Raw genomic sequence first — 72,089 nt, 5'->3', positions numbered from 1 at the left:
TAGAAGAATAATCCATTTATTGATTTATAGTCAAAATTACAAATTTGCCCTTAGATTTATACAGGAATGTATCAGCCAATCTGACATCTAGGGCACACATCTAACACCTACCATCTTTTTGGCTCTACTGTGGATCCCATCAATGATTCGACGACATAGAAAATTCATATCCATTGGTGGATTTTCTAATTTACTTTATTTTTTATTTTAGTTGAGTACCCACCATCTTCCTCGACTCCATGTTGGATTCTCCGGCAATCCAATGGCGCAAGAGATTCAGTTCCATGGATAGATCTTCTAGTTTGTTCATTTTTTATTTTCTTTGGGTGTCTATTACCTTCCATATCTTTACGGTGGATCCCCTTGGCGAACAGGCGACATGAGAAATTCAGATCTGGGGGTGGATCTTCTAGTTTTGTTCATCTCTTGGGATCTTGTGATCGAAAAAAAGAATAAGGGATGCGAATTTTTCTGAAAGCAGGAAAGAAACTGTAGAAGATACTTCTTCTTCTTATTATTATTATTATTATTAGGACCATCTCTTGGAGCATGATTAAAAGATAAGTAAGTTTTGGATAAGTCCATATTTAATTCAACTATTAATTTTATGGATAAATTATAGAAATATATCCTCAATTTTAGTCTAATTTTACTTACGCTCTTTCAAGTTTAAAAAGCATCAAACTAGTCCTTTAAGTTTTTGAGATTCTTTTAATGCAGTCTGGCCTAGTTCCAGCACTACATGCCATGATAAAATGCAATCATGGGTTTGAGTTTGCTAGCACAACATATGTATTTGTGACTGATATACTGTTATTACCTACTTGATAAAAAACTCTTATTTTTGTTTAATTTTTTTTAAAAATACAAGTAGCTGAAGGAGAGTGGAAAATCTGAGGTACATGCTCCCTACCTGAGCTCTCTCTTCGAACTCTATATAAAGCCTATTTTATCGTTCCTTGTTAATCTTCATTTACTCATTTCTACTCTATCCCATCCTAACCCTCTCTTATACTTTTCCTCTCCTTTCTGTTCACCATGGCAAATGAATTTGATGAAATGACTAGTTTTCAATAAAGACTCTATCACAAAGGTAAGAGTCTCCTTTTGATTTCCTCCTACCAACTTCTAACCTGCAATAGATCCCGTAAGTGATTTGGCAGCATAAGAGATCCAGATCTATAGATGGATCTTTCAGTTTTATTGTTTCCTATTTTTTTGAATACTTATCATCTTTCTAGCTTTGTGGTGCACCCTACAGGTAACTTGGTGGCGTAAGAGTTGCATATCTATTGGCAGATCTTCTAGTTTTTTTTATTTTTTATTTTATTTTGAGCATCCACCATCTTTCTCGGCTCCATGTTAGATCTCGACAGCGATCTGATGGCATAAGAGATCTGAATCCATAGGCAAATCTTCTTGTTCATTCATTTATTATTTTCATTGGGCATCTACTATCTTCCTCGACTCCATCAATGATCCGATGATGCAAGAGATCTAAATTCAGGGCGGATCTTCTAGTTTCGATCATTTCTTGGGATCATGGGATTAGAAAAAAGAATTAGAAATGTAAATTTTCCTGAAAGTAGGAAAGAAATTATAAAGGGTACTCGTTATTATGATTAATTTTTTCAAGGCCGTCTCTTGGAGCATGATCAAAAGGTAAGTAATTTCTGGATAAGTCCGTACTTAATCCAATTATCAAATGTTTGGATAAATTACTGAAACAGCTCTCAACTTTAGTCCAATTTCACCTATATTTTCGAATTTAAAAAGTGTTAAACTAATTTTTTAAGTTTTCAAGATGTTCCAATTTAGTCCAGCCCAATTCTAGCACTACATGCAACGATAAAATGCATTCATAGGCCCAAGTTTACTAGCACAACATGCGAATTTGTGAATGGTAGATGGTTATTACCTACTTGATAGAAAACTCTGATTTTTATTTAAAAATTTACTGATTTCTACTCTATCCCATCCTAATTCTCACATGTATTTTTCCTCTCCTTTGTTTTCACCATGGTGGATGAATCTGATGGAGAGACTGATTTCCAATAGAGACTTTCTCACAAAGATAAGAATCCCTCTCTAACTTCCTCCTACCGACATCTGATCTACAGTGAATCCCATCGGCCATCTTGTGGTGTGAGAGATCTAGAGCCATGGGCGGATCTTTCAGTTTTATTGTTTTCTATTTTTTTGACACCTACTATCTTTCTAGCTCTATGATGGATCCCGTTGGCAATGCAATAGCATAAGAGTTCCATATCCATCGATGGATTTTTTTAGTTTTCTTCATTTTTTATTTTGTTTTGAGCACCCACCATCTTTCTCAACTCTGTATTGGATCCCGCTGGCGATCTAGTAGTGTAAGAGATCCGGATCTATAGGTGGATCTCCTAGTTCATTTATTTTTTATTTTCTTTGGTTATCTACTGCCTTCCTCAGCTTCACTGTGGATCCTGCTAGTGATTAAGTGGCATAAGAGATCCGGATCCGAAAATAGATCTTCAAGTTTTGTTCATTTTTGGTGATAAAAAAAAAGAATAGGGGATGCAATTTTTCCTAAAAGTAGAAAAGAAACCATAAAAGATATTTATTATTATTGTTGTTGTTGTTGTTATTTTCAGGACCGTCTCTTGGAGTATGATTAAATGATAAGTAATTACTGGACGAGTCTATATTTAATCCAACTATTAATTTTTTAGATAAATTATAGAAACAATCTTTTAACTTTAGCCTAATTTTACTTACACTCTCTCGACTTTAAAAAATATCAAAAAAGTCCTTCAAATTTTTGAAATTGTTCCAATGTGGTCTAGTCCGGTTCCAGCACTACATACCATGATAAAATGCAATCGTGGGCCTGAGTTTGCTGGCACAACATATGTATTTGTGACTAATAGACAGTAATCACCTACTTGATAGAAAAATCCTATTTTTATTCAAAAATTTATTAAAAATATAAGTAGCTAAAGGAGAGTTGGAAATCTGAGGTACATGCTCAAAACCTGAGCCCTCTCCTTGAACACTATATATACCCTATTTCATTGTTCCTTATTTATCTTCATTTACTCATTTCTACTCTATCTTGTCCTAACCCTCTCTTGTACTTTTTTTCTTCTTTCTTTTCATCATAATAGATAAATCTTATGGAGAGGCTAATTTTCAATAGAGACTCTATCATAAAGGTTAGAGTCTCCCGCTAATTTTTTATAACTGACTTTAGATCCGTGGCAGATCTCATTGGCGATCTGGTGGTGAAAGAGATCTGGAACCATGGGTGGATCTTTCAATTTTATTGTTTCCTATTTTTTTGGGTGCTTACCATCTTTCTGGCTCAATGGTATATCCCATCGGTGATCTGGTGGTCTAAAAGTTACATATTTATTAACAAATCTTCAAGTTTCCTTCATTTTTTATTTTGTTTTGAACATCCACCATCTTTCTCGGCTCCATATCAGATCTCATCAGTGATCTGGTGGCCTAAGAGATCTAGATCGATGGGCGGATCATTTTGTTCATTTGTTTCTTATTTTCATGGACATCTACTACTTTCCTTGGCTTTCTCAGAGGATTTCGTAGATGATCCAATGGCGTAAGAGATCTAGATCCGTGGGTGGATCTTCTAGTTCATTCATTTCTTATTTTTTTTAGACATCTATTTCTTTCCTTGGCTCCGTGGTGGATCCCATCGGTGATCAGGCGGTGTAAGAGATCCAGACCTGGGAATGGATCTTTTAGTTTCATTCATTTCTTGGGATCTTGAGATAAAAAAAAAAATAAGGGGTGCAAATTTTTCTGAAAGTACAAAAAAAATTATAGAAGATACTTATTATTATTATTATTATTATTTTTAGGACTGTCTTTTGGAGTACGATTAAAAGGTAAGTAATTTTTAGATGAGTCTGCATTTAATCCAACTATTAATTTTTTAGATAAATTATAAAAATACCCCTTCAACTTTAGCTCAATCTCACTTATGCTTTTTTGACTTTAAAAAGTATCAAACTAGTCCTTTAAGTTTTTAAGATTATTCCATTGTGGTCTGGCATAGTTCCAGCACTATACGCAATGATAAAATGCAATCACGGGCCTGAGTTTGCTAGCACAGGCCCAGTTCTAGCACTATACGCAATGATAAAATGCAATCGCAGGCCTGAGTTTGCTAGCACAGCATGTATATTTGTAATTGATAAATTGTTATTACCTACTTGATAGAAAACTCCTATTTTTTTTTTGAAAATATAAGCAACTGAAGGAGAGTGGAGAATCTGAGATACATGCTCTCTACCTACGTCCCCTTTTCTAAACTCTATATAAATCTTATTTTTCATTTCTTATTTATCCTCATTTACTCATTTCTATTCTAGCCCATCCTTACCCTTTCTTATAATTTTTCTCCCCTTTGTTTTCACCATGGCAGATGAATCTAATGCAAAGATTGATTTTTAACAGAGACTCTATCACAAAGGTAAGAGTTTTTCTCTAATTTTCTGCTATTGATTTCTGATCTATAGTGGATTCCATAGGCAATCAGGGGGTGTAAGAGATCAGGATCCATGGATGGATCTTCTAGTTTTATTGTTTTCTATTTTTTTGGGTGCTTACTATCTTTCTGGCTTTGCAATAGAATATGTCAGTGATCCGATAATGAAAGAGTTGTGTATCTCTTAGTAGATCTTCTAGTTTTTTTCTTTTTTTTTTTTTAATTTGATTTTGAGCACCCACCATCTTCCTCGGCTCCATGTTGAATCCCACTAGAGATTTGATAGCATAAGAGATCTGGATCCATGGGTAGATCTTCTTGTTCGCTTGTTTCTTATTTCCATTGAGCATTTACTATCTTCCTCAATGCAGCAAAGGATTCTGTCGATGATCCGACGACGTAAGAGATCCAGATTTGTAGGCATATCTTCTAGTTTCATTCATTTCTTGGGATCTTGGGATCAGAAAAAAGAATTGGAGATGCGAATTTTCCTAAAAGTAGGAAAGAAATTGTAAAAGGTTATTATTATTATTATTAATTTTTTCAAGATCATCTCTTGAAGCATGATCAAAAGGTAAGTAATTTTTGAATGAATCCAAACTTAATCCAATTATTAAATTTTTGGATAAATTATAAAAGTATCTCTCAACTTTAGTCTAATTTCACTTATACTCTCTCAAATTTAAAAAGTATCAAATAGTCCTTTACATTTTCGAGTTGTTCCAATATGGTCTGGCCATATTCCGGCATTACGTATAATGATATAATGCAATCATGGGTTCAAGTTTTCTGGCACAACACGTATATTTATGATTGATAGATGGTTAATGTTTACTTGATAGAAAACTACTATTTTTATTTAAAAATATATTAAAAATATAAGTGCTGAAGGAGAAAGGGGTATCTGAGGCACGCACTCTCCACCTATGCCCTCTTCCCAAACATTGTATAAATCTTATTTCATCATTTCTTGTTTATCTTCATTTACTCATTTATATTCTATCACGTCTTAACCCTCTCTTGTACTTTTTTTCTCCTTTATTTTTATCATGATGGATGAATCTGATGGAGAGACTGATTTATGATAGATACTCTCTCTCAAAGGTAAGTCTCCCTTTAACTTCCTCCTATCAACATCTGATCCGCGATAGATGCCATCGATGATCCTGCAACATAAGAGATCTGAAACCATGGGCAGATCTTTCAGTTTTATTATTTTTTATGTTTTAGCACCTACCATCTTTTCGGCTCTGCTGTGGATCCCGCCAACGATTTGATGGTGTAAAAGTTGCATATTTATTGACAAATCTTCTAGTTTCCTTCATTTTTTATTTTATTTTGAGAATCCACTATCTTTCTGGCTCCATATTGGATCTCATCGGTGATCTGATGGCATAAGAGATCTGGATCGATGGGTCGATATTCTTGTTCGTTTGTTTCTTATTTTTATGAGCATCTACTATCTTCTTCGACTTCCCAGAGGATTCTATCGATGATCTGACAGTATAAGAGATCTAGATCCATGGGTGGATCTTCTAGTTTTGTTTATTTCTTAGGATCTTGGGATTCGAAAAGAGAATTGAGGATGCAAATTTTTAAAGTAGGAAAGAAATTGTAGAAGGTACTTATTATTATTATCAATTTTTTTCAGGACCGTCTCTTGGAGCATAATCAAAAGATAAGTAATTTCTGGATGAGTCTATACTTAATCTATTTATTAAATTTTTGGATAAATTATAGAAATATTCTTCAACTTTAGTCCAATTTCACTTATACTCCTTCAATTTTAAAAAGTATCAAACTAGTCCTTTAAATTTTCAAGATATTCCAATATGATCCGGCCCAATTTCAGCATTACATGCAATGGTAAAAATATAATCATGGCTCGAGTTTTTTAGCACAACATGTATATTTATGACCAACAGATGGTTATTACCTACTTGACAGAAAACTCCTATTTTTATTTAAAAATTTATTAAAAATATAAGTAGATGAAGGAGAGTAGGGTATCTAAGGTATGTGCTCTCCACCTACGCCCTCTCCCCAAATACTATATAAATTCTATTTCATCATTTCTTATTCATCTTCATTTATTCATTTCTACTCTATCCTAACCCTCTCTTGTACTTTTTCTTCTTTTCACCATGACAGATGAATCTGATGTAGAGATAGATTTTCAATAGAAACTCTCACAAAAATAAGAATCTCCCTCTAACTTCCTCTTACCATCATCTGATCTATAGTGGATCTCACCAGCGATCCTATAGTGCAAGAGATCCGAAGCCATGGGTGGATTTTCTAGTTTTATTATTTTTTATTTTTTTGGGTACCTATCATCTTTTGAGCTCTGCGGTGGATCCATTCCAGTGATTTGACAATGTTAGAGTTCCATATCTATTGGCGAATTTTCTAGTTTCTTTTTTTTTTGTTTTATTTTGGGCACCCACCATCTTCCTCGACTCCATGTTGAATCCCATCAGTGATCCGATGACGTAAAAGATCTGGATTCATGGATAGATCTTCTAGTTTGTTCGTTTCTTTTTTTTTTGGGCTTCTATTGCCTTCCTCGGCTCCATGGTGGATCCCACTGGTGGTGATCAGATGGCGTAAGAGTTCTGGACCTGCGAACGGATCTTTTAGTTTCATTTATTTCTTGGGATCTTAGAATCAAAAAAAAGAATAGGGGATGTAATTTTTTCTGAAAGCATGAAAGAAATTGTAGAAGATACTTATTATTATTATTATTATTATTATTATTATTATTATTCTAGGATCATCTTTTGGAGTATGATTTAAAGATAAGAAATTTTTGGATGAGTCCACATTTAATCCAACTATTAATTTTTGGATAAATTATAGAAATATCCCCTGAACTTTATCTCAATTTCACTTATACATTCAACTTTACAAAGTATCAAATTAATCATTTAAGCTTTCAAGATTGTTACATTATGGTCTGGCCTAGTTCTAGCACTACACGCAATGATAAAATGCAATCGTTAGCCTAAGTTTGCTGGCACAACATGTGTATTTGTGACTGATAGATTGTTATTACCCACTTGATAGAAAACTTCTATTTTTATTTTTTATTGAAAATATAAGTAACTGAAGGAGAGTGGAGAATTTGAGGTACATGCTCTCTACCTGCGTCACCTTTTCCAAACTCTATATAAACTTTATTTCATCATTCATTGTTTATCTTCATTTACTCATTTCTACTCCATCCCATCCTAACCCTTTCTTATACTTTTTCTCTCCTTTGTTTTCACCATGGTAGATGAATTTGATGGAGAGACTGATTTTCAACAGAGACTCTATCACAAAGATAAGAGTCTCTCTCTAATTTTCTCCTACTAATTTCTGATCTGCAGTGTATTTCGTAGGCGATCAAAGGGCATAAGAGATCCAGATCCATGGGTGGATCTTCTAGTTTTATTGTTTCCTATTTTTTTGGATGCTTATCTTCTTTCTGACTTTGCAATGGATGCTATCAGTGATCAGATGGTGTAAGAGTTGTGTATATGTTGGCAGATCTTCTAGTTTCCTTCTTTTTTTTGTTTTGTTTTGAGCACCCACCATCTTCCTTGTCTTCGTGTTGGATCCCATTGGCGATCTGGTGGTGTAAAAGATCTGGATCCATGGATGGATCTTTTTGTTTGTTTGTTTCTTATTTCCATTGAATGTCTACTATCTTCCTCGGCTCAACAGAGGATTCCGCTGATGATCCGATGGCATAAGAGATCTAAATTTGTGGGTGGATCTTCTAATTTCATTCATTTCTTGGGATCTTGGGATCAAAAAACAGAATTGGGGATGTGAATTTTTTTAAAAGTAGGAAAGGAATTGTAAAAGGTATTTACTATTATTATTAATATTTTCTGGACCATCTCTTGAAGCATGATCAAAAGGTAAGTAATTTCTGAACGAGTCCATACTTAATCCAATTATTAAATTTTTGATAAACCAAAATATCTCTCAACTTTAGCCTAATTTCACTTATCTTCGCTCAACTTTAAAAAGTGTCAAACTATTCCTTTATGTTTTTGAGTTGTCCAATATGGTCCGGCCCTATTCCAGCATTACGTGCAATGATATAATGCAATCATGGGCCCGAGTTTCCTAGCATAATACATATATTTATAACTGATAGATGGTTGCTGTCTACTTGACAGAAAACTCCTATTTTTATTTAAAAATTTATAAAAAATATAAGTGCTGAAGGAGAGAGGGGTATCTAAGGCATGCGCTCTCCACCTATGCCCTCTCCCCAAATACTGTATAAATCCTATTTCATCATTTCTTATTTATCTTCATTTACTCATTTCTACTCTATCACATCCTAACCCTCTCTTATACTTTTTCTCTCTTTTATTTTTACCATGGCGAATGAATCTGATGGAAAGACTGATTTCTGATAGATACTCTCTCACAAAGGTAAGAGTCTCCCTCTAACTTCCTCCTATCGACATCTGATCTATGGTAGATCCCATTGGTGATCCTGAAGCATAAGATATCCAAAACCATGGGTAGATCTTTTAGTTTTGTTGTTTTCTATTTTTTTGGGCACCTATCATCTTTTCGGCTTTGTTGTGGATCCTGTCGACAATTCGATGGTGTAAGAGCTCCATATCCATTAGCAGATTTTCTAGTTTCCTTCATTTTTTTATTTTATTTTAAGCACCCACTATCTTCCTCAGCTCCATGTTAGATTCCACTAATGATCTGATGGCGTAAAAGATTTGGATCCATGGATAGATCTTCTAATTTGTTCTTTTCTTATTTTCTTTAGGCATCACTGCCTTCCTCATCTCTACAGTGGATCCCCCCCATGATTAAATGGCATAAGAGGTCCAGATCCAAGGATAGATCTTCTAGTTTCATTAATCTCTTGGGATCAGAAAAAAGAATAGAAGATGTGAATTTTCTTAAAAATAGAAAAAAAACTGTAGAAGATACTTATTATTATTATTATTATTATTATTTTAGGATCATGTCTTGGAGCATGATTAAAAGGTAAGTAATTTCTGGATGCGTCCATATTTAATCCCACTATTAATTTTTTGGTTAAATTATAGAAATAACTTCTCAATTTTAACTCAATTTTACTAACACTTTTTAGACTTTAGAAAGTGTCAAACTAATCTTTTAAGTTTTTGAGATTGTTCCAATATAGTTCGATCTAATTTTAGTAGTACGTGCAATGATAAATGCAATCATGGGCCTGAGATTGCCAGCACAACACATTTATTTGACTGATAGATGATTATTACGTACTAGATAGAAAACTCTTATTTTTGTTTAAAAATTTATTGAAAATAAAAGTAGCTAAAGAAGAGTGGGGAATCTAAGGTACATGCTCTCCACCTGCGCCCACTCTCCAAACACTATATAACCCTATTTCATCGTTCCTTATTCATCTTCATTTATTTATTTATACTCTATCTCGTTCTAGTCCTCTCTTGTACTTTTTCTCTCCTTTCTTTTCACCATGGCGGATGAATTTGATAGAGAGACTGATTTTTAATAGTGACTCTATCGCAAAGGTAAGAGTGTTCCTCAAATTTCTTCCTATCAACTTCTGATCCGTGGTGGATCCCATCGGCATTCTGACAATATAAGAGATCCAGATCCATAGGTCGATCTTCTAGTTTTATTGTTTCCTATTATTTGGGATGCCTACCATCATTTTGGCTCTATGATGGATCATGCCGATGATCTGGTGGTGTAAGAATTACATATTTGTTGGCAGTCTTCTAGTTTTCTTTATTTTTTGTTTTGTTTGGAGCATCCACCATCTTTCTGGGCTTCATGTTGGATCTCGCCTACGATCTGATAGCATAAGAGATCCAGATCCATGATGGATCTTCTTGTTTATTTGTTTCTTATTTTCGTTGGGTGTTTGCTGTCTTTGTCAGCTCCGCAGAGGATTCCATCGATGATCCAGCGGCATAAGAGATCGGATCTATGAGCAGATCTTCTAGTTTTGCTATTTCCTATTTTTTGGGAGCTTACATCTTCCTAGCTTTATGGTCGATCCTTAATTGATAGATGGTTATTACCTAATAGGTAGAAAATTTATTGAAAATATAAGTTACTGAAGGAGAGTGCGGTATCTGAGGTACAAGCTCTTCCCCTGTGCTCCCTCTCCAACCACTATATAAAATCTATTTTATCATTTCTTGTTCATCTTCATTTACTCATGTCTACTCTATACCATCCTAATCCTCTCTTGTACTTTTCTTCTCCTTTCTTTTCACCTTAATGGATGAATATGATGCAGAGAATTTTAATTCTGTTGGAGACTCTCTCACAAATGTAAGAGTCTCCTAATTTCCTCCTACCGACTTCTAATATGCAGTGGATCCCACCTGCGATCGTGTGATATAAGAAATTTGGAGCCATGGGCGGATCTTCTAGTTTTGTTGTTTCCTACTTTTTTGGATGTTTATTGACTTTTTGGCTCTACGATGGATTCCACTGGCGATTCGATGGCATAATAGTTCTGTATTCGTTCGTGAGTCTTCTAGTTTCCTTCATTTCTTGTTTTGTTTTGAGTATCCACTATTTTCCTCGGCTCTGCATTGGATCCTCTCGAGGATTTGGTGGTGTAAGAGATCTAGATATGTATGTGGATCTTCTAGTTCATTCATTTCTTATTTTCTTTAGACGTCTACTGTCTTCCTCAGCTCCGCAGTAGATCCCGTCGATGATCCGACAGTGTAAGAGATCCGGATCCATGCACGGATCTTCTAGTTTTGTTCATTTTTTGGGATCTTGAAATTAGAAAAAAGAATTAGGGATGTGAATTTTTCTAAAAGCAGGAAAGAAATTATAAAAGATACTTATTATTATTATCATCATTTTTTCTAGGATTGTCTCTTGGAGCATGATCAAAATGTAAGTAATTTTTGGACAAATCCATATTTAATCTAATTATTAATTTTTTGAATAAATTATAAAAATATCTCTTCAATTTTAGTCCAATTTTACTTATACTTTCTCAACTTTAAAAAGTATCAAACTAGTCCTTTAAGTTTTCAAGATGTTCCAATGTGGTCCAGTCCAGCTCCAATACTACGTGCAATGATAAAATGCAGTCATGGACTTGAGTTTACTAGCACAATATGTGTATTTATGACTGATAGACTATTATTACCTACTTGATAGAAAACTCTTATTTTTATTTAAAAATATATTGAAAATATAAAGCCGCTGAAGGAGAGCGAGTATTTGAAGTACGCGCTCTCCACCTGTGCTCCCTTCCCAAACACTATATAAACCCAATTTCATTGTTCCTTGTTCATCTATATTTACTCATTTCTACTCCACGTCCTACCCTCTCTTGTACTTTTTCTCTCCTTTCTTTTCACTATGGTGGATGAATTTGATGGAGAGATTAATTTTCGATAAAGACTCTCACAAAGGTAAGAGTCTCCCCTTAATTTTCTCCTATCGACTTTTAATCCATAGTGGATCCTGCCAATGATCCGACGGTATAAGAGATCTAGATCCATAGGCGGATCTTTTAGTTTTATTGTTATCTATTTCTTTGGGTGCTTACCATCTTTCCAGCTCTACGGTGGATCTCATCGATGATCCGATGGCATAAGAGTTACATATTTGTTGGCAGATCTTATAGTTTCCTTCATTTTTATTTTGTTTTGAGCACCTGTCATCTTTCTCAACTCCATGTTGGATCTCACCAATGATTCGATGGCGTAAGAGATCTAGATCTATGGGCATATCTTCTAGTTCATTTATTTCTAATTTTCATTGTGCATTTAGTGTCTTCCTCAAGTCCACGATAGATTCTGCTAGTAATCCAATGGTGTAAGAGATCTGGATCCATGGGTGGATCTTTTAGTTTCATTCATTTCTTGGGATCTTGAGATTAGAAAAAAGAATTGGGGATGTGAATTTTTCTAAAAGCAAGAAAGAAATTGTAAAAGGTACTTATTATTTTTATTTTCAGGATTGTCTCTTGGAGCATGATCAAAAGGTAAGTAATTTTTGGATGAATCTAGGTTTAATCTAATTATTAATTTTTTGGATAAATTATAAAAATATCTCTTTAATTTTATCACAATTTCACTTATACTTTCATAACTTTAAAAAGTATTAAACTAATTCTTTAAGTTTTCTAGATGTTCCAATATGGTCCGACCCTATTCCAACACACATGCAATGATAAAATGCAATCGTGGGCCGAGTTTACTGGCATAATGTGTATTTATCATGTTAGATGTGTGCCCTAGATGCCAGATTGGCTGACACATTTTTGTACAAATCTAAAGACAAATTTATAATTTTGATTATAAATCAATAAATGGATTACTCTTCTATCACATTGTGTACATTGTGTCTGTGATTCAACCTTTGAGTTAGTAGGAATGTCAATTCATATTTTCAAGAGTTGAAAATTTAAGGCATGAATTTACATAACTAACTCATAAGCAGCTCCTGACCATAGGATCATCACGAGGATGGTGATCAATCCGGAAGGTTGGTGTACGATCGCTTCCTTAGGGTAGATGTGTCTTGAGTCTACGGTGTGAAGACACCGGAGTGAGAGTATAGGTATTCATTGAGAATGAGAGTACTGAGCATGACCATATCAAGCAGTCATAAGAAAGTCTACCTTCTCGTCGATGACTAGCTTGATGCTGCAGTTGTGTGTCTAGTTCTTTGACCTGAGGTGCATCGATAGTTCATCTTGAGTGTGTTATAGTTTGACTACACCATAACTCGGTCTCCTAGCCATTCAGAATCTTGAGGTGTATATTGGCTGTAGTATATTTATTGTAGGAACTAGGTCACACCAAGATGGGATCTATCAACCTCGGTAGATGAGAGGAGTAGTCCTATGATGATCGAAAGATCGAGTCCTTAAGCCTATGGCCATGGCAGATGAAATAATGGAAAAGAATTTTTTATTGGAGTTTCACATCGGACTCGGATCGATCGATTAATTCATATGACTGATGTTGGGTTTGACGAGTTCACCTTAACCCTAATTTAGTTGGGACTCCTGATAGAGGAACTCAATCACACAAGTAGCTGCACCGAGAGGTTCATCTTCAGATCTGATGGGTTGCCACTACATACTGCTAGGTATCACTGATGGGTTTTGAGAGCAATTAAAATGATATTAATGATCGATCACTCTAATTGTCTGAATCAGAAGAGTTCTGATCCATCGAAAGGAGTTTCGATGATGAGATCATGACATGTCTCATTACCATAGAGAATTGAACCTAACTGGGTCACACAAATAAGGGTTAGGGTCTGGATGTCATCAATTGGGCTAACCCAATTTATTTGGATAAGATTCACTTAGGTTCAAGAAAATCATGCTAGCACATGATTGAGCATAACTTTCTCCTTGTGTAATCTTTTCTATCTCTACTGAGCCAAATGTGATTTGACTTATCCAGAGAATCTTAAAAAGATTTCTCTCAATCTAAATGAAGCTTGTCCAGCTCAGAAAAGGCTTATCTTAATTCATGAGATGAATTTAAGAAAACACTTGCTAATTCCTAGCATCTGTTAATTTCATTTTAAGATATCTGTCAAAAGTTGACATATGGGTCTTAAACTGAAGAGGGCTCATTGAAAGATTTTTATGGAGTGTCCACAAGCCAAGCCACATCAAATTGGGTGCCATAATCAGATTATGGTGTAAGCCCAATTGGATTAAAGTGGGCGCCCCAAGTGGATAAGGATTGGAGAGTCTTGATCAATTTAAACTCTTGGGCGCTACCTCTATTTGTGCTTATCCAATGTTGGTGCCATCTTTTGGAGATAAGGTGGGGTTCGTATCTGATATGATCAGATGATATCACTCCATCAATCAGAATTTTTTCAAAATTTATTGGAATTTTTTGATTGGTTGAAAGATGTGGCACCACGCAGCATACAGGGTCTATATAAACCCTGCTGCGCCTAGGGTTTCATGGAAGAAATTATTTTATGCACAAAACCCAATAACTACTATCCCCTCCCCTCTTCTCCATATCCTCCCTGCTCTCCTTCCTTCCCTCTTCATGTCCAAAGAGTTGGACGTCCATCTGGCAAAGATCCAAGGCGTGGTGATGCCTGGAACAGAAGGTTGCAGGACATCTTCGACAGGCTGCTGCTCCAACTTCAAAAGAAGTTCTGAAGCACTTTCGAATCACATAGAGATCTGATTTTTGGAGCGTAGATTCATGAGGAGAAGATATTCCAGATCCTATTTGAGTGGATACCGATAGAGGTCAGGCACTTGCGTGGCTACATCAGAACCTCGGACTGCACAGAGATCATCTACAGGGTAATCAGATTACCCTTGAGGTATTACTTGTTTTCTCATCTCTTTTAGATTTATTTTAGACTTAATATCGGATATGAAGATTAGATCTAGAGATTTAAATCTAAAATATATATAGGATAATTTTTTTTTTTAATTATTCTATCCCAGATTTGATGAAATCTGAAAGATCCTATGAGGAAAAGCGGTTTTCCTCCGTCAACTGGTATCAGAGCTAGGTTGTTGGCTCTATTTCAGATCTAATTTAGATCTAATTTTAATTTTTATTTATCTGATATTAAAGATTTTAGATATCACATCAGATATGATAGGATCTAAAATCAAAATATTTAAAATTAAATCTAAGAAGATCTAACATGCATGAGATGCATGACTAGACTAGGATTAGTTGAATCCATGAATAATCTTAAGTCTTATATTTTAATGAGATTAAAATATGAATTAAATTTAATTTATTTTTTATTTTTTTTGATGTTATAATTATTATAATTAGATCAAAAAATAAAAAATAAAATTTTAATTTTTTCATAAAATTGATCTGTTGCATGCCTAGACTAGTTGTAGAATTATTCTAGTAACTTATCTAGAATAGATTTAATTTTAAATAGTTCAATTTAAATCTTATTTTTTAGATATTACATGTGATGTATCAGATCTAAAAGTATGTTAATTAGATCAATTTTTGATATATGAGATGTATTGCATATATTAGTTAGATCTTAAATTGTATATGTGATATGTTAATTTAGATCTAACTAGTTTTGTAGTTAAATTTATATTTTTGATTAAAGTATTTCTCATGACCGTCTGATCATAAGAACAAAGTAAGATTTTAAGATTCTCTCTTCCCATTCAATGGGGTGTTCATATGATGTGTAGGGGTGCCGCACGTTCATCCTTAATCAGAAATCAAAACTTACTTTTCTGCAAAATCCTAGATCTTGAAACCTTAAGATATATTTTACATGCTTTATTTATGAATCCAAACTTAATTAATGAATTAAGCTTATGAAATTAAGTTAGATCTAAAATTGAGAATTTCAGATCTAAGATATTTTCATAAAATTAGGTTCGGACTTGGATAGCTCAATTAGGTCTAGCGGTTGATCAAATCGAATCAAGAGTTAATTAGGTGGGATCATGAAAGCTAATAATTGACCAGCCTATAGAATTAAGTCTGGATCAAGGTCGAATCATATTTAGATGTGACTCGATCAAGTTAAGACCTAATTTGGCTCAGTGGTTAGAGTCTGGATTGTAGGCTAACCCAATTAGTTCTGGTTCGATAATTTGGTGTCTAAGATAAGTTGGGCAAATCTGACCGACTGATTTTTAATTGAGAGCTACTCGACTCAAATACGTTCTTATCGAGTTAATGGCATATCCCTCCCATCGATCTCACTTACCTGGCCATATGTGTCGATTCAGTTCTGATTAGAGGTAGCTAACAATTCAAGCTAACCCATGCCACTAAGTTAGTCATAATTGTTATGACTATGTCAAGTCAAGTTTAATGAGACCTAAATCAAATCTCCCTAAAAAAATATTAAGTCTAGGTCTTCCACCATTGTGGATGTGCGGGTCCTTCCCGAGGTTGATTGTTCTCGGCTGGTTACAGTGGCTCAGTTGCACCAGGAAGATGCAACCATGTTCATTAGGCATTGGATGCTACAGATTAGAGGATGAGTTGGGCTCAATATTCCAGATACGGTGAGGGACCCAATCAAGAATCTAGTTCGTATAAATAGTGGGTTTGACTTAACTAAGGAATGGAGCAATATCCCGGGCACGGTGAGCTTCATGAATTAGAGACCAAGTTTTGAGTGCACCATGATTAGAGAATCATTGGACAAGAGTTGTCCACTCATTGGTTAACCCATCATCAATAACTGTTAGGTGAGGTGATGAGCCAGTCGGTGAGACCGCACCACCCACTAAAAATCACTGATCATGGAGATTTTCACATCTCTACCAAGGGAGTGTAGGGATCTGAGAAAATAGTGAGAGCCTAATTTGTTTAAAAATAAAACTCCTAAACAAATTGGTTAAGTCTGATTACAAAATCTAACTAGAAACTTTTGACTTTCTACAGGAAACATGTTTGCCTCAAACCCCCTGACCAAAATACTAGACACACACAAATTGACTGGATCTAATTTCAAGGACTGGTTGAAAAACTACAGAATTATTCTGGGTTCCAAAAAATTGACTCATGTCTTGGACTAGGACCCACCAGCCATACCAGCACGTCCGACTGCTGAACAGAGAGCGTCTCTGAAAAAGTGGATGGATGATGATAATAAAGCAAGGTACTACATGTTGGGTGCCATGTCTGATGACTTACAGTGCCAACATGAGAACATTTTGATTACCCACCAAATGTTGGCTCACTTGTAAGAGTTGTTTGGTGAACAGAGTCGCATGGCCAAGTATCAAGTCTGTCAAAGACTTTTTAAGGCCAAGATGCGCGATGGGCAGTCAGTCCAAGATCATTGTTTGATAATGATCAAGGATCTTGAGGAGCTTGAGAAGCTCGGTATCATCTTAGACAAGAATTTTCAGATTGATGTGATCCTTCAGTCCTTGTCTGATGCATATGGTCAGTTCATCATGAACTTTCATATGCATAAGATGCAGTGTACCTTAGCCGAGTTAACGAACATGCTGGTTACGGCTGAGCTTTCTATGAAGGGTTCAAAAGGCTCAGTTCTTACTGTAGAGCAGACTTCTTCCAAGAGAAAATCTTTTGGAAATAAAAAGAAGTCTACGAAGAAGCAGAAGGTGGATGGCGAGAAGAAGAAGACAGAACCGAAGAAGAAGGCTGCTGATAAGGAAAAATATTTCCACTGTCAATCAGACGGCCATTGGAAGCGGAACTGTCCTCAGTACATGGCCACCCTGAAGAATAAGAAGGATAGTCCTTCTGGAGGTATGCTCATTTTAGAGTCTAATCTTACGATTTCTTCTACATCCAATTGGGTGCTTGACTCTGGTTCTAGTGCTCATTTGTGCACTTCTATGTAGGAACTTGAGGAGAGCAGGAGGCTGAGGGATGGGGAGATGATCCTATGTATCGAAAACGGAGCAAGAGTTGCTGCTGTGGCCATGGAAATCTACCCTCTGCGATTACCGTTAGGATTAGATTTATTTCTTAGAGATTGTTATTATGTGCCTGCAGCAAGCAGAAATTTGATTTCTGTTTCATGTTTAGCACAAGAAGGCTATGTGATTAGCTTTCATAAGAACCATTGTAATATTTTTTTATGAAAATAATAAAGTTGCAAATGATTTTCTTATTAACGATCTCTATCAGCTACATATTGATGTATCTGTATTTAATATTGAGCAAAATGTAAATGCCATAAGAATTAAAAGGCCTAGAGATAGTTTAAATGATAAGTATCTGTGGCACCTAAGGCTAGGTTATATAGCTGAAGACAGGGTTAACAAATTGGAGAAATTCGGGCTATTGAGTCCGTTGACTTCCGAGTCATATCCAGTTTGTGAATCATGCCTTCAAGGTAAAATGACCAAGCTTTCTTTTATGGGACATGGAGAAAGGGCCACAGACCTACTTGCCCTAGTACATAGGGATGTGTGCGGCCCATTTGATGTGTCGGCTAGAGGCAATTATATCTACTTCATTATCTTTACCGATGATATATCTAGGTATGGATATGTGTTTCTAATGAAACACAAGTCTGAAGCTTTTGAAAGGTTCAAAGAATTCAGACATGAGGTAGAAAAATAAACAGAAAAGTCCATTAAGGTTCTTCGATCAAATCGAGGAGGTGAATACCTTAGTCGAGAGTTCCTAGACTATCTTAAGGATAATGGTATAGTCTCTCAATGGACTCCACCAGGAATGCCTCAACTCAATGGGATTTCAGAACGAAGAAATCGGACCCTATTAGATATGGTCCGTTCCATGATAAGCTTCACGGACCTCCCTGAATTTTTTTGAGGACATTGTCTCATAACAATAATTTATGTATTGAATAGGGTTTCCTCTAAAACCGTTCCTACCACACCGTATGAGATATAGCATGGTAAGAAGTCAAGTCTGAATCATCTCAGAATTTGGGGTTATCCGGCTCATATCAAGAAACAGCAGGTGGACAAGTTAGAGTTCAGATCTTTTAGAGCTCGATTCATAGGATATTCTAAAGAGTCATTAGGATACTATTTTTATATTCCGAAAGATCACAATATGATTGTGAGTCGAAATGCTATTTTTCTTGAAAAACAGTTTATTCAAGATGGTGGCATCGGAAGAATAATTAAGCTCTAGGAGAATGTCTCCCAAGAGCAACGAGCTAAAGAACCTGAGGAACCTAATCAATCAGAACCAGTCTTAACACAACCTCTTCCACCTCGTAGATCGACTAGGATTTTCCATCCTCCTGAAAGATACTTAGGTACCATACAAGAGGATGTAGAAGAAATATTCCTCATGAAAAATGGGGTTCATGGTGATGATCCCAAGACCTATGATGAGGCGATATCAGATATCGACTCCGAGAAATGGTTAGACGCAATGAGATCAGAAATTGACTCGATGCACTCAAACTAAGTCTGGACCTTGGTAGATCCACCTGAAGGTATTGTTCCTATTAGGTGTAAATGGATCTTCAAGAGAAAGATAGGTGCAGATGGAAATGTGGAGACATTCAAAGCTAGGCTCGTAGCGAAAGGTTATAGTCAGCATGAAGGCATTGACTATCAGGATACCTTTTCGCCCATAGCCATGCTAAAATCTATCCGCACATTGCTTGCTGTTGCAGCCTATTTCGATTATGAAATATGGTAGATGGACGTGAAAATGGCATTCTTAAATGGATATCTTAAGAAAGATATCTATATGGAACAACCGCTTGATTTCACATCCAGTGATGATGATCACAGGATCTGCAAGCTACAAAAATCTATTTATGGACTTAAGCAAGCATCTCGAAGTTGGAATACTCGTTTCAATGATGTGATCAAAATGTTTGGTTTCATCAAGAACGAAGAGGAACCATGTGTGTTCAAAAAGATCAGTGAGAGCGTGGTTGTCTTCCTTGTATTGTACGTAGATGACATCCTCCTAATTGGGAATGACATTCCCATGTTGACCTTAGTCAAAGTATGGTTGTCTAAGGAGTTCTCTATGAAAGATCTAGGAGAGGCATCCTTTATACTGGATATTAAGGTCTATAGAGATAGACCAAATAGGATGTTAGGACTTTTACAGAAGATGTACATAGAGGAGGTGCTAAAAAGGTTTAGCATGAAAAATTTCAAAAGAGGTTTATTACCTTTTAGACATGGCATTCATCTCTCCAAGAAGATGTGCCCTAGCATACCTGAGGAGATTGAACGCATGAGCAAGATCCCTTATACTTCGGCAATAGGGAGCCTCATGTATGCCATGCTATGTACACGACTTGATATAGCCCATACTGTGAGTGTCACAAGCAGATATCAGTCGAATCCAGGTGAAGAGCACTGAATTTTTGTGAAATGTATCCTTAAGTACTTGAGAAGGACTAAGGATATGTTTCTAGTCTTTGAGAATGGAGAACTCCAGATTCAGAGATATACAGACTTAGACTTTATGTCTGATATAGATGATCGAAAGTCGACATCTGAGAGTCTGTTCATTTGCAATGGTGGTGCAGTTAGCTAGAAGAGTTCCAAGCAGACGGTGATTGCTGATTCCACCATGGAGGCAGAGTATATTACTGCATCGGATGCTGCGAAGGAGGCATTCTGGTACAAGAAATTTGCCGTAGAGCTTGGAGTGATGTCATCAGATGCCATTCCTCTTTACTGTGACAATAATGGTGCCATAACCCTAGCTAAGGAGCCAAGATCTCACCAGAAGTCCAAGCACATCGAGCGGCGATTCCATCTGATCCATGATTACCTCGAAAAGGGTTATGTCGAGGTTAAGAGAGTCGACTCCACAGCTAATGTGGCAGACCTGCTGACTAAGCCATTGGGCCAACAGAAGATCAAAGTCCACCTTGAGAAGATGGGACTTAGATATGTAGCCAATTGGCAAGATCCCTTATACTTCGGCAATAGGGAGCCTCATGTATGCCATGCTATGTACACGACCTGATATAGCCCATACTGTGAGTGTCACAAGCAGATATCAGTCGAATCCAGGCGAAGAGCACTGAACTTTTGTGAAATGTATCCTTAAGTACTTGAGAAGGACTAAGGATATGTTTCTAGTCTTTGAGAATGGAGAACTCCAGATTCAGAGATATACAGACTTAGACTTTATGTCTGATATAGATGATCGAAAGTCGACATCTGAGAGTCTGTTCATTTGCAATGATGGTGCAGTTAGCTGGAAGAGTTCCAAGCAGATGGTGATTGCTGATTCCACCATGGAGGCAGAGTATATTACTGCATCGGATGCTGCGAAGGAGGCATTCTGGTACAAGAAATTTGCCGTAGAGCTTGGAGTGATGTCATCAGATGCCATTCCTCTTTACTGTGACAATAATGGTGCCATAACCCTAGCTAAGGAGCCAAGATCTCACCAGAAGTCCAAGCACATCGAGCGGCGATTCCATCTGATCCATGATTACCTCGAAAAGGGTTATGTCGAGGTTAAGAGAGTCGACTCCACAGCTAATGTGGCAGACCCGCTGACTAAGCCATTGGGCCAACAGAAGATCGAAGTCCACCTTGAGAAGATGGGACTTAGATATGTAGCCAATTGGCATTAGGTCAAGTGGGTGTTTGTTAGATGTGTACCTTAGATGCCAGATTGGCTGACACATTCCTATACAAATCTAAAGGCAAATTTATAATTTTGACTATAAATCAATAAATGGGTTATTCTTCTATCACATTGTGTACATTGTGTTTGTGATACATCTTTTGAGTTAATGAGAATGTCAATTCATATTTTCAAGAGTTGAAAATTTAAGGCATGAATTTACATAACTAACTCATAAACAGCTCCTGACCATAGGATCATCACGAGGATGGTGATTGATCTGGAAGATTAATGTACAATCACTTCCTTAGGGTAGATGTGTCTTGAGTCTACGGTGTGGAGACATTGGATTGAGAGTACAAGTATTCATTGAGAACGAGAGTACTGAGCGTGACCATATCAAGAAGTCATAAGGTAGTCTACCTTCTTATCGATGACTAGCTCGATGCTGCAGTTGTGTGTCTAGTTCTTTGACCTGAGATGCATCGACAGTTCACCTTGAGTGTGTTATAGTTTGACTACACCATAACTTGATCTTTTAGCCATTCGAAATCCTGAGGTGTATGTTGGTTGTAGCATATTCATTGTAGGAACTAGGTCGCACCAAGATAGGATCTATCAACCTCAGTAGATGAGAGGAGTAGTCCTATGATGATCGAAAGATCGAGTCCTTAAGCCCATGGCCATAGCAGAGTGAAATAATGAAAAAGAGTTTTCCATTGGAGTTTCACATCGGACTCGGATTGATCGATTAATTCATATGACTGATGTTGGGTTTGACGGTTCACCTTAACCCTAATTCAGTCGGGACTCATGATAGAGGAACTCAATCACACAGGTAGCTGCACCGAGAGGTTCATCTTCAGTTCTGATGGGTTGTCACCACATACTATAAGGTGTCACTGGTAGATTTTGGGAGCAATTAGAATGATATTGATGATCGATCATTCTAATTATCTGAATCAGAAGAGTTCTGGTCCATCGAAAGGAGTTTCGATGATGTCGATGATGAGATCACGACATGTCTCATTACCATACAGAATTGAACCTAACTGGGTCACACAAATAAGGGTTAGGGTCTGGATGTCATCAATTAGGCTAACCCAATTGATTTGGATAAGATCCACTTAGGTTCAAGGAAATCGTGCTAGCACACGATTGAGCCTAACTTTCTCCTCGTGTAATCTTTTCTGTCTCTATTGAGCCAAATGTGATTTGACTCATTTCAGAGAACCTTAAGAAGATTTCTCTCAATCTAAATAAAACTTGTCCAGCTCAGAAAAAATTTATCTTAATTCATGAGATGAATTTAAGACAACACCTGCTAATTCCTAGCACCTGCCAATTTATTTTAGGACATCTGTCAAAAGTTAACATATGGGTCTTAAATTGAAGAGGGCTCATTGGAGGATTTTTGTGGAGTGTCCACAAGCCAAGCCACATTAAATTGGGCACCATAATCAGATTATGGTGTGAGCCCAATTGGATTAAAGTGGGCATCCCAAGTGGATAAGGATTGGAGAGTCTTGATCAATTTAAACTCTTGGGCGCCACCTCTGTTTGTACTTATCCAATGTTGGCGCCATCTTTTGAAGATAAGGTGGGGTTCTTATCTGATATGATCAGATGATATCACTCCATCAATCAGAATTTTTCAAAATTTATTAAAATTTTCTAATTGGTTGAATGATATGGAACTACGCAGCATACAGGGTCTATATAAACCCTGCTGCACCTAGGATTTCGTGGAAGAAATTATTTTATGCACAAAACCCAATAGATGCCACCCCCTCCCCTCTTCTCCACATCCTCCTTGCTCTCCTTCCTCCCCTCTTCACGTCCAAAGAGTTGGACGTCCATCTGGCAAAGATCCAAGGCATGGTGATGCCTGGAACAGAAGGCTGCAGGACATCTTCGACAGGCTGCTGCTCCAACTTCAGAAGGAGTTCTGAAGCACTTCCAAATCAGATAGAGATCTGATTTTTGGAGCATAGATTTATGAGGAGAAGATATTCTAGATCCTATCTGAGTGGATACCGGTAGAGGCCAGGCACTTGGGTGGCTACATCAGAACCTCGGGCTGTGCAGAGATCATTTACAGGGTAATCAGATTACCCTTGAGGTATTAATTATTTCCTCATCCCTTTTAGATTTATTTTAGACTTAATATCAGATATGAAGATTAGATCTAGAGACTTAGATCTGAAATATATGTAGGATAAAATTTTTTTTTAAAATTATTCCGTCCCAGATTTGATGAAATCTGAAATATCCTACAAAGAAAAAAGGCAGTTTTTCCTTCATATCATTGATAGACTGTTATTACCTTCTTAATAAAAAAAACTCTTATTTTTATTTTAAAATTTATTGAAAATATGAAGTAGCTAAAGGAGAGTGAGGCATTTGAGGTACACTCTCTCCACTCACACCCCCTTCCCAAATACTATACAAACTCTATTTCATTATTCCTTGTTCATTTTTATTTACTCATTTATACTCCATCACATCCTAACCCTCTCTTATACTTTTTTTCTCTTTTCTTTTCACCATAGCGGATGAATTAATTTGATGGAGAGACTAATTTTCGATAGAGACTCTCTTACAATAGTAAGAGTCTCCCTCTAATTTTCGTCTACCAGCTTTTGATCCACAATGGACCCACTAGTGATTTGATAGTGTAAGAGATCCGGATCCATGGGTGGATCTTTTAATTTTTTGTTTTCTATTTCTTTGGGTGCTTACCATCTTTTCAGCTCCACTGTGGATCCCATCGGTAATTCGATGGTATAAGAGTTATGTATTTGTTTGTGGATCTTATAGTTTTCTTCATTTTTTATTTTATTTTGAGCACCCACCGTCTTCCTCGGCTCTGTGTTGGATTTCACCGATGATCTGATGGCATAAGAGATCCAGATCTGTGGGCATATCTTTTAGTTCATTTATTTCTGATTTTCATTGGGCGTCTAGTATCTTCCTAAGCTTCGTGGTAGATTTCATTGGTGATCCAGTGGTGTAAGAGATTTGGATCTGTGGGTGGATCTATTAGTTTTGTTCGTTTCTCGGGATCTTGAGATCAGAAAAAAGAATTGGAGATGTGAATTTTTCCAAAAGTAAGAAAGAGATTGTAAAAGATACTTATTTTTTTTTTTCAGGATTGTCTCTCGGAGCATGATTAAAAGGTAAGTAATTTTTATATGAATCTATGTTTAATCTAATTATTAATTTTTTGGATAAATTATAGAAACACCTCCTCAACTTCATTACAATTTTACTTACATTCTCTCAAGTTTAACAAGTATCAAACTAGTTCTTTAAGTTTTTGAGATGTTCCAATATGGTCCGGCCCAGTTCCAACACTATGTGCAATAATAAAATACAGTCGTGGGCCCGAGTTTACTGGGACAATATGTGTATTTATGACTGATAGACTATTATTAATTTTTTGATAAAAATCTCCTACTTTTAAAAATTTATTGAAAATATAAGAAGTTGAAGGAGAGCAGGATATCTGAAGTATGCGCTCCCCCCCACACAAACACTATATAAACCCTATTTTATTATTCCTCATTCATCTTCATTGATTCATTTCTACTCTATCCCATCCTAACCCTTTCTTGTACTTTCTCTCTCTTTTCTTTTCATCATGGTGGATAAATCTAATGGAGAGATTGATTTTTGATAGAGATTCTCTCATAAAGTTAAGAGTCTCTCTTTTATTTTCTCCTATCTATTTCTAATCCGTGGTAGATCCTACTGGTGATCCGATGGTGTAAGAGATCCAAATCCTTAGGTAGATCTCTTAGTTTTATTATTTTCTTTTTTTTTGGGCGCCTACCATCTTTCTAGCTCCATAGTGGATCTTGTTGGCGATCCGATGGTGTGAGAGTTCCATGTCATTTGGCAGATCTTCTAGTTTTCTTCATTTTTTATTTTATTTTGAGCACCCATCATCTTCTTCGACTCCGTATTAGTTTCCATAGGTGATCTGGTGGCATAAGAGATCCTAATCCATAGTCGGATATTCTAGTTTATTCGTTTCTTATTTCTTTTTTTGGATATCTACTATCTTCTTTAGCTCTACTGTGGATTCCACTGGTAATCCGATGGCATAAGAGATCCAGATCCATGGACAAATCTTCTAATTTTGTTCATTTCTTGGGATCAGAAAAAAGAATTGAGGATGTAATTTTTTGAAAATAGGAAAGAAATTGTAAAAGATACTTATTATTATTATTATTATTTCTAGGACCATCTCTTGGAGCATGATCAAATGGTAAATAACTTCTGAATGAGTCCATACCTAATCCAATTATTAATTTTTGGGATAAATTATAAAAACACCCCTTAACTTTAGCCTAATTTTACTTATACTCCCTTGATCTTAAAAAGTGTCAAACCAGTCTTTTAAGTTTTCGTGATTGTTCCAATGTGGTCCGATCTAGCTCTAGCACTACAAGCAATGATACAATCATGGGCTTGAGTTTGCTGGCACAACACGTGTATTTATGATTGATAGATTGTTATCACCTACTTGATGGAAAACTTCTATTTTTATTTAAAAATTTATTAAAAATATAAGAAGCTAAAGGAGAACGATGCATCTGAGTTACATGCTCTCCACTTATGCCGCCTCCCTAAATACTATATAAATTATATTTCATCGTTTCTTGTTCATCTTCATTTACTCATTTCTAATATACCCCATCCCAACCCTCTCTTATACTTTTTCTCTTATTTTTTTTCACCATGATGGATGAATCTATAGGAAAGACTGATTTCTGACAAAGACTCTCACATAAAGCTAAGAGTCTCCCTCTAATTTTCTTGACTTCTGATGTGCGATGGATCTTACTGCTGATCCAATGGTGTAAGAGATCTGAATCCATAGGTAGATTTTCTAGTTTTATTGTTTTATATTTTTTTGGATGCCTATCATCTTTTAGGCTCTATAGTGGATCCTACCGGCGATCCGATGGTATAAGAATTTCGTATCTATTGGCAGATCTTGTAGTTTCTTTCTTTTTTGTTTTGTTTTGAGCACCCACCATGTTCCTCAGCTTTGTGTTGGATCCCGTCGGCAATCTAATGGCATAAGAGATCTGGATCCATGGGCAGATCTTCTAGTTTTTTTGTTTCTTATTTTCTTTGGGCATTTACTATCTTCCTCGGCTCCACGATGGATCCTGCCAATGATCTGATGGCATAAGAGATCCGGATCTATGGGTAGATTTTCTGATTTCATTCATTTCTTGGGATCTTGGGATTAGAATAAAGAATTAGGGATATAAATTTTTTTAAAAGTAGAAAAGAAATTATAAAAGATACTTATTGTTATTATCATTATTTTTTTAGGACCATCTCCTGGAGCACGATCAAAAGGTAAGTAATTTTTGGATGAGTTTATATTTAATCCAATTATTAATTTTTTGAATAAATTATACAAATATCCCCTCAATCTTAGTCCAATTTTATTTGTACTCTTTCGATTTTAAAAGATGTCAAGTTAGTCTTTTAAGTTTTCGAGATATTCCAATGTGGTTCGGCATAGCTTCAACACTACAGACAATGATAAAATGCAATCATAAGCCTAAGGTTACTGGCACAACACGTGTATTTGTGATTGATAGACGGTTATTATATACTTGATAAAAAACTCCTATTTTTATTGAAAATATACGTAGCTGAAGAAGAACAAGGTATTTGAGGTACGTGCTCTCCACTTGCACCCCCTCTCCAAACACTATATAAACCCTATTTCATCATTCTTTGTTCATCTTCATTTACTTATATCTATTCTATCTCATCAAAACCCTCTTTTGTACTTTTTCTCTTCTTTCTTTTCACCATGGTGGATGAATTTGATGGAAAGACTGATTTTCAATAGATATTCTCTCATAAAGGTAAGAGTCTTTCTCTAATTTTCTAATGACTTCTAATCCATGGTGGATCCCACTGGTGATCCAACGGCGTAAGAGATCCAGATGCAAGGTTAAATCTTTTAGTTTTATTGCTTCCTATTTTTTTAGGTACTTACCATCTTTTCGGCTCTGCTGTAAATCCCGTCAGCAACCCAATGGTGTACGATTGCATTTTTGTTGGCAGGTCTTCTAGTTTCCTTCATTTTTTTTTGTTTTGCTTTGAGCACCCACTATCTTCTCAGCTCTGTGTTGGGTCCTATTGACGATCTAATGGTGTAAGAGATTTGAATCTATGGGTAAATCTTCTAATTTGTTTGTTTTTGATTTTCTTTGGATGTTTATTGTCTTCCTTAGCTCTACAGTGGATCCCACCAGTGATCCGATGGTGTAAGAGATCTGGATCCATAGATGGATCTTCTTGTTTCTTTCATTTCTTGAGATCTTAGGATCAAAAAAAGGAATTGGAGATGTAATTTTTTCTAAAAGTAGAAAAGAAATGGTAAAAGATACTTATTATTATTCTCTCCAGGACCATCTCTTAGAGCATGATCTAAAGGTAAGTAATTTCTCGATGAGTCCATACTTAATCCAATTCATTAATTTTTTTAGATAAATTATAGAAACACCCTTTAAATTTAAATCAATTTTATTTATATTTTTTTAACTTTAACAAGTATCAAATTAGTCATTTAAGTTTTTGAGATGTTTCAATATAGTCTGACCCAATTCCAACACTATGTGCAATGATAAAATGCAATCATGGATCCGAGTTTGCCAGCACTATACATGTATTTGTGACTGATAGATGATTATTGCCTACTTAATAGGAAAGCTCCTGTTTTAAAAAAAAATATTAAAAATATAAATAGCTAAAGGAGAGCGGGTATCTGAGGTACATGCTCTTTACTTGTGCCTCCTCCCCAAACACTATATAAATCCGATTTCATTATTCCTTGTAGTCTTCATTTACTCATTTATACTCTATTCTATCCTAAACCTCTCTTGTACTTTTTCTTTCCTTTCTTTTCATCACGATAGATAAATTTGATTGAGAGACTAATTTCTAACAGAGACTCTCTCACAAAGATAAGAGTCTCCCTCTACTTTCCTTCCCTTAACTTCTGATCTGAGGTGGATCCTATCAGTGATCCGATGATGTAAGAGATCTAGATCCATGGACGAATCTTTTAGTTTTATTATTTTCTATTTTTTTGGATGCCTGCCATCTTTTCGATTATACTGTGTATTCCATCGGTGATCCGACAACGTAAGTGTTCTGTAGCATTGACAGATCTTCTAGTTTTCTTCATTTTTTTATTTTGTTTTGAGCAACCACTGTCTTCCTCGGCTCCATGTTAGATTCCTCGATGATCTGGCATTGCAAGAGATTTGGATCCATGGGTAGATCTTTTAATTCATTCATTTCTTATTTTCTTTGGGTGTCTACTATTTTCCTCAGCTCTGTAGAGGACCCATCGATGATCTAACGGTGTAAGAGATCCGAATCCATAAGCAGATCTTCTAGTTTCATTCATTCTTGAGATCTTAGGATCAAAAAAAAAGAATTGAGGATGTAAATTTTTTTGAAAATAGAAAAAAATTGTAAGAGGTACTTGTTATTATTATTGTTATTATTATTATTATTATTTTTTAGGGCTGTCTTTTGGAGCATGATTAAAAGGTAAGTAATTTTTGGATAAGTCCATACTTAATCCAATTATTAATTTTTTAGATAAATTATAGAAATATCCACTCAATTTTAATTCAATTTTACTTGCACTCCCTCAATTTTAAAAAGTGTCAAAGTAATCTTTTAAGTTTTTAAGATGTTCCAATGCGGTTCTACCATTTATCTCCATCAAGAAATAATATTACGTATCTATCACATAATCCTATTATTTTATAAAATGATCAAACTATCTTTATATCCATCTCCTCCTCCAAATCCGCTTATAAGCCCTCTCCCTCCAGTGGCTTCCTCTACCTTCACCCACCTCACCAGTGAACCCTCCTTCTCCCTCCTCTCCTTCCTCCTCTCCTACTTCTCTTCCTCCTTCAAGCCTACCCACGTCCTTCTCCATGGTGGCTCCCACCACCTCCGCCCCTTCCTCACCAATGACCTTTTTCTCCCCTCCTCTGCTTCCTCCTCATCCACTATTGATGGGGGTCTCCAAGGCAACTGTAGCTAGATTGAACCTTAATCTAGAGCCACACTCAAATGATTCAAGGAGACTAGATTAATAAGACAACTTTAAATTTAGTGCCCATCAAAAAGGGAAATTATAAGGATGAGGTGTATTATGATGTGTCACTTATAGATGTGACACATTTTGTTGGGGTACCCATGACTTTATAACTTAGATAACAATCTTGATAGGGAGAACACCTATATGCTTGGGTGCACAGGTAAGAGCATCATTTTGACCCCTACCAAATTGTCAAGTAAAGAGTCTAGGCCTAAGAATAAACCACCCCCTAAGATTCCTATTAGAAAGTGTATCTGTATCATGAACCATAAATTTAGACACAAAATTGTAATAAGTAATGTAGATTATAAACTTCTTGTTGATGTCTATTATAGGGCAAAGGAGTGTACTTTGGGAGATAATGTCATAGTTTATATTCATCCAAAATTACATGCTTGAGCCATTAGGCCATTCCCTAGCATTAAAAAACTTGGATCTAATCATATTTACTTGATTTACCTGATTATATGAATATTAGTCATATTTTCAATGCGAATGACTTCTTACCTTCCCATGGCATCTTTGAACCTCCTGCTTTGGCATCTAGTGTTCCTACAGGTACTTCAATTCCTAGGCACCACATGTTCCTCAACAGAGAGATGAGGATAGGACAGTTTTGGATGATGAGATTGTTACTTTTTTTGATGATGGTTTCTATCTTTATCTTATCTAATAAAAAGGCCACCCTTTATCTAATGCTTTCAGGATTATATAGGATGGGTTTGGCACATTGGTTCCTAAGCTTCTAAAGTCATACTTACAATCAAACTCTACGAAGTTGGATTCTTTCTAACTAGGAGAGTATGAAGGAGGACTGTCCAATAAAAAAAAAACTAGGCATACTTTTGTTAAGCATAAATATAAAAATTAACAAATTTTATATATGGACTCTAGAACTGGGATTTTGTGGACTCTAGAATTTGAGTTTTATTTAGACTCCATCAATGGTAGGGTGATCTCTAGGTTTTTAACTAAGTCTCAAATTTTATTTCTTTCAAATTGATTAAGTTCTTCTTGTATTGTACTAATTCAATTATAATTTTTTTAGTTTTAATTATGTTTTCAAGTTCAATATGAGATACAAATGCAAAATAATTTAAAGCTTCTTTAATGGATACTCTAGTCCTAATACCTTAAGATGGATTGTCAATAATTAATTTTTTAGGATGATTATGAGTATACCTCCATTCTTTTAGCAAATCATTTGTATCTTATTGAGGAGTATTTGATGATTCTTGATGTTTTTCATCCTCATCTTTATACTCTTATTATTTTTTTCTTGCTCTTGAAGAGTGTCCTTTAAAGTTATTTTCTTCATCTCCTTGTCTTAAGATCTTACATCATCAAGAAAATCTATCTTCCCTGATAGAAGATTATTAGATTCATAAAAAATAACATATAGTGATTTTTTTAGTGCTAGAGTTTTTTTATTGAAATCTCTATATGATCTACTAGTAGAACAATATCCTAGAATTAGAATTAGAATTTTGTGTAGATTTTAGTATTTTATTTTTAGTTGTAGACTCTTATTAGAATTTTGGGTTATCTATATGAATTCATTATTCTATTAATTAATAATACAATTTGCATTATTGAGCTTAATAAATATCAAGATATCCTTCTCTCTTTCTTTGCCTTCCTCTCTCCTTTTGTCCTCCTCTTCTCTCCCTTGCTCTTCCTTCTCTTCTCTTTATCTCTTTTTCTCTCTATTTTGCATTAATTGGTAAGAGCAAACCTCGATTCATAACCATTACCATAGCATCTTTGCTACACTATCATCGTAGTCATAGTAAACCCAATGCACCACCACCACTGTCCATGCCCCACCACACCAACACAAAAAGGAAAAAAATTGCCTAAATCCCCTTTTTCCTAGTGAATTTGCATTTCCTCTTCTTTATGATCGGCCAACACCAACCACCCTTGCTAGTCCTCTGCTTCCTCTTTCGCCTTCTTTCTTTCTCCTGCACCACATCCAAGACACCATCTAGGTAAAAGTTGCTACTCTCCTCGTTAGCCCGATGTGAAGCTCTGCTACCTTCACACCACAATTGACTCTGTCAGAGCTATTATAGTAACCTTGCATTTTCAATTACCATCGATTGTTAACCATATTAAGAAGAAGGCTGTAGTTTGAAGTCCTATCTTTTATCATGCTATATCATCACCCTTTCCTCTTCCTCCATTGAGTTTTCTGATAAGCCTGCCCTTCTCAAGTGCTAAGAGCCCCATCTACTACTTGACTCTGTTTTCTCTTCATCGATCTCTTGATCTCCACTCCCTTCTTTAATATTTTTTCTCTATCCACTAATCTCCTACTCTCTAAACTCAACTTTTTTGTGAAAGTTCCTCCCCCACTTCTCTCCATGAGCAATTGAGATTGTTAAGGCATCAAAGAGATTGTGAATCGATTCAAACCTAGATCCAACCCTTTCAGTTTAAATCCAGCTTATTATTTGATTTAGCATCTAGTTTTGAATTTGACTTATTTCATTTTAATCTAGCATCATTTGCCATGTTAGCATCCAACTAGCAGTACCACATCTATATCTAGTTGGCACCACATCAATGTATCATGTTAGGTCATCAGTGTCATGGCATCTATCAACATCTACACCATGTCAATAGTCCTTGTTACATTAGCTCCACATCAGCAATAAAAGCTCGTCCCTACATATGTCCTCCAAATTTTCTAGCCATCGAACGCATGTTAGACAAGTTGTATTGGCAAAGGGAGTAGATGCATGCACATGCCATTGGTATTTGACTTGCTAAAAAGAGGATAATCAAAGGAAGGATATTAAAAGTAGCTTAGGTGCAGAGCTTCAAGGATTTTCACTATCATTGCACAGTCGTTTGAAAGAAGATAGATAAAGTTGGATTAGGTATAGCCAGGACTACAATAGGAGAAATTTACATTACAGCTAGTCCTACGATGTAATCTTATTGGAAGTCTAAATGCAAGATAAAAATGTAAAGATAAAGTAAAGATAATTAAAATAAAACTAGATTGATTGATATATCAAAGGTTATTTTTTTAAGCATTACAATATGATATTTATAAACGATCCTTATTAACTACCTTGACACCGATCTTTGTCATAGCATGTTATATAGGCCACTATTGTTAAAAGTGGTAGATAGTGCTATCACTCCACCACATCCTCGATAATAATAAGATGAGTTGCCATTAATTAGTTTGTCATTTGTTCTTTTTAACATTACAATCTTCTTTGATTGAATTTTAACATGCTGTCTCTTAACCATTATCATTTAATTTTTAGTCCTATACATACTTATATGAGATTTACACACACTTATAATAGTTTTACATATAGTTATGTTGTTCTTGTATACAATTACATCATTCCTGTACATATTTATATCTATATATACATAATTATTTATAATTATGTACATATTGGAACATAACCAAGTACAGCTGCCCTGAAAACTAAATAGACCTTGAAACTTACGACAGATGTTAAATTTTCAGGACTAAAAGTTGCACATGCCGGCTATTACATGTACCAACATTTTCAGCATTGCAATTGCATGCACATTGCACGTGCCAAAACTTAATTTTCACACACACGCACCTATTTTGGATGCCTTTGATCGCCCGAGCCAATGTTGCTCCCATCCCACCATCTTCCAACATCACAACTCATTCCCAGCACATCGCATGGGGCCCAGCACCAGCCTTACGCGGACCTAACATTCCCAAATATTGTTCAAAATGATGGTACATCGAAAACCTTCGTAACAAACATCCCTACGTAATGCCCTTTGCGGAATGATAGCTGATGTAATCGGTTGTCCCCACCAACAAATATGCTTGCGGTTAGTTTCAGAAAAGAGAATATTTTTGAGAGTTTTCGTCAAGTTCTTTGGTCCATATTTATACACCGACCGACGCAAATGGACTCCACCTCCGCCCCCCAAACGTAAAAAGAAAGCCTATTTCCCTCTCCCTCTCTCGTTCGTCCGCTTTGTTCTCCGTCCCGCTACCGCCCGCGATGGCGGAGCTCCTCTTCTTCGGCGACGACGGGGACGACGGATTCGGCGACTTTACATTCGTCGCCTCCTCGTCCTCCTTATCTGCCGCCCCTTCCCCGCTGCCGCCCTCTCTCTTCCCCGAACCCGGCCCCCCGCCGCCGCCGCCGCCGGAAGACGACGACTGGGGCGACTTCGTCGTCAGCTCGCCCGGATCCCATGCCCCCTCCCAAAACCCGCCGCTCCCCTTCGATGCCTTCCCCGATGCCGCCCCGATCGCCGCGCCTCAGGACGTGGCCGACGCCGGCAAGACGTGGGAGAAGGTCAGGGGAGCGATTCCGCTCTCCATATTCGGAGAAGAGGAGGTGGAAGAGCCCGAGACCTTGGATCCCCCAACCCTCTTTGGCAACGGGTTCTCGTCTTCTTCTTCTTTGAAGAGTCCAACGAAGAATGGGATTGGATCGGATGCGGGTGCTGGATTAAAGGACCTGATTGCGGATCTTTACGGCCAGGCGGGAACGGCTGGTGGTGTCGGCTGTGAGGAGACGAAGGTTGGATCTGATCCGGTTGATGGGGATGATGACTTCGATGAGAGTAGTTGGGAATTTAAGGATGCCTCCTCGCCGGACTCCGGGGTTAAGGTGATGCCAGGTGTTCGATGGTGGTGTGGGCTGATGATTTCTTTGCTTTTGTGCTAAAGGTGCTTCTTTTCTTTTGAAACAGAAAGAAGAAAAGGGCTCTGACATCTCTGGGCTTGATAAAAAAGCAGCGGCAAATGGTAACGGAATCGAGGTGGGAATTAGACTCCTTTTTGTTATCCCTTTAATTGGTTCTTTCATGGATAGATCACATGCAATGCTCATGAATCTGCCTTTTGAGTAGAGTATGTTTTGCTTTTGTCCATGGATCTACTTTGTCGTTTATGCTCTTAATGCGTACAAATGAAGCTGATTGCATGCACATGCTATGGTCAAAAATTTGATAATTTTGCTTTGAAGGTTGTGGATAATAGGTCGGGAGATCTTTGGAGAACCACCGGTCTGCTTAATGTCAGCAACGGCGAGCGAGATCTGAGTCATATATTTTCCCAGCATGATGGATTTACGAACGGGTGGAACTTTGATTCTGGTGTTCTTCCTTATAAGAATTCGGGCTTAGACACGTACCAGCAAACCAAAGATGTCGAGAATGGAAATGGATCGCTTCACAATCTGGAGAATAATGGAGAAGATAGCTGGGAATTTCAGGATGTGTTTCCTAAAAGTAAAGTTGAAAAAGCTGTTTCGGAACAAGAGGTGATGTTCTTCTTGTCTTTCAGGCTATTTAATGATATTCCATACAAACTGCAGTCTGATAAATATATTTCTATTTGGCCGCCATAAAGAACAGAAGACTTCAGATGCTGAAGCGGAATTGCTTGCAACCAAAAACGGCACTCAGGTTGGTAACATCATTTCTGTCATAGTTTTCCTTCATTAATCCCCACTTACCTGCCTTTTGTATGGATGCTGATCTTGCAATATGCATGTCTTCTGAGCTGCAAAATTAGAGGATACTGTATCTGATACGTTAATTGTAGTAGAAGCACTTTTAGTGCATTTCCATTCTTTGAATTGTTTTTAGTCTCCATTCCAGCAACCTCACCACCCTTGTTTCACTTACTCCCTTTTTTTGACTACTTTTATTATGCTATTCTTTATCACTAATAGGCATTATTATGACATTACTCATATGCTAGTTGCTGATCATGAAACAAAAGAAGTATTTTGGTTATTATAGTAATCATTCTTGTAGTTTATATGAAAATAGTCATTGAAAAATATGCATATAAATATTTTTTGATCTTCCACCTTTGCCGCGTGCGAGTACTAGGTGAGTAAAACTTGGATTCAGATTCATGGGAAGAAGAACCAGAAAGAAAGCTTTAGTGAGAGATCAGGACTAACTCATGGCCAGCTGAATGGCTTATGTTGAAGTTCATGTAAAGATTTTTGATTTAGAAGTTTGGATCTCTAGTATTTAAGTTAAAGGGGGGTCCAACCTTGATTTTTTTTTTTTAATATTTACTTTAATCAAGTAAAGATTTTACAAGAAAATTGGATCTATCTTGCCCATGTTTGTAAAAGCCAGCTTTGAAATGAATATACTCAAATGAATCAAGTAAAGGGTAGCCAAATTCTAACTTCTTTAGTAGTTATACAAGTGAAGGATGTGCAAGTGTTGAAGTTAGTGGATGACATTTATCAAGGCTTGTAATAGAGGAATCATTTAGAAAGGAGATTTTGAGATGTGGTATGTTGTTAATAGATGGTACATATATATTGCCCTCCTGGTCCAGTTGTATAAGGTGAAGACTTAGAAGGGGCCAGCTTATTGACCTAGTTAAAGTTGCTTGATGGTTGTATCAAAATCTGGGATTCAAATCCCATCTTCATTGGCATTTGTGGGGTTAAGAGGATTCCCCCCTATTTTGTAGCATATTGCCTGCAGGCCTCTTCTATTTCCCCTTCTCTCCCAAAACAAGGAGAAAAAAAGGGAGGTGAGGACTCATTGAGACCTTGTGATGCTCTTAGATCTTTCAGTGATGATTACTTTGCCAAGCTTATCTCATTCATTGTCTTAATTATTCTATTTTTGTTGCCCTCGTTTTTTATATATTCTGAGAATCTCTAATTCATCTAACCCTTCCATCCTCTCCTTTAAATTCTTTATAGCATGGGCACTTATTTTTAACAATTTCTTTTGATATAGTTCCACCTGCTAATTTCATCCATAGATCGTTATTACATTTATTCTCTTGTACTAAGTCACATGGTTTGAACCTTCAATGGGTGTAACATGTTCTTCAGCTTGGATGATAATCCATAAAGCATACTTTTGATACTTGCACAAGATTCTAGAGCTTACAAGATCGGGAAACATGGTATTTAAAAAAGATAGAGAATGGAGATCCTTGTGACTTGTTTATCATGTTTAAAAAGAGTGTTGTGATGGGGACTTATCAAGAGGATGTTCTTAGAGCAATTGAACTGACCTTTATACTGCTGCGTTAATGGTCTTTTGCATGCTCAGTCAACCAAGCAGCACATGCAACATCAGATAACAATTAATGAGAACTTCCTGCAATGATTTCTAATCACTAAAGGTGTTTCTTTGTCAGGTCTAGACACCACCTCTTGCAGACCCTATTTGTGGTCTGCCTTTGAGTCTATACCCTACCTATCCAATAATTGGGTGGACGAGGCCAGGGTCTGGGTTTTGTTGGACCAAGACCAGCTCTTAAACAAGTACCGTCATTCAGAAAACTCAAATTTTCATGATATTCAAATTATCCACTAATTTGTGATAACATAAATTCGGATTAAATTCATAAGCTTTATAAGAGATGCCAGGGATATACTTCTAAAATTTATAATATATACCAGGTAAGCTGTCAAGTGTGGCTTTAGGGTTTTGGTCTAGGTCAGGTAGGGTCCATGAAAATCAAACTCGTACACTGGCATGTATGTGATCTGGTCTGATCTGGTTCAGGTCAGGTAAATATTTGGTAGATCTGGACCTGGACTGAAAAATTATATGGGTCTATCTTTGGAGCCAAACTCGACCTAGGTGTATGGGCCGAATCTAGTTTTGATCAGGTATGTGTCTGCTGGTCTTAGTGATGGCCCTATATCTAATATGTTTTTGAGCATGATAGTTGCTCAGTGCATGATGCAGTACGTAACAAATATTATGTGGAGTTTTGGAACAGTGTTGTTAATTTCATCTTGGAGTTGGATCCATAGAATGGATTGGAAGCCTTGAAGATTACTCCTAAAGGCACGACATGATGGTCCAACGGTGGTTGTATTTCACAAGATAAAACTAAAGGAGACTAGCCCATGATTCTTGAAAACTGAGACAGTTGAAACTGTGGTGCATGTGGTTGTATATGCTGATGCAATCTATAGGTGGCCATGGGTCGAGTCAGGTTGGTGTGGGTTGATTGGAGACACGGGTAATATGGAATAATTGCCAACTTAAACTTGCCCTGCTTATTAAACAGGTCAGAAATTGAACCTGAACTGACCCATTGAATAAATGGATAACCCAACTTGACGTGCATAACCTGGTTAGCAAACAGGTCGGGTTAAATCTGCTCTGTAGTGATCTCTTAGCCAAATTGGACACAAGTAATGAGTTATGAACAGGTCACAAATGGGTTGCAAACAGGTTCACTTTACCTCACCCCATTATCAAATGGGTTAAATGGGTCACAACTTTAAACTTGGACTGGAACCATGCATGATATGATATGATATGATTCAGAAACACTGATGCAACAAATCTTGAAAAAGTAGGGCATGGTGCAGCTAAGATATGTCAATATTTATACATACACACATGCACATGTATATGTATGTATTTGTTTTTGTACATGCATACATGCATCTATGAATAGTACTGTCAAAATGGGTGGGTCCGGCCCAGCCCACAAGGGCTTAAAATTTGATGGGCTAGGCCCAGCCAAAAAATGGGACACAATATAGCTGGCCCAGTCCAGTCCTTTGAGGGCTGTGGACTGGGCCGAGCCAGCTCATGGGCCTTGAACCTCAAATGACTAAAGAGTGAAGAGTGAAAAAAAGAGAGACGGAGAGCCCGAGAGGGGAAGAGCCTCGAGCGGTTGAGCCTGAAGAGTGGAGAGAGACCGAGAGAGCCTGAGGGGAGGTCGGAGGCAGCGCGGATCTAACTCGGAGAGTGGAGAGACCGAGAGAGCCCGAGGAGGAGGAGCCACGGTCGGATTTGACTCGGAGGTGGTGGCACCTCAAGCGGTCGAGCTTGGAGAGTAGAGAGAGACCGAGAGAGCCCGAGGAGAAGTCGAGGTCAGATTTGACTCGGAGGTGACGGCGCTGGCGACGAGGAGGAGGAGGAGGGGGTTTGTCCGGAGGTTGGATGGAGGGGCATCCATCGACGGAAGAGAGGAGGGGTCTGGAGGAGGGGGATTGCTTGGAGGTTAGATGGAGGGGTGTCCATCGATGGAAAGGAGGGGACCGGCGTATCTTGATTCGTGATTGGACTCGGAGGCCGAAGGCGGCGGTATTGACGATGAGGAGGAGGAAGAGGGGGGATTTGTAAAGCTGGGAGGCGAAAGGGAGAGGAACCGGTGGAGGTGGTTGTCCTGCTGGTCTGCGACAGCGATCGGCGATGTGGGGCAATGGGGCTCAGGAGTTAGGGATTAAAAAATGAATAGGTTTTTTTTTTTAAATTTTCATGGCCCACCCGAGTTAGCTCGGTCCAACCCATATTAGCCCTTGGACTGATGTGGGGTGGGCCAAATAGGCCCGGTTATTATTTGGGCTATTTATATGGCAGCCTAACCCACCCCATTTACAAGGTTGGGCCGGGCTGGCCCTGTGGGCCAAGCCCATTTTGACAGCCCTATCTATGAATGCATGTATATAAAATAGGAATTATAAAGCATTGGAAGCTGCCAAATAATATATTCTATACTTGATAAGGCAGCGTTAATTTTTATAAGCTCATCATTTGTCATTATTCTATACATCACAATCCATACTTTCAGAAAACTACAAAATTGACCCTCTCCTTTTTTGGAGGTATTGGGGAAGCATCCAAAGTACATATGGGAAGTATACAGAGTGTTTTTTAAAATTTTTAAAAATAAAATACTTAATATAAGCATTCGACATGTATTCAAGAAGTATGCATTGAGTGTTGGTATCCAATACGGACATGGCATATGATTTGAAGTATCCTTTCTTCCTGGGGAACCATTTAATATACGGGTCGAGTTGCATTGACTTGTTGACAGCTTGAACCCATTTTTTTTTGTCAAACTCAAAACCTGCTTATCGCATGTTGGGTTTATATTGTGTTGGCACATCAGGCCATGAATTGCTATGACTAATGCAGTCCCCTAACCTTATGTATTACCCATATATACTTATTGTACCTAATTAGACTGCAAATAAACTGAAAAAAAGGGCAGTGCACTTAGCATTGTGTAGTGCATATATGGCCTGCTTAATATTGTGTGGCTGCATATGCAACATTCTTAGTATTGCGGGCCATATTTGCGACCCACCCTTACATGGGTTTTTTAAATGGAATTTGTTTAAGATTAGGATTGTTTTATATGTATATCCTCTTAAACATTTTAGTTTGTATGAATATCTTTTTAAAATTGATATCTGCATGTATATCCTTATAAAATATTTTTTTTTGCACATGTATCCATATTATCTAACACCGTTAAAAATTAACTGTTTAACATTAAAATGATTAAAATACCTTTATGGGTAGATATGCAAAAAGAAAAATTTATAAGGGTATATATGCAAATAGTAATTTTATGAGGGTATTTATATAAATTTGAATGTTTGGAAGGGCATACATGCAAAAAATCCAATTAGAGTGTGTAATATACCTATCTTGGTTTGTTAATTCTTTCCTTATTCTAATAGAGAAAAATTAACATGCACAACTAAAATAACAAATATACTTAATTTATTAACTCACATTAGATAAAATGATTTTTTTTATCAAATGATAGATTAAAATTATTTTATCTAAAAAATAGACAGATCGTAACCATCCATATTTCATCTAATGTATAATAATATGTTTCTGAAAAAAATATCTAAATCTAATATTAGATGGATAGCTTGTACATTTGCACAGAATAGACATAATTGTGGATTTGGGCATTACGTAACAATGTGAATTTGTAATCTTATTATATTTTATTTTAAAAATTTTTATCAAATATGTCTTTGTGAAATATATAAGATATATTATATTGTTATAAGATGGACATAGTCATCCCATCTTGCTTAAAAGTAAAATATAATATAGTATTCTAATATATAAAATATTATATAATATCATCATCATGTTGTTATATTGTGTAATATGTTACTATATGGTGGAGTAAGAGGGCCCGAATCCATCTAGATGAAATAGATAAAAGTTAAATTAGATTTTTTTGCATATATATCCTTCTAAACATTGAAATTTGTATGAATACTCTCGTAAGATTGCTATTACATATATATCCTTATAATTTTTTTTTTTGCACATCTATTCAAAAGGGTATTTTAGTTATTTAAATTTTAAACCGTTAATTTTTTAACGGCGTTAGATGATATGGGAACATATGCAAAAAAACAAAGAAAAAGAAGGATATACATGCAAAACAAGTATTTTATAAGGGTATATATACAAATATAAATTTTGAAAGGATATTTATGCAAATTTGAATGTTTACGTAGATATACATGCAAAAAACCCTTAAGATTAATGGTTAGGTTGCATGTAGGTTTTGCATAGCGAATACAGATTTTGTTATATTTATCACTCAACTGTTAGGTGTTATTGTTGTTAATTTTGCTACTCTTTATCAAAAAAATGTTGCTGCCATTATTTTTATTGTATTTAATGTATTTTATTTATTTTTAGCAATTAAGAAATGTTAACTGCATGTGCACCCTTGTATACAACCTGCATGCTTGGTATGCACTATAAGGTCTCTTGACTGCCCACATCTTGCAGCTACATTTTGAAACACTGAGTGGAAGATCAGGTAATGCAATTGAGGATCTCTGAGATAGAAATTCAACTGAAAAAGAAACATATGCCATCATCTCATCTAGTCATTATGGGTTAATGCCCTATCATCTGGTTTTTATTTGGCAAAGCATCCTGATAGTTGATGTGTATGTGCAAAGGTTTAATGAGTTTAACTTTTGATGCTAGATTGATGAAGATGAGAAGATGGTCCTTTCGTGCCTAAAAGGTGCCTATGCACTATATCTACAATTCAAATAGATATGAGCATATGGCTACGTTTAGCCTCATGCAATAATGGAGATTTAGGATGATGCAAAAGATACAGCTTTGGCTGAAAAAATCTGTTCAAATATTTGGCTTTCAAAATAGATAATTTTCTCAAGGGGAGGTGATGGTTTATCAGAAAGTTAAGAGGGCTTCTACCAATGCTGAAGTGATTTGGCCATCAAATATGAAAACTGCACCTGAGGTTGAACCAAGAGCTAAAACAGTGGTACATTTCTCGGTCGCTAGATGGTGAAGTTATTGATTGTAATAATTGTAAAGAAGGGGGCCTTATACAGTCATTTCTTACAAAGGGAATTTTATCTGAAAATAGGAAAGATGCCTTTAGATGCAGAGATTAGAAGATTAACTGTGTTATAAACAAGTATCAAGGCCGACCTTTGCGAGTGAAAGTATGAATTTGGCATGGTAGCTGGAATTTACTTCTCTTTTGTCACTCTCTTCTTGGTCAGAAGTCATAGAAAGGGTGGTTACTTAATGAACTATTATCCAACTTTATCAACATCAAAGTTTTGGCTTGTTTCCCAAGCATGACCAACTTGATGGCAATGACTATATGGCAGCATGGATCCTCACCCATTTTCTACATGATTGCGATGGTCATGTCAATGAACTCCATGTCCATGAGAACTACTAGGAACCTTTTAAATGTTGGTACCACAAATATTTCCTGATGCAACCTGTGAAGTAGAAATAAAAGTTCTATTATTGCATAAATTATGGAGTCACGAGTGTCTTCTCTCCTGTTATTGTAAAACTAACATATGATGGACAAGTGTGTGGAATGCATACCACAGATCTGATCCTGAATATACTTAGAATCAACTTATAAAACAATTCAGTTATTGCCTGTTTTCAGTTTCGCTTTTTCATTTTTCAAAGTTCTTTGTGCAATGAAATGTAGTTGTTTAAAGGGAAAAAAATGAGTTCTTTCCCCATGACATGTAAGGTGAAGTAATAATTATAGATGCTATGGTGAGGTAATAGTTATATAAACTATGGTGGCTTTATAAGATTGTCCAACTCATAAGATAGCTGATAGACACAAGAGAAGATTTTCTTATGCAAACACATTCCTTCAAAAGCTACAGTGTTTTGGGTGAATAATTTATTCAGTGACAATGTCTGCATTCTGTCATCTGATTATGGTACTTTTAGTAGGAAAGTCAAATTTTCGCTGCGCCAATTTAAAATATCATGTATATAGTTTGATACTGTTAATATTCATGATGGTGATATGTGCTTTTCGTTAGTTCATTCCTTGTTGATATTCACCACTACAAAAAGGTGATCCCTTGTATTAATTTTATTGTTTCCTTCCACCAGAGTCTGTTAAATACTGTCAATTAGTCAATTCGTTTTGTTGCTTAGGTAATGCTGAACTGCATTTATGCTTTAATGTTGACACTTTGTCTGAATACTGAATGTTTCCTTAAAAAACCAGTACATAAATAAATCTATAGGAGACAAATCTGATATTTTGTGTTTACAGGGCACCATCTTGTGGGAGAATAATCTTGGTGATTGGCCTGCATCTACTTACACAAATGGACACGAAGATCCTGGAACCTTTAAGGATAATAATGGGTTCCTTTGTGACCCTAGCTACGTGGGAAATGAAATCAAGGACTTGAGTTATAATTCAGTTGTTGATTTTAATGATAGCATCTCAAATTTGTACAAAAAGGCTGATCTAGAAAATGTTCAGCTCACACAAAATCCCAGAGAAAATGGACAAAGCTCAGCTGAATGCTCACATTCTGTCAGCACAAATGGTAATGATGACTTTGATGAAATTGATTGGGAATTCCAGAAGGCTACAGAAACAATAGTCAGTGATCAGAATTCTTCAGTCCAAACAGATCAATGTAATTCTACTGAGTTGGCGCACAACATTTTTCTAGATCTGTTCCGTAGATTGAAAGAAGAAGCATTATTCTTAACAGTTCATGTTCTTGATGATCTCAAGGTTAGTGCATGTTAAATGATAATTTTTTTCAATATAATTTCACTGTGCTTAGTATGTGAAATATTTTTGATTTTAGAAAGCTCAAAAGGTTGCTTCTCTCTCTGGTGAACAAGCTAAAGCAATGACAATCAATGAGGAAATCCAGGTGAGTGCAATTATTTTTTACTCTACTTTTAGCAACATTTGCTTTTTTTTCCCTCTTTTGAGGAATATGCTGTCTTAATGCTCAAGTTAAATACAATATCTGTAAACATGTATTCATTAGTCAAAATATAACACAAACAGCAGCAAAAGTAACTCTATGGACCATCACCCAACGTAAATGCAATCCTTTATTCCCATGTGATAGTTCTGAAAGGTAGCAAGCATATTCTTCTTTCTTAAACAGGCAACAAAATGCTTCATCATTTGCTCATGTGATTGTCATATTTATATGCAAATAACAGCTGGATAAATTACAATACTTTATTTCTTATGAAAGAAAATGGGAATAAAGGATATTTAGGTCATCTGGCATTGTGTGCACCCTTCTTTTCCTCCATGTTGGTTTAATAATTCTGTTGTATTTACGTTTATGCGTATCTATGTATGTGTCTACGAATTAATGTACATATTTATTAATATGTTCTCCTGTGTGGCTCTCTTTATAACCTTCTTGACCATGTAATAATCCTTTTATGTTCTAGTTTTGTCTTCAATTCAATTGCTTTCCTTTGACTTGGTTGAAGCTCATAATGGCTGTCGTGAAAAAGATAACCTCTAAGCCCAATACCAGTGAGGTGATAATGATTATATGTTATAAGCTGGGCAATTGTTGTTAATGCAATGATTCATCATCTTATTAAATAGTGCGGCCAGTCCGTGCAGCAATAGAAGAAAATGAAAGCAAAAGGAAGGAAAAAGAAGGGAAAGATGAAGAATAGGAGAGGAATAAGAAAGAGGGTGGAGATGTGGGGTTTGGATGATGTAGCAAGGATAGAGATGCTACATGGGTTAATTTGCTTCATGCATAATGAGGTCTGTCGACCAAAACAAACTGATTAAATAACATTTTGCTAAATTCCATAGCAGTGATGCTAGATATCCCTAGTTACAACACAGAACGAACAAACAACCTTCAGAATTGCAGGAAAGGAACTCTAGAATCTTTAGCAAGGCATTCTAATTTTAAGTTGGACTTCATCAATTTCCTCCTAAAAGATTGGACTTGGATGGTTTCTGCTCACAAAAACAAGCAATTTACCGATCCTTAATTTGTTATTTATCTTCATGTTTTGTTTTGCCTTCTTGTTTTCCTTTTTCCTTTTCCTTCTTTTTCCTTTCTCTCTTTCTTTCCCCTGATATTTTCTTTCTTTTTCTTAATGAAAGCCATTTGAGGTTTCTGAACCTTTACTCAGAAAAAAGAAAACCACTGGCATCTGCAAGAATGCATCTCAAACTATGGTTTCCACCACAATTGAGGCAAAACTGGTAACCTGATCGATCTTTTGTTTGCTTCTTGGTAGATGAGTTATGCAGCGAGAATAAAGCCCTATAAGAGGGTTTTTGATGGACAAGGGACCCAAGCACCAGCCGAAGAAGAAACTCTCACAAATCTAAGACGCAACTCTTATTCACGAGTAACAAATGTGGTACACACCATGGATGGGAATTTTAGAGATTCTTCAGCATTCAATTTAAGGCACCCTTTTGCAGGGGCTGGGAGAGGGGAAAATGTAAGGGGTGAAGAAAACCTAGAATAGGGTGTGGCCTCCTAGTGGTTGTAATTGCTTGAAGTCAAGGTGGACTAAAAGCGGCTTCATACTCCTTTGCTTGGTGGAAGTCAGCATGTAGTAGAATCTGTTGCTTCGTATTGGTTCCTTCTAAAGAACCCCTGACCTATGCACTTCTAGAAAAGCCAAAGTTCATAGCACTCAGTTTCTAGTGCTTCTCGATTGCCAAAATTGCGTTCAAGAAAAAATAGTAGGTCATGAGAAGATGCTGCTGCGATAGCTTGTGGATGCCATATTTAAACCGCCACACACTTAAGATGGGCATATATGCTGAAGCAAAGCATGTTCATTACTCTCCACTATTTGTGACACTAGGCCAACCCAATCCATTGCTGTTAGAAGAGCAATGCTATGGTAACTCAGAAAAAAATTACTCAAGAAACTCGCTTAACCATATTCCACTGTGAACTGTTCACATTGCGATGATATTACACTAGCTGGTGATTTTTTGAGTTGCATATTGAGTTACTACAACATTTCGGGGCTTGGAAAAGAAAATTTTAGGGAAGCCAAGTTATGGAAAAATATACTTTAATATGTAGGAAAATAGAGGTAATTTTACTTGATGAATGCCAAGCTTCGTCTCTTGGATGTGTCCCTAATGCTGGATGACCAACTTCAACTGGTGCACTTGGTATGTGGGGCCAAAAGGGGATGTTGATGAACATCTAATTGGGGATTCAAAGATGGGGATCTCCGCAGCTAGGTCCTAGGTGGTGCTACATCACCATTGTCGTCACCTGCAACAAAGAGAGGAGGTGAAGCCATGTTGGAGACCTAAACTACCAATGAAGGAATATCCCAAAATTAAAGGGCGGTAACATAGGGGTGAAAGTGGATCGGATAATATCCGTCCGGATCCGTTTTTGTATCCAAATCTATCTGAATATGGATAGAAATTTGAGCATCCGACTAATATTTGTATTCGCATCCATATTCATTAAAAAAAATGGATATGAATATGGATAGACAACTATCCAATCCGTACCTGAAAATCCAGTTCCATTTGTAATCCTATTCAATTTTGTATAGCATTCGTGAATTTTTAAGAAAAATAAATGATCATGTTAACATGCTATGAACTTGATTTATCATTCACTTAGTAATATCTTTGTTTTGTAGCCATAAAGTTTAATCATCCAACTTATATCCATATCTATATCCGTATATTTGGTATCCGATTTGTATCCGTATCAGTCTAAAACAAATATGGATATAAATTTTTGCATCTGATTACTATCTATATCCGTATTTGTATTCGTTAAATAAAGTAAATATGGATATGGACATGTTAGTGTCCGATCCAAATCCGATTTATTTTCAGTCCTATGGTAACACTTTCCATACAGATGGAGAGAGCGAATTACTGGTTTAGCTAGTTTTCTCCACCTATTTTATAGATGAGAAAGAGGGAGTAGGTTCTTTAGGATTTTGTTTTAGTATAAGGTTCTGGAGGTAGTTTTTACTTATTTTGCTTATGTTTAACAACCACTCCTAAAAGCTAAAACTTTGTTAAAAAAATAAAAATTACATGCCATTGCTAAAAGGTCATTTCTATAATCCCCAAAGGATAGGGAGCTATTATTAAAATAAAGTTCATCTCCAGATGAGGAGAATATTGGTCCACTTAGGAGAGTGGACACGATGTTTTAAATTGAGTACAAACCATTATGAAAATAACCACTTTATTTGGATCGAAAAGACCTATTATGTTGATCGATATTTAGCCTTGGAAACCTATAGTTTGCATTGATGGTACCTATGCAACATTAGCCATTTAATGTTTATTGTTAGTATTAGTATTATTGTTGTTGTTGTTGTTGTTGTTGTTGTTGAAGTGATTGAAGATAATATATATTTTTTAGTTCTAGATTTTTTTAAATAATTTTAAAATAAATATTTAATGTTTGATTTAAATAATGCTGATAAATGAATATTCTCCATGTTTGAGGTGGAAGTGCATGTTGAAGCAGATCATGTTCGTTACTCTCCACTATGTTGCCACATTTGTGACACTTGGCCAGCCCAGTCTGTTGTTGTTGTAGCAAGGGTCACCAAGGCTTGTGGGCCCAAATTACATTCTACACAGGATTGGGTGACTCGGGCATTCTGAACTTGTTTCTTTTTAGTTGAATCTATGCCATCTTCACTCTAGAACCACCACACCATCCCTGCATGATCTGTGCCCAATGTGTTGTTGAATCCTGGGAGCAACATACGTGGATTTGAACTTGAGACAAGCCTCGCAGGAAAAAGCATGCTTACTGAACTACCTATGGGCTGGTTGGTGGCCTGATAGCATCTAAATGACATAATATTTATTCTACTACATAACACCAACTCCTTTAATGTTTCTGGGCATGAGGCATGACCAATTGTTCATATCTCCGCACCCCTCCTTCCATATCTCACATTCCATCCACCTATCCCATTGTGTCTTTCCCATCCTGCGAGACTAGGTGTACCTAAGTTGGATTATATTAACCATAAGCCAAAGGTTCAAGTCCTTTTGACATATGTGCTGTTTATTTAAAAATAAATGCTATTTTTACTTTAAAAAAAAAAAAAAACATGTGCATTCGCCCCATGCCGCACTCTAGTACACTTGGAAGCTAACACAAGTGAACCAATGTTATTGGTCCACAAACAGAGCTCGAAGTTGTCTATTTTTATCAATAAGCCATATTATGCCACATTTATTTTGTTAGCCAAGGAATGATGCCAACGTTTTTATTGAGGTAGCTTAATAAAATTGGTTGATGATGATGAATTGTAAGTTATTTAAGTGCTGATCATGCCTGACTTTTTGCCATGCCAACAACTGACTTTGGTCTGGTTTGGCTAGGGGGTGTGCAGGCCCATATCAATCCATGCTGGCATGTATTGACTTGCAACAATATGGCTTGGTACCATTCGATTCCAAGCCAAGAGTTTTTCATTTTGTTTGGATTCTTCAAAATAAGGCAGGGCATGTGCTAAACACTGCCTGACATGCCTTGTGCTAGCACTATTTAAATCCTTGAGATTGATCTAAATAGTTGGGATAAGGGTTGATTGGTTTTGCTGATTGATCTATGAGGTAAAAATATGTTCATGTTATTGTAGACTAGTATCTGACATGTATAATGCATGTGGCCTGAAGGGGGAAAAGATATTATGAAGATGTTAACTGTTATAGGGAATTGCAGAAAGTAGAGAGGCAATTTGGTAATTATTGTGAAAGTGGAGTTAGATAGGCAGTGGAGTCCTACCTTCAAGAGTTTACATTATAATAGTAGAAGATGAAGTGTAACTTTTTTGTTTCTTTTGATGAAATCAATTTACTTCTTGACACCCAATCATAAAATGCATTATTACTAATTAAATGAATGGGTTACTCTGAAATTGATGCATTTATACTACTTTGTAATCCATGGGTTTACTATGATTGTGGAGGCATGTGTTACTTATTAGTGTCTCAACAGGATGAACTTTTTTGCATGTCAAATATCCAAATGTTTCCAAACAGGATTAGGGCTGGACATTCTTGAGAAAGAATGATTTAATAATTTAATGCCCTGTTGAAAAAAAAACAATTTTCTTCATGTTCTTTGTACCAGTGCATGTTTTTTTTAGAGAGCAACTTCTGTGCATATTAACTTTCATACTCTTCTTTCCAAACTTTTCATCCATAATCTTATTGCTTTAACATACATTTATCATATCTTTGTTGATCGTTTTGTGTACACAGCATGTCTTGGTGAAAATTTCCACAACTACATCTTCAATCAGTTCAAATTCTGCAATTCCATTACCATACTTTTTCGTAATCAAATTTGTACTAGTTGTTCAGCAGATCCAGCTCAACTTATCCATCTTTGCTTCTCTTGTTCTGCAAAAAGCCCACTCTATCTGTGTACAGCATTACAACCATTATAATTCTCAAAGGTTTGCGTAGTACAGAATTGAAGAATGTCTTCCTATCATATGCCTTATGTTGCTGCAAGGACAGTGTCCTGTCTTTCTTTTTATTTATGTTATACATTGGGGCTAAATAGATCACAATGACTCATCTCTTAGCCATTGATCTTTTACTGGGGCCTAACACTCTCATTTCTATCACCCTGTTAAGTTAAATTTTCATATGCTCCTTGAAGTTTACTGATTTAGGTGGTCAATTAATATGCAGACAAATGGAGAAGCTTCTGTATAAAGGAAATAAAAACTTTCTAGGGCCTCTAAAACACCTTTTCAAGGATTGAGATTTAGATATAATAAGCTTTGAACCTTTTAGCAGTTTTTGGTGATGCAGAAGGTTTATAAATTATAACGATAGTCTGTATGGAAAAATAATTTCCCAAGTTCCCTTTTTTTCCCCGGGTAACAAACAACTATTTTCACATTTTCTGGAAAAGTCCCTTTTCCAAATCTTTCTCTAGTGAACTGAATAAACAGTCATCTTATAAAATCCATTTTAATCCAATATAAAATTCAATCATATTAGCATTGCATAACTTAAATAGAATTTTTACAGATCATATATAAGGTGAATTGTGTGGAGAAGGTAGGTACAACTGTAGGTCCGCAGTGGAGAATTGTCATTCTTTGCATAGCTGTATATGGCCCTTGTACGAACCCTCTGGGCATGCCCCACATGCCATCACTAAACCCAACACATCCCATTGGTACATCTTGGAATTTCACATATCCGATCCTATGGTGCTTATTATGTAGTTCTAAAATCCCGGTCAGCCTAAACAAGAAAGTAACTTCCATGGTTGTCAAACCTTTTGGGTAAGGTTGAATCACGTCATCCCTAGTATTTGTTGCCATGTTGGTTCACATCTAGCTACTTCCCTATTGTTTAATTCCATATTCCGGGCTATATCTTCAAATTCATGATAGTTGGCAAAAATTTGCTTGCCACCTGTATTTCTAATAACTGACAGAAGAATACTTTTTTAATCATTTTGGGCTTTCTCGTTATCATGGAATAAGCTATCAACCAACTTCTCCATCAGTTTTTGCACCTTGGTAGGTACTTCACTGCATCCTAATATTGTATATTACAAATCACACTGATATGAACCTAATGAATTAAGTATTATCATCATACTATGAGTTGATGGTGATCAATTTCTTCAGTGAGCAATATATAAGCATGATGATCAATTTATTCACATGATGACCATATTCTTGTATGAATAGTGTATATATAGTTGTCTCGGTTCCATGTTTTGCACACAAAATGTGCCAAAGCTAAATTTCAAGGTTTGACAACCTGAAGCTATTGGACATTGAGATCAAATATCTATCTGGAACATGGTTTAAATAACGACTACCAACATCCCAAAGCAATGGTCCCATCCGAAATCATTCTTGTCATGGCAGAAGTAATGCATGTTATTAACTCAGTTAAGCCAGGGTTGGACATGTTGGAATAAAAGATCGGCTGTTATAATTGCCATTATTAGCTGTTTCAACGGAAAATAATGGCAAATATTAAGTTATTTGCTTAAATCACTATTTATCAAGGAAAAAAATTATTTTCTTTTCAGCTGACTTAGATATTTGAACTTAAAAGTATTGTTCCATGGCCATTTGTTGCATGAAAGATAATGGTCATTTTAACAAAAGGCCTCTGTAACTGTTGTGATGCTTGTTTAAAACCTTGATCTAGAACCATGAATTATTTACAGAATCGCATGTATGGACTATATTCTACATATACCCTGTGTATCATCTATTGCTTTCTTGCTCTGAATCTTGCTCACATACATTACTTATTCTTTTTAATTTAAAAAATATGCTTTTCTTTATTTTTCAAATTTCTAACCAAGTCCTTTTAGTTTCTCAATGAACAAAACTGTTATCGGTCATCCATGTGAATTTGTTCTTCTTGACAGTGCTTATTAATTTCATCTTAGACCTTTTGAGACATAAATGCAACTCTTATTTCTTTTATTTCCCATCTCCAGGAAGCTTATAAGAAGTTGGGAGAAGCCATAGTTGCCAAGGATGCTTACATTAAGAAACACCCATCAAAAGATGTGTGTGTTAGTCAACTGCTTAAAGTCATAGGAGAACCACAGTTCAAAGCTATTGAGCAAGAATATCACTTGTCAGAAAAAATATTGTCGGTATGTTCCCTTCCATTTCTGGTATGTTACTTTCAATATTATTGACACTTCTTAGTGCGTGATAAATGGACTTGATGGTCATGGCAACGAGAATTCATAAAGTAGCATATATATAGATGGGACAGGCTTGATTGATGGGTATATGTTTATCTGAATAAATTTTGACTACTTTGTTCTCCACTAAATTCACCTTGCTTTGATCCTGATTAATTGTGATGTTGAACAAAGAATACTGAGCACTGATGAACTAACAAAGCATAACTTTGATGCTTATAACTTCTTTCTTTGAGTCTTTGGGATGCCATTTATTATATGGAAAGAAAAAATTAAAGGATTTTGTAATAACATCAACAGTATGGTATGATTGTCTTCTTGTGGAGGGCTCCTTGATCAAAGATTTTATTACCTATTCCTGAAACAGTCATCCAGATCTTCTGAAAAATTGATTGATACAGTTCAAATATTTAGTTTCGCTAATAAGGTATTTTCAATAATCATGTGCATTTTTTTTTTTGTGGAGATGATAGGGAAGTACCCATTATTACTTATGCTTATTTGCATTGTGTTATGAAATTTATATTGTAGAATTAATCTGACAAATTCTTCCATAACTGTAAATTTATCCAGAGGGACAATGGAAATTGAAGGATTCATTATCATTATATATAAACTAACTAGTTTTATAATGAATGTATATAGCATCTCCTGGGCTATATTAGTCCTGTCTGTGCTAACTTGTTTAGTTTAATGCAGGCAGGGAAAGATTTAGGTTCAGCAATTAAACTTTTTGAGCATTCCACCTCAATACTGCATATCTTGGAATTAGCATCCAAAGAGGAACAGCATGCTTATGTTAGTGCCTGGTCTAGTATGGCTCTCGCTTGTGCTCAAGAGTTGCAGCATGGAGCCATGATTTGGGCAGAATCGCTTGGTGCAAATGTCTACAAACAAATATTATCTCAAGGTACAGATTCATGTTATTTGTTTTACTTGTTTAAAAATTCATTTTCTTTTTAATTCAAACCAAATATATTTGTAACTTTCTTCTTCTTCTTCTTCTTCTTCTTCTTTTTATTTTGTTTTTTGTTTTTTTTTTTTTGTTTTTTTTTTTTTTTGTAATGATCCTATATTCTCAATCCTGAAAATACTGGATGTCTTGCAGGAGATCAATATTTTCTTTCCCTTGGCGAGATTTATAGAGCCGCTGAAATTTTAAGGGCCTCTATGAAATTTTACAAGCCTTGGTTTTTAACTAATCAAGGGGTCTCATGCAAAGTACAAGCTTGCTTGGAGAAGTGTGCTGACGCATGGATAACCAGCGGTTTGGAGAGAGCTCTTGAAAGCATTTCTAGTGCCACTGGTGAACATGCAGGAGTAGCAAAAGTATTGCTTGAATCCATTAAATTATTTCATGACCTAGATGAGTTCCCTCTTCCAAAAAATATGCTTGACCATGACAGAATAATTTGTAAGATATCATTATTGCCCATGGCACTATTAAAAGGTATACTGAAAGAATTTGAGATTTAGAATTCTTTTTTCTTGCTATTCTATATTTCTGTTCTTTCCCAGACTGATCATTTTGCTCATGATTACAGATATGAAAACAGTGGTTTGGAATGGGGAACATTATTGTGTCAAGCTTGCAAATTTTTGGGCTAATAGGATATCTCCTGATCCTCCTCAGTTGCCACATATACATGTCAGCTAGCTTGGAAATCCAACTAATTGTAAGCAGGTTCTTCTAGAGCTGGTGGAGGTGCCCTGCTATCGTGTGAAGAGCAATTCTTATTCGGATCAAGCTGTGACTCTTGTGGATAATGCTGATAGAAAAACATCAAGAGTGCACCTTGATTGCTGAAAGAATGTTCCGGTCAACATAGAATTGGAACCACTGGCTATATGGTGGAACATATCCATCCAAGTGCACCTTCATGAGGTCTGTGTAATGCAAGGCTGGTGCTGTCGTGGTCGATTCATTCATCTTCCTAGTTCATTTTTTTTTTCCTTTTTGATGTTAGTCCCACTATATTCTGGAAATCGCTATTTGTAAATCCCTGCTTGCTTATCATTCTTTCGTGTCATTAAAATGTCAGTGATAGATGCTACATGGCCAAGGTTGGCATTTGATAATTCTGGGGTTAGAAAAATTATGGGATGCGAAAGGTTTTCCGAGATGATAAATATACTTGGTAATCACAAGGCCTTCAAGTTTGGAGTCTTGAGTCTGGTTTCATTTTCATTTTTCTCTGGTTGGTTTTTGGGCTGCAGAGAAGCCAATGCTGCAGTACAGAGAATATGATCGGCATTTGTAAGATTTCAAGTAGAGTCATGAATGCAATTACAATTACTATTGCAATGTAATATTAAACTCCTTAGATTTGTTTTCTAGTTGTATTTATTGATTTTAAAAGGAAAGTTTGGCCTTTGTATTCTTCCATTTCCTTGGAAAATTATTTGACCTTGCCTATAACATTGCACCTCAGTTAGCTAGAATGAGGGCCGCTGAGCTTGATCGGCTATCAATATTTCAGCCATTTGTTTTCTTGCAGGAGTAAGTGAAGAAACAAAGAACACATTGTCGAAGTAATATTAATCACCTATCTCTAGGGATGAAAGTAGTATAAATATTATTCATTTGGATCTATTTTTATGTTCGAATCAATCTGAATATACATATAAATTTGAGAATTTGATAAATATCCGTATTCATATTCATTAAAAAAATAAAGAAGATATAAATAGATAAGTATTCGATCTATATCCAAAGTTACATGTAATTATATATAATTTTATAAAATATTTATTAATTTTTTAAAAAAATATATAATTATATAAATATGTTATTAATTTGATTTATCATCTATTTAGTAATATTTTTAATAATATAATCATAAAATTTAATTACATAAGTTATATTTTTTATTATATTTATTTTTAGTATTCAAATTATGTCTGTATTAATTTAAAACAAATATGAATATAAATTTTTATATCTGAATAATATTCATATTTGTTAGATAAAATAAATATGGATATGGATATATTGATATTCAAATAGTACTTGTTTCAGCCTTATATCTGACTAAATAATTAAAACCAAAGGGAGACCAAAGGTATTTCTAAGGCGAGAAATGACACTACTGTAACATTTCTTTAAAGCACGGCCCTCGAGCGAATCCTCTCTCCATATCCTACAGCAGATACCACTTGGTTCAAGTCCTTAAAGTACAGCACCGTTGGTTCTCGCAAAAACCTTATTCCAAATGTTATAAGATAGAAGCCGTGGCTCTTTTTAGGCTTTTCTAGTTGTAAACATCTTTGTTCTACCTCATGGTTTCCTCACAGGTTATAATATTAGTTATTTGATGGTTCGCCCTTTCTGATAAGATAGATGGTTGCACGATATCAGGAAGGTTGTGAGGAGCGTTCTGGTAAAAGGGCAGATGAAACTAGAGGATTACCGTTTACCAGATTGGTGTATTTTGAATGTCAAGCGAGCCAGTGAACATCTAAGAATAAAAGATAAAACTTGAATGAACTTTGCAGGTTTAATGCTATTGGACCCAAAGCAAGTTGGTCCCAAAATTTTTAGTAGGTCACTTAAAAATATATGACCGCTGAGGAACATAGGAAAAAAAATCCCAGCAGGTGAAACGGAATTACCACACGGTTCATAGGAAACGTTTGGAGCACAAGTCTATCAAAAGAAAATCAACTGCCAGGGCATAGTTTGCCCTGTAAAGAGACCTGAACTCAAAGGAGAAAGGAGGTGACTAATTACGGACGATGGAATACTCCATCAGAAACTGGGTTGCATCTTTTGCATGAAAGAATGATTCACCTTTTTTTGCGATATGCACCAAGATCGCACAATAGCCACTATGAGATCTGTGCAGACAGATGAAAGTGAGATTGGAGAGCTGTACGAGGCATGATCCAACAGTTGATTTCGTGAAAAAAGATCTAATCATTCTTTCATGTGAAGGGTAGTCCCAACCCTCAGAAACTAGCATTGCTGAACTAACAAGCATATAGATGTGTCCCAGCAATATCGAGGTTCAAAAGGAAGCTTAACCCACAGTGTAATCATAATATGTAATGCAAAATCAGCCTACCAGCAATCAAGGACAACAGTGTACCGGATTCACGTGTGCAGTTCATCAATATGACCCAGAATCAGGCATATTTCATTGAAATGCAAAAAGAGAGACCTTTTACTATAAAACTATTACACATTCATCTTAGATAACTGCAACCAAAGGTGAGTTAAAAGTCGTAAAGCAATTAATTGCATCTTATAGACTGCTTCTGTATGAATGAAAAATAAATTGAAGCAAAAGCCTACAAACAGCCATGATTTAGGAGAGTGGCAGCTAGCATATGGTGTATGGCTTGGCACAGATAATCTGTGATCTCTTCAACACCACTTACCATCGGTGAGCTTTGGAAAAATTTGCTCAGTCAACTTCGACTTTCATGGTAGCACCAGAACAACATGGTGATAGGCATTCCGTATGCCAGGTAGGACGAATTCAGCAAGAATGCTAATATGGCCAGTAGAGTGCAGTTTAAAACTATCATTGCCCGATAGTGACAAAATTACATTCGTTTCCTTGGTGAAAGCAGTCACAACACTGTTTCCAAGAAAAAGTTGAGGAAGCTCACTCTTCTCAAGAAATTAGTGCTGAAACTCCACCAATACAAAATTTGCTTGTCAACCTCAGGAGATGGTGAGTCCCTTCATCCATCTGAACATTATCCTTCTTCATGCGCTCAGCAACTATCAGTGGCATCTTACCAGCTTTTGCATAAGTCTGAAGCAATGAATTATATATTTCAGTTGTCACATACCCAACATCCCGAAGCATAACCAAGAACTGCTCTGCCCCCTCAACATCACCCATCTCCTCAAGCTTGGTAAACACGGCTCTTACAATTCCAACATTAGGCTCCCATTTCTCCAAGCTTGAGAAGGCTTTCTTCAGGCAATCTAAAACCTTGTCTACTCTCTTCTTACTCAAATAACCCCAAGCAAGTAGTTCCCATGTAGTGTAGCTAGGCTTGACTCCTCTTTGTAGCATATGCTCATAAAAATTCTCAGCCTTGTCCGTCATATCATTCTTGATGTAATATCCAAGGAGTATGTTTGGAACCCTTGAATCCCGCGTGCCTGACACTATCTCCCATTCACTGTAGATGCTCTCTGCTTCTTCAATGTCACCCAACTTTGTAAGAGATGAAAGGATGCACTTGTACTCGACATCACTCATTTTTCTGAATGTTGATTTCATTTTATTCCATGTTCTATATACATTTTCATTATCCAATAGACTAGCATGCAGACTAATAAGGGAGCAATATGCAGCCCGTTCTTTTCTGGAAGCCCTTTTCTCCATTTCGGCCAATGCTTTCTTAGCTTTCTCACTACAGGCAGCTTTAATGTAGATGCTGGCTAACATGCTGTATGTTATCCAATCAGTGGTTATCTTCTCCTTTTTCATCTCAAGGAGGACCTCTTCTGCACCCATCACATCATCTTTCTTGGCACAAGCAGTTAACCATAGATTGTAGGTGACCACATCTGGTTTTGTGTTTCTTTTCGACTCCTTTATCAATTTTGGTACCTTATCCAGTTCACCCTTGGATATGTAGAGAGTCAACATATGATTATAAGGAAGAGGACATCTAAGGAGACCATGAGTTGACATTTCTTCCATCAGAGACTCTGCCTTGTTAGACAACTCATTCTGCACGTAAGTGTGGAGAAGAGCTGTGCAGGTAGATTGCACCTTCATCCTCTCAGGAAGATCTTCAAAGAACTTCTCTGCACTGGCCAAGCCACGAACCTTCGCAATCAAGTCCAAATGAACAGCATAATCTCCCGGTAGCAGTTTGATGTTTGGTTGAGTTGTCATCCATTCACATATCTGCAGGAATCAACAGATATTTTGAAAAACACAATGCATAAGGCAATAACCTAACCAAGATTTATGACTAAAAAGTTGCTCCATCAATAATGGATCCATGGTATGAAAACAAGACACATATATAAGCACAATGTTTTGCACAGTATATACAATATGTTCAAATTTTATGTCGATACATGAATATTTGATATTACCAAGAAAAATATATAAAACAAGTAGAGTCAATGTACACAAAATCCAGAAAACATTTTAAGACAATTTTAATAAGACAATCTTTAATTTTTGTAGCTCATCAAACCATAAATGAGAATTATATAGCTGGTTGAGAATCTAAACCCACAGCTATGAGTTCGATCTGGCCAATTCATTCTCATCAGAAATGGCTTCTCACTTAGGCTTTGCATATGATCAGGGCAGGATGTACAAAGAGATATGTAGCAGCAATAGAAAAATGGTAACAGGCTACACATATTTCTTTTCCAATATGTTAGAATCTCAAGCAAGTTTCACTATCTATGGACCCCATACCAGTACCATTCTGTTACTGTGTTAGTACACCCGATATGGGCCCGGTTTGGTATACCAGTTCAATACTGGTATGCTATGGTACGACTGATATGCATTGATACTGACTAGTATGGTAAACCATGATCCCAAGTAACAAGTCAATATGATTAAAATTTCATATTGGTGGCCTAAAACGTGGGTAGGTCAATAAGAAATTGCTGGCCAAGTGCTGGCATCTAGATGATCCAGCTAAATCAAGTAGCCTGGGCATGGTGGAATAAAGCAAGTTCAGACAGAATCAGGTAAAGTGCCAAAACAAGTGAAAGCAGATCAGTCTAAAATAAGACTTTTCAGTCATGCCCTAAAGGATGGAAAGAAAAGAAAAGAGAGGAAGAGGATCAGAAAGAATGATGACAGAGAGTTGGCAGTGGTGGAAACATTCTGTTGATTTTCATATTAGACTTTGAGATTTTTCAAACAAAAAGGAAAAATAAAACAAGACTATATTTGTCCCTATTATGGTTTAAATTGTATAAGAATTACGAGGCATTTAGATCAAACATTGTTCTGATTTTCTTGACTTTTATTATTACTTTGTTAAGGGTACATCAGAGTCTAAGTTGAGAAAGATAAGTATCCCGGTGTCCTAGTTTAGATATAGATTGTATCATTGAGGCCACTAGGATTACATTTGAAAGTTTTAGGTGTCACTATATTTAAGATTTCAACTACTAAACTTTTCAGCATGAGTTTCCTTTCTTCTACTGTTTTGTTCCTGTGCAACAAGAAACCTAACATGTGGGGTGCCATCTATTTGCCCTTCTTTGCTTTTCTGTTCTCGCAGTTATCTTAAATTCCTTTCTTACAGCACCAATCAACCATTCGAAAATCTCTCGTCCTTTTACCTTTACTATAGCCTCATTTTTAGCCATGACATATTCCATTTCTTTCTTTTCTTCTGTTGATATTTTCCAAACTGGAATTAGCTAACCCACCATAAAACCCACTCAATTTCCGAGCCAACTTTAAATTCACATACCCTTGGTTAGGTCCAACATCTATTAGTTTCTTCTCCAGACTTGAACCCTCATGATTCAATTTAGACTGAACTAGAATCTTAACAGTGTATTTTTGGCAAACCACAGCTCTTAGAATCTCATCATTCTAACTATCCTACTTCCATACATTTCTGATAGCAATTTGAGTGGAAAACTTTCATCCATTTGATTGTCCTATATCAGGTGCAGTTTGCAACCATGTTCCATAATAGCGGCTGATTCAGTACATGACATTGTTCTGTACTCAAGGTTGCATATTGTTAACAGAGAACCTCAGTGATGCATGATTGACAAGCTTTTGCAAATTGGACAGCAGTATAACATGTCTAGCACAAGACAAGCTTTCTGAAGGTTGTACCCTTGTAAAAGATCCAATGTTCTGCAAATCCTTGTAGGAACGTTCAGAAAACAAGGACATAATGTGGATTCCCATTTTCGTTGGGCTATTTTTGGAAGGGACATGATTTATATGCCAAATGACATGTTCATTAGTTCACTATTTACCAAAGACTCTGGGCTAATTTTTGTCAAGTCACTCCTGATGGCCCTTAGCCCTTATTACTCTCTAAATAGAGTAAAAATTGTTTTGTTTGGACTTTCTTTTTCATTATTCCAATAGTGCATATGCATTACAGGACCTTGTAAAGTTTTGTTCCTTATATGTTCCACAAGAACGTGTGAGGCTAGTTGATTAAATCTAAATCATCTTATAAAATTCAGTGAGTTTACACTTTAGCTACTTGTCACACCTATGACTTGAATATAGAGACAAGACACCTTAGAAAGAATATAGAAAGAGAGGACAAAGGCTTTCAGGTTGTAGGAGAGGCAAACTGTTTGTGCTGAGACATCCTTTTCAAGAGCATAAAGTCCCATGCTCTGGTGCAGCAAGGAGGTTCCAGCACTCGGTAATCTAATATATTAGAATTTCTTGTCATTATTGGAAGAACCATCTGATGTACATAAAACAACCGCTAGTGATCACTGATCTTGATTATCACTAACTCAACAAGACCTAAGAGGCTTTTTGCCATACTTATCCTTTTGTTGTGCCTTTTGTGTATCATATGAATGAGTGTTTCCTTTTCTATGCAACCACTTCTCTTGTAATGCAAGAACTGTAAACCCATATGCATTTCATGTTGATCTATTTGTATTTTTGTTTTATGTGATACATCTCATGTGGCTGATATGTTTATCATTTCTAGCATGCTTATGTAACTAATTGTAATAGACCATACTTTTTTTCCAGAGTAAAATTTGTTGTTTATACATGAAAACAGTTCTTTGCATCATTCCACAACCAAGGAATTTGATAGAACTTTCTAGCATATTTTGCTTATTTGTAAATAGTGTCAACTATCTTTTTCTGATGTTGCATGGAAACATCAGCATGATCAGATGCAATATACTGAAACATCCTGGAATTCAGATATGGCCACAGAAAGGATATTTAAGGATTACCTGCAACTATGACCGCCCAACATCACTTACAAGAGGTATTACCATTATTGCGCGGGTCTGTGAAAGTAGTCAGCATCATCCTCGGTCTTAATTTTTATTGTACCACATACAATTCAAGATTTTATAATATACTCCAAGAAGACTACAGCTGCCCAACTTCTAATAAATTATACAGTGGCTGCAAAACCAATCTTGAGCCATAGCTTGTATAGGATATTACTTGTTCTAACCAAATCCACCAATTGTTACATTGTTGCTGCACATTTTTTTAAAGGGACATGCAATTGTGAGATAGAAACAAGATAGAAGTTCTTCTGCACCAAATAGTTAGTTTCAGAAGCTGGCTTTATTTTATGATGAAAACAATTTAACTACGTCCCATGGAGCTGATTTACAAAAGGCACAAACCATCATTTTGGATGTGCTCAAAACTCTAATTGCCTTAAAATTGCAACACTACACTTAACTACAGCAAGCAAATCAACCTCTACCCTCTTGTCTATATGTTCAAGCCAAGGACTCAATTCTGTTTATACTTCTAAACACCAGATGACTTTTAATTAGGAGCAATTGTATGCAGCAGACTTCCCAGCATATTCTTGAAAGTTCAATGAAATGTGAGATAAATAACTTGAGTGGGGCAATTATTCTTGTTTTTCCTTCAAATTCGAAGTTAATGACTAAACTTCAATATTTTGATCTTATATTTTACATAATGGAAGCTAAACAATATCTTAGATGTATAGTTCTTTCAGAATTTAAAAGATGATCATTTGCCCGAACGTTAAGCCAATTTCAATAAAATGGAATGACACCCCATCCACCAATATCAACCTACAAATATCAAATTCAAATATCAAACCGAGCCCAGACATGGTTTAAAATTTGTCTGTAAGGCATATTTCACTCAAATGAATCTTCTTACCCATTATTATTAAACCCAAGCAGCTAGCAGTATCAACAACATCAAGATGAATGCAATTACCTATTAACTCATGATCGATATGATTTCTATGTTTTGTTCGCAAAATTTCTAACAAGTTGCCTCGATATGAAACCACTCACAGTATCTTATTCTTTCACAAAACTAAATTTGAAGCCATGAAAAGCAACAGATGAGAGAGAAAAGAGGGGAGGTTCGCACTTCGAGGGCATGCTTAAAGCGCTTGTACTTGCGGAGCTCGCGGACGACGCGGTTGAGCTGGTACTTCTGGACGCTTTTCCCCTCCTCCGCCCACTTACGGAGCACGACCACCGCGCTCCGCTTTGGGTATATCAGGCTCAGTAGCCTCCGCCCCAGCGTGTCCCTCCCTCCTCCGCCATGGACCGTCGTTGACTTGGTGACCGACAGGGTGAGGCAGTCGTCGGTCGGCAACGGCGACGAGACTCCGATCGTCGAGAACACACGCCTAGATGCGGGGAACAAGTGGCGCAACCAGCGCACTGGCAGCATAGGGGAAGGCCAACGCCGGTGACGATAGGGAGGAAGGCGACGGCGGAGACCGGTGGGAGGTGGCGGCGAGGAGAGCAAGGAAGGGGTCGGCGTCTCTCTTTTTCGCAGATCTGCGGAAGGAAAGCACCTGAGGGAGATTGGAGGGGGAAGGCCGACGCCGGTGATGGTGGGGAGGAAGACGACGGCGGAGGTGGGAGGTGGCGGCGAGGAGAGCGGGGAGGAGGTGGGCGTCCGCGAGGGCTCGGAAGGGTTCAAAGAGAGAGAGAGAAAAAAAAAAAAAACCGCTGCCGCCGCTTGGGGAACCAAAAATAAATAAATAAATAAAAATAAAAAAATCATGCTAGATTTTTTTTTTTTTTTTTTTTGAAGCCATCAGTCTTTCGAGCGAAGCTTCAAACGTCTGGACGGGAATCATTTATGCACAGCAGAAGCCAAGGAAGATCCTTATGGAGGATAACTGTACGGTCATAAATCGGATCCAAGATAACACGAAGTAGTTGCTCCGTGATATCTAAGAGTCTCTCTGTCAGTTTTTTATAATGATTGTCGGTTATATTTATCAAAAAATGAACAACACTATAGATTAAATGATTTTTTTTATTACTGATTATATTAAAAATTGATTTTGATGCAAAAGGGATGATATTTTCGGATATTGTGTAATATTTTATATACTGATTTTTTGAGTTGTTCTTATATTAGAATAATATAATCATCCACTTGTAATAAAAAATAAAAAAAAATCATCATGGAGAGTCTGAGTTTGACATGTGGCATGCTAGAGTTTTAGGTTCTCTTTAAATGTATTGTATAAATATAAATACATCAACAGTTAAATGGGTGACATATGATACCTCCAATAAAGAATGTACTTATTGTATTGAAAGGTCATTGATTTTTTTAATATAATTATATAAATTATATATTTTTTTAAAAGAAATCTAAATTATTTTAATAAACTTAAAAAAAAATCAATGAAATAAAATTTCACCTATGATAATAGTTAGGATCAATAAATTTTGTGTCCCATCATAAGTGGGACTGATAAATTTTGTATCCTCTCAATGTCTTAAACAAGGATGTTATAGGATCGTGCCACATTAGTTGATGTCCTCGGCACTCATTTTTGAAAATTCTGAATTGACAAGAACACCAACATGAATCTTATAGACGAGTACCATCAGATCTGCCTTGGAGAATTGAGACAAAGTGATCTCTTCAGCTTCCATCCGACCCTCAGCTCGAGATACCACTGACTTCCAGGTTGATATCCCACTATAAATAGGAATGATGTTTGTAACCAACACCGATCTCTAGATTGGAATCCCACCAACAAAGTCCCTTTATCTATGTTGACATAGATCCGATTGGGACGATACTTCGGCCCTGAGCCAACCTCAGTTCATTGACTCGTCAAGCCATGTGGACAATTAGTTGAAATCTCCTTAAAAACTCTCAGAATACGGCCACATGGGCATAACAAACACCCATGACTAACAATCTATATGTCCAAGTCTGACAACCTACGAACCAAGGTGTAACAAACTCTGGCACCTCCCTGTAAGAAGGTATTAAGGGGACCCTAGAAAAAGGACTCCAGTAAGCCAATCCATGCCTCTCTTAGTTCGCATACTCTTTCTCTCTGTGTGCTCAAGCTCCGACTGACTTAAGCATTGGAGGGTCCTTAGCCGAGGCCCCATCTCCAGTATGAGCGGACTTCTTTTGCAGGTTTGTTCCAATTTCTTGGTATCCAAATCTCCCTCTGCCCATGACCATATTAGCATCCCGAAGTCTTGATGTAATAGATTGGTGCTAAAAGAAGGATCCCCAACAACCCAACTAAAGAGAGAGTATGCCATGTTGCTTCACTGCTTCCACCAACCATCGACTCATCGAAGCCAAGGCAAAGCCATCCAATCATCCACCTCACATAGAGTGGGGGAACTGAGAGTAGCCGCCTGTGGTGGCAAAGTCTCAGCGATTCGATGACCCTAGTCCGTCAGGTCCAAGCATTGACGAACTCTGTCCAGCACCTGCAACACACCATGAAACTGTGGCAACTACCTCGGCCTACTCCCTAGGTGGTGCCATCTCGATACTATCGCTAGGATCAATCCCTAGTCCTGGAGCAACCTCCTTGAGGGACATTCCGCTCGATCTCCCTCGATCAGTGGCCACCCTCCTACTATGGGTCTGTCGATGGTTGGCCATGCGAATGACCTCTTAGTGGGGACTAGATACTAGACGATGCTCCCCATCAGAGCGGTCCCATTGGGAAAGAGATCTCGAGCAAAAGATCCACGAGATCGAACAATGACTTGCTAAAGTCCAGATGGGTGGTAGAGGGAACAACTACGTCTTTGGCTTCAGTTCTTGACCATCCTTTATTTGCTCCATCCTCCAAAAACCAATCCTAAGTTGGTTTAGGATGTCGGCAGTGGAACCATACGATAGCTCCATTGACCCCCCTGACCATCTACAGGGCTATAAGGCCCTCATGATGCTCTAGGGCACTTCGGATGCCTTTCACTGCCTTGCCTTCCCTGCAACTCTAAAGAAGGCTTCATGGATTTGATACTTGTCAAAGTTCGTCTCTTCTTTTGAGCAACTTGGATGCTACTTCGTTGCTCATTTTGGCAACAGCTAAGTCCCATTGAGGACTTCAAACAGCCTCTTCTCCCTCCACTAGGAAGAGGGAGAGTCTTTAGGCAATTACGTGGCACTTTTCAATGCAGCCATGTTAAAGATGCGCAACCTGGATGAGCCATCCCTATGTCGGCTCTAAAGTGAGGCCTCCATAATGAGTGCCTCATCTACTCCCTCGATAAGATATATCTAAGGGACTACACCGACCTCCTAGCCAGGGTCTCCAAGTACATGCAAGCTGAAGAGGGTCGGATCATGCATTGGCGGGAGGAAGGTCGGATCTCCAATAAAAAGAAGTGTATGTAGGAGGATGCACCCTAATCCAAACTGAAGCAAAATCCTCTTGACTACTAAAAGTGCCAGAGTGAAGAGTCCACCCTAGCACTACGATAGCTATGCCCCACAGACCACCCCTCGAATCCAGATCCTCATGGAGATCGAGGGTGAAGCTTACCTCTGTCGATCTTTACTGATAAAGACCCTATCAACTCAATAAAATAAGTGGAAGTACTGCTGCTTTCATCATGACAGCGGTCAAGATACTAAGGAGTACCTCCAATTGAAGGAGGAGATAGAGAATCTCATCTGAAGAGACTATCTCGACAAATATGTTCGGGAGTAGCAGAATTGAGCATCCGAAAAGTTGCTCCAACACCAGCCTGATGAGGATAACAACAACAATCATCCTATGGCTGGTATCATCAATATGATATCGAGCCTGGGAACCGATAGGGGGGTAGAGGATTGAGTTGGAAGTCCAAAGAGGCAGAGGAAAAGTGACTTGATTTCTTTTTCTGATGATGATGTTCAAGGATTCAAACTCTTTATGATGATGCTGTCATCATCCCAATGATGATGGCAAATTATGATGTAAAAAGAGTTCTTTTTGATAATGAAAGCTTTGCAGATATTTTATCTTATGATGCTTTCCAAGGCATGAGATTGCTCACTGATCAACTAAGGCAATTGAACACTCCCTTAGTCAGATTTTCTGAAGACTCCATGGTAGTAGAGAGAGAAATTACTCTCCTAGTGATCGTCAGAATAGAGCCATGACAGTGAATCGAGCAGCTAACTTTTCTTGTCGTCTGTGTGCTTTCTACGTACAATGCAATCTTAGGACAACCCGAACTCAATGCATTTTGAGCAATTATCTCTACGTACCATCTGATGGTCAAATTCCCAACTCGATGCGGAGTTGGTAAAATCTGGAGAGACCAAGTGCTTGCTCAACAGCGCTTCTTCGCTACTATCAAAAGCAAGAAACCGATAGAGGCCTTACCAATAGAAGATCATAGGGAGAAGGTGAAAGGGTCTCAAAGAGAGCTAGCTAAAGAGTTCGTCACCACTCCTTTTAGGGACGATCCAACTAGAACTGATGTGGGATGATTCAGATCTAGGGGAAGCAAGCATTCAAATTTATTAATAATTAATACATAGTCAGCAAATCAAAGACTAAGAAAATAATTATGCTAAAATCAAAAAAAGAACATTGATGTACATGCATGTTGATCTGCCCTTAGATCTAGATTCGGACCGTAGATGATTGAGAAATCATCTAAGATTAGGGCATCAGATCATGATTAAAAGAATTCAAATCTAATTAATAAAGAAATAAGAGATTAACTCTCTACAATAATGATCTACTCAGAAATCTATTTAGAAGCAAGAGATCTCACAATATACCGATAAAGACTTCTGGATGAGGAAGGATTCGGATGTCGAATCAAACTGTGGTTGTCGGCATATCTTTCCGTTATCCAAGGTCACAAGATTTGATCCGAACTTGCAAAGAACTATTTTGCAATAATGAAGGTAATTTTCAATTTCAGCAATCGTGAAAGGAATGAATCCATCAAAAGATGATAGCAATATGGGAGAATAAAAATAAGGGGCATTGAAATTGGATCCTTAGAGGGCTAATGGCAGCATAGGGAGGATGTAACTGTAGGAAAGGAAGATGCTAATTGAGATCCTACAGATTTTGATAGGATTTGTCGAGGAGTTGTCGTTCTTCACCTTCAAATCTTGAGAAAATTCGGAAGAGAGTCGGTAGAAAGGAGGAAGGAAGAGAGGAAGATAGGATGAGAGGGAAGAGGGGGATAGAAGAAGAAAGAATAATAGACGGAGGAAAGGAGGGAGAAGAGAACACATAGAGATAAGAAAATAGAAATATTATTCTCAGTCATCTATTCTTTACAAGACCCTTTGTTCTCCTTTTAAAAGAAAACTCTAACAATCTGAATAGAAGGAAGGTGTGAAACTCCCAGATGAGGAAGGCATTAAATCCCATGCATGAAGTGGGGAGGGACGTTGAGAAAGAATTACAGTGAGAAAAAAATCCGATTACTCATTCTTGCATGCACATCCCTTTTCTTTTTATTTTGTCGCACACAACCAACCTCAAATGCCTAACTAGATAACAATCTGATTCAAATTCGTGCATCTTCAAGGTGACTGACTCCAACTGAACATGGTTGACTCCAACCAGGACTCAATTACAAATCAAACCCGATATAAAGATCAAATTTGTTACAGGATTCAAAAAATAAAAATTATAGGACTCAAAATAAAAATGATGGAGGCTCTATCTATAATCGAGCCATAAGAAATCATGATGACTGGTGTCCACACCAATTCTCCCGAACTGGAGAGAATTCGACTCCATCGAATAAAGGTCGGCTCGGCTCTGATAGTGCTCGAGTAGATCAGGATCAATTCTTTGCAGCTTTTCTCGGGTTATCCATGTATCCTCGAACTTAGGTCAGCCTTACCAATGGATCAGATACCTTTGATATCCTTTTCTCCTGGTAAAAATTATCTGCTCATTCAAAATTTTTTAAATATGATCGTGTTTTATAGAAAATTTTGGCTGTGGACACTCGGGTTGGGATTCACTCTCAATGGATGGGTTAGACTCAAACAGATCACTAGATATCGTTATTGGTTCTTTATATTTAACCAGATTTGAAACATTAAAAGTAGAGCTGATGCCATAATTAGACGGTAAATCTATAATATATGCATTTGGTTTGATTTTCTTTAAGATCCTAAAAGGGCTTGCTCCACATGCATATAATTTTTTGATGGTTTCTGAAGGAAACTATTCTGGTCTAACCCAAATTATAACATAATCACCTTCAGCAAAATCATGGGCTCATCGGTGTGAATCTGTTAATTATTTATAAATTTGATTGCTAACATTAATTTTCTTTACAATTTTTTTGTGCAGATTCTTAACGTGTTGTGCAAATGATTTCACTGTCTCAGACGTTCTAGTATGCAAGGATACAGGAATGAGGTCAATCAATTTTCTAGGATGATGGCCATACACAACCTTGAAGGGACTCATGCCAATAGTCCTATTAACAGAACTATTGTATGCAAATTTGGCTCTAGGTAACAGCAAGTCCCAATTTCTTATATTCTCGCCAACTAAATATCGAAGCAAATTTTCTAAACTTCTATTTATAACTTTGGATTGACCATCAGTCAGGGAGTGATGACTTGTGTCATTCGTGCTAACTTTCTTAACAGCTAGAATTCAAATAGAAGAGTTTTTTCTTAAATCTCTTTCAAACTCTTTTGCACTGATTAAATGTAAGCTCTTGTTCTGCTTTTCCTCTTTGGACTCTAAAGGATCATTCTTTTTTACATTTCTAAGGGGTGAAGGGTATAACGTAATTCTCTTACCTTTGTTCGTGAACATACTCATGTTGGATCGACCATGAAGCATTGCATCCTGATCAAACAACCAATGCCCTCCTATGATTATGCTTCCTACATCCATGGACATAACATCACACCACATATTTTCTTGATAAGACTGAAATTTAATAGGGATCAGACAATAATGCTTTACTGGGATGGACGATGCATCTATCCAGGCGACCTTGTATGGTTTCGGATGATATACAGATGTCAGATCAAGTTTTGATATAGCATCAGTCGGAATAGCGTTGATACAGCTGCCACTATCAATGATAACCTTGCATACTTTATTTTTCTAATATATGAAAGTATGAAAAATAGTAATCCTACGCCTATCTTCACTTTCTTTTGGCTGGACTAAAATGCATCTTACTACACCCATTCTCTCTTCTGGGTCAACTTTCTCCAAAGCACTAGGTTTGTCATAAGCTTCAGCTAACTTAGTATCTGCTATGTATACTCTTCATCTCCTAAAAGGTTTTCAAGATTCTCTTCTTCAGACTATCTAATGTATAGAGCCCAAGATGGACACTGACTAGAGATATGACTTAACTCATTGCACTTGAAGCGTCGAGTTTCTGAACTATGTCCTCTCGAATTCTCTACAAAGGCTCCTTTGCCTTTATCATCCTTTCTCAGTGGGGGACCAATAGGTAGGGAATGATTGGTTGGGTTCTGATTATAATCGAGTCTAGAAGTTTGATTAAAGCTGGATCTAGGGGTCTGATTAAAGTCGGGTCTAGAATTAAGAATACTAGATTTATGTGATTCAAGTTGTCAGATAATCAACAACCTTTAGAATCTCTCATAATCCTAGGCTAATTGATAAGCTTGTTCTAAGCTATCGACCTCGTGTATGAATAATTCTCTCTGTATGTCATCCTTTAAACTAGTTCTAAATCATGATAAGATGATAGATGGGTCTTCACTAACACCTCATCGCATAAGGTATTCATCAAATTTGGCGATATACTCAGTAACAGACTTACTATCTTGGGTCAACCTTTGTCATTGGTTCAGAAGACGCTGTTGATAGGAAGTAGGAAGATATTTTTCATGAAGTTTATCTTTCGTCTCGTCCCAAGTACTTATGGGCTCCTATCTCCTATGCATGGCTAGTCGCTCCATATTTTGCCAATATAATTTGGTTTGACCTAGAAGCTTCATTTTAGCGAACCTGTTTAGATATGTCATACCATTCAAAATAATGGTTCATATCTTCCTTCCAGTCAAGATACTCATTGGGGTCTAGATGGCCCACAAAGCTTGGAACTTCGATCTTGACACTCTGAAGTATTCTCTCATCCTGATCATTATGATTGTGATAGGGTCAGATCATCAGATCGCGATCTTTATCAAAATCAGGATGGTCATATCACTCTCTAGGATAGGCATCTAGGGGAGGGGTAATCCTAATATGTTCTTCCATGTCATTCATTCTTTCTTCTTCTAGGATCCCTACTCTCGCATTCAAATTCTCGATGGAACAACCATGGCATTTAACCTTTTGGTAATATCCTTAAAGGCTGTGATAAAATCAAAATTCATTTTGTAACTTAACGTTGGATTATCTGGATGATAACTAGCTCTGGACCTTGTAGACATGCAGTATAACTGATTCGCAGTACAACCAACTCTAAAAATTTTCTAGACTTAAAAGCTCAAATCACTATGAATCAATCGAAACACAAGTAGATCAACATTCAAATCCTTGGGCTGGCCAGATAAAAGGTGGAATATGTGAGAGGCTTTCCTCGCTCTCGTGAGATCCTAATTAAGTAACCACAATTCACTTAGGTGTTGTCTTATACCTCTCTTCTTGGACACCAGCTTATGGAGTCAATTGTAGACCAAACTCGCACTAAGACTCATTGCAGCAACCGAACTTGACTTGTTTTGATCCTATTCTTTTAATGTCTAATTGATTTTAGCTTAAGCTTGGGTCAATGCACATGAGGTTGGTGGTTTTTGGGCCATGAAAAGGTGATGAAATCCTTCTCTTATTTTATGATGGGAGTACCTTTACGATAGCTTATAAATACAAACAAGATGTACACATTGATTTAAAAAATGAAATAAACAGCAACAACTAAGTTATCAAACTAGAAATTGAAATCAAGTTACTGAAAATATGAAGTTCAAATAAACATAAAAATTATTCCTAAGTGCAAAAAATTTCAGACTCTCAAAAATTCTATTTTGGATCGTAGAACCCTCTGGTTGAAGTTTTGCTACAAGATTCTCAGAGAATAGTTTTTATAGTTTTCAAAGTATGACTAGATTTCTTATTGAGTAAGGATCCCAAAAAATTAAGTCTTGAAGTTTTTGGATGTTTTAAGAGGTGTGAAACTCTATTTTTTTCATAGATTAGAAATTATGTCTTAAAATCAATCATCAGTCTACTAACAGTTAAGCTCATTATTGTAATTGTATATGAATTATTGAATTAATAAATATTATTTGATTTTTTCATCATTGTGTATATCTTATTTTGAACTCCTGTTATGTGATGAAGTCCTTAGGACTATTTGATTCGATATAGAAAGATATATCGTTTATTTCTTAAACCTTAAGTTCACAACCAAATGATATACTATTATTAGGATGATAGTTATATCAAGTATAGGTTATTGTGTGCCATGTACATTGGTTGTCCTCTTAACCAAAGAGTGTGGAGATACTGGCATGACATACAAGTGAGACGTCGGAGTATATCTTACTGAACGTGATCAACTACTGAGCACTTAGCTATCAAGAATAGCTCGTGAATGATATGGATATAAGTATCCCTCTGACCAAAGATCACCATGGTAACTTATAAGCAACTCATTGTGCTTTGATGCCGGACTATTTGAATTTCTAATTCAGTCATAAAATATTTTTGAGAATAGTCAAGTACTTACGAAGTCGGTGTATGAGTCAAGATGGAATTGACCTCTCCGAATAAGTAGGAGTTAACATATCACTGTGTTTTAATTCAGTAAAATCTTGATTAGGATAATCCATGTGATGGATTAAAATTAAAATATAATATGAATGACCATATTAAGATTGACGGTTAAACCTTAGGTCACCTTGAGCATTTAGGTCAAAGAAATGAATTATACCATAATCATATACCAATAGATTCTTGAATAATGCTTTGCAATCTTTCGACCTATCCGGACGTCAGGTATCATTGCTAGATGGTTACTTTGATTGGTATAGAAAGATTATTTTTATACTATCGATTTAGGTTTGAACTTATGGGATTACACTCAAAAAAAATTTCTAACTGATCATATGACTGATCGACGATTGAGAATTATTCTAGGATAAAATAGTCAATTTGATTGATGATTAATCCTATATAAAAATTATAATAAATTAATTCATTAATTATTGATAAATTATAGAAATATTGATTAGCAATTAGATTGCTAATTAACTTAATTTGATTGAGCATTGAGGTTTGGATCAAATCTAATTGAATTGGATTTAATTTGGTTTGATCCAATTAGGTTATGAGATGACATAATCACTAAGGATGTTTGATTCTTGATTTGATCAGAACTTGAGTTTGATTAATTTTTAATTTGATTAAAATTTAATCAAGATAATTTGATATCTAATTAGATTAGATTTAATGGTCTAATTAGGTCTAATTAGATCTAACCTAATTCAGTTGGGTTAAGAACCTAACTGGATGAGAAATCAATTCGAATTCAAATCTCTTGCGCCTCCTTTCTCTGCGCCCTCTATTTCTTCATGTGAGAAATTTTTTACATGAATTTTTTCTAATGCCCATAAGTAGTTCCATATCCATATCTGATCTTTTTTTGAATTAAAAATTGATTGGTTTAAATTTGAGTTCAAATGGATTTGAATTTGAATAAAAATCTAGAGTTTAAATTAAGTTGGACTCTTCTCTTCGTGCCACCACCTTTTTCCACG

General features: G+C 36.6%; 2 protein-coding genes across 2 annotated transcripts; one reads left to right on the top strand and one right to left on the bottom strand.

Moving 5' to 3' along the window:
* Positions 1-33,610: 33,610 nt before the first annotated feature.
* Positions 33,611-53,821, top strand: LOC105045381 (uncharacterized). The gene is made up of 10 exons (XM_010923640.3): positions 33,611-34,314; positions 34,397-34,465; positions 34,672-34,968; positions 35,063-35,113; positions 43,020-43,496; positions 43,573-43,641; positions 51,226-51,387; positions 52,141-52,351; positions 52,550-52,891; positions 52,986-53,821. Exons 1-10 carry the CDS (start codon positions 33,697-33,699, stop codon positions 53,096-53,098), a joined length of 2,409 nt encoding a protein of 802 aa, XP_010921942.1. The 5' UTR covers positions 33,611-33,696; the 3' UTR covers positions 53,099-53,821.
* Positions 53,822-55,556: 1,735 nt separating this feature from the next.
* Positions 55,557-62,153, bottom strand: LOC105045382 (pentatricopeptide repeat-containing protein At4g02820, mitochondrial). The gene is made up of 2 exons (XM_010923641.3): positions 61,491-62,153; positions 55,557-57,317 (listed from the first exon to the last, which is right to left on the bottom strand). The coding sequence occupies exons 1-2, from the start codon at positions 62,136-62,138 to the stop codon at positions 56,061-56,063; spliced, it is 1,905 nt and encodes a 634-aa protein (XP_010921943.2). The 5' UTR covers positions 62,139-62,153; the 3' UTR covers positions 55,557-56,060.
* Between the last annotated feature and the right edge of the window lie 9,936 nt (positions 62,154-72,089).

Source organism: Elaeis guineensis, chromosome 5 (assembly GCF_000442705.2).
Source record: "Elaeis guineensis isolate ETL-2024a chromosome 5, EG11, whole genome shotgun sequence".
NCBI classification, from domain to species: Eukaryota; Viridiplantae; Streptophyta; class Magnoliopsida; order Arecales; family Arecaceae; genus Elaeis; species Elaeis guineensis.
Note: the sequence above shows the minus strand (reverse complement) of the source record. Positions and strands in the feature narration are given on the sequence as shown.

Coding starts and splice junctions, on each gene's coding strand:
- LOC105045381 (XM_010923640.3), top strand. CDS start 33,697: ATGGCGGAGCTCCTCTTCTTCGGCGACGACGGGGACGACGGATTCGGC. Junction 34,466..34,671: donor CAAATGGTAACGGAATCGAG/GTGGGAATTAGA, acceptor TTTGCTTTGAAG/GTTGTGGATAATAGGTCGGG. Junction 43,642..51,225: donor CAATCAATGAGGAAATCCAG/GTGAGTGCAATT, acceptor TCCCATCTCCAG/GAAGCTTATAAGAAGTTGGG.
- LOC105045382 (XM_010923641.3), bottom strand. CDS start 62,138: ATGATTTTTTTATTTTTATTTATTTATTTATTTTTGGTTCCCCAAGCG. Junction 57,318..61,490: donor GCTTTAAGCATGCCCTCGAA/GTGCGAACCTCC, acceptor TGATTCCTGCAG/ATATGTGAATGGATGACAAC.